At 47.8% G+C, this 69,678-nt stretch overlaps 3 protein-coding genes and 1 non-coding gene across 6 annotated transcripts; 2 read left to right on the top strand and 2 right to left on the bottom strand.

Moving 5' to 3' along the window:
• Positions 1-2,582: 2,582 nt before the first annotated feature.
• Positions 2,583-10,427, bottom strand: EIF5 (eukaryotic translation initiation factor 5). 3 transcript variants are annotated; one of them, XM_072864638.1, is made up of 12 exons: positions 10,294-10,427; positions 9,931-10,123; positions 7,610-7,889; positions 7,262-7,343; positions 6,865-7,037; positions 6,420-6,531; positions 5,688-5,827; positions 5,017-5,175; positions 4,657-4,818; positions 4,211-4,375; positions 3,799-3,933; positions 2,583-2,982 (listed from the first exon to the last, which is right to left on the bottom strand). In XM_072864638.1, the coding sequence occupies exons 3-12, from the start codon at positions 7,679-7,681 to the stop codon at positions 2,890-2,892; spliced, it is 1,293 nt and encodes a 430-aa protein (XP_072720739.1). In that variant the 5' UTR covers positions 7,682-7,889; positions 9,931-10,123; positions 10,294-10,427; the 3' UTR covers positions 2,583-2,889. The 3 variants fall into 3 exon arrangements, with proteins under 3 accessions (XP_072720739.1, XP_072720740.1, XP_072720741.1); XM_072864639.1 differs by lacking the exon at positions 10,294-10,427 and adding an exon at positions 8,437-8,633 and having other exon boundaries at positions 9,931-10,232; XM_072864640.1 differs by lacking the exon at positions 10,294-10,427 and adding an exon at positions 8,437-8,580 and having other exon boundaries at positions 9,931-10,232.
• Positions 5,926-6,049, bottom strand: LOC140653776 (small nucleolar RNA SNORA28). The gene has a single exon (XR_012043215.1). It is a non-coding gene; the product is annotated as a small nucleolar RNA SNORA28 (small nucleolar RNA).
• Positions 10,428-38,276: 27,849 nt separating the features above from the next.
• On the top strand, positions 38,277-41,101 carry LOC140653415 (uncharacterized). The gene is made up of 3 exons (XM_072865493.1): positions 38,277-38,691; positions 40,531-41,000; positions 41,075-41,101. The coding sequence occupies exons 1-3, from the start codon at positions 38,406-38,408 to the stop codon at positions 41,099-41,101; spliced, it is 783 nt and encodes a 260-aa protein (XP_072721594.1). The 5' UTR covers positions 38,277-38,405.
• On the top strand, positions 41,011-64,334 carry LOC140653115 (uncharacterized). The gene is made up of 9 exons (XM_072864821.1): positions 41,011-41,125; positions 42,820-42,937; positions 47,053-47,127; positions 49,460-49,560; positions 50,639-50,731; positions 52,084-52,216; positions 53,447-53,557; positions 55,085-55,240; positions 62,186-64,334. Exons 1-9 carry the CDS (start codon positions 41,115-41,117, stop codon positions 62,420-62,422), a joined length of 1,035 nt encoding a protein of 344 aa, XP_072720922.1. The 5' UTR covers positions 41,011-41,114; the 3' UTR covers positions 62,423-64,334.
• Positions 64,335-69,678: the final 5,344 nt, after the last annotated feature.

The following is a 69,678-nucleotide window of genomic DNA, read 5'->3' as shown; positions in this document are numbered from 1 at the left end:
ACTATGCATGTGAAAATAGGGTGAGAAGCGTAACTCAGTGTCAGGAATTTTGTAGTTAGCGGTGGCCTTAGCGCTTCTAGAAGCCTCCCTCATTTCGGAGTATTAGGGTACCACTTTATAATACACTTAATCTGACCCACCTGTGGGCTACTACAGACAAGAACACTTCCACTCCCTGCATGCTCCCACTATGTTTATCCCAAATCTACCATCATACAGCTTTGCTATGACATCATCAGCTCACTGATCCTACGGAAAACTTTTTTTTTGGTGGATTTATTTCCTAGTTTCCCTACTGGAGGGAACAGGTCTGCCTTGCTAGTCACTACGTCTTGGGGTGGAAGAAGAGAGATTATCCCCTTTGGTGGCAGCCTGCAACTGCAAGCAAGTCTGCTCTAAAATGAAACTAACTACACCCTAAATGAAACTTCACCGTGTCACAGCCGGTAGCAGCCAACACCATGCAACGTGTACTGCAGACAGAAACCTTCTGGTCACATCCTAGAGATGGTATCGACCCAGATCTGCAAAGCCACATCTGCAGACCATCAGCATGGATCAACTGACCAGTTTGGTGAACCGCGCTGACCTCTAGTAGCTAACAATCGGGCTCAGAGAATCAGGAGAGGGCCCTGCCCACGCTGCAGAGAACTCTCTTGTGCAGTTAGTTAAGGGGCCACCATATTTCTCAACATTGCAGCTGAGACACTCTCCCGGGAAAGCGGAAGGCTTCTCATTATTCCCTCCGCTAGCAGGAATTCTGCTCAGCAAGGCAAATCCAGCTGAACCCCCTACCCAAAGAACTAGCCCAGCGTACAAGCACCCACCTCCCACTGCAACAGGTAAGCGACTACCAGGGAGGCACAACTTGAGGAAGAGACATCTTATGCCCACCTCGCCACCGTGAGGAGAGATACCAGTGAATGATTTCACTGCTAATGCCCGACCTGTTGATGCAAGCCAGCAGGAAGCCCAGGGCTGAAACCTTGCCTTCAACCAGGCAGCGTTTTTAACCCTTCCCTCTCTGTCACCACGCCCCTGAAGTTCTAGCCCTTTGCTTTAAAAGGCTTCCACAGATTCTAGTCTCTTAATTGCTACCCACATGAACTAAAACCCACCCAATGCAGCTGCAGTTTTTTACAGCAGTACCAGGCAAAAATCGTCAGCTCTGTAAGAGCTACACTGTATTTTTTCAGAGGATCTCAGCCTTCCAGGCTCTGCTTCCAGCCTGGCACAAACACGCCTATAATGGTGTGCACACAACTGTTACACAAGGCAGACGTGTGCCTGCTCCAGGAGGAGGTATCTTCTGGAGAGGTCACACGGGGATTAACAATCCAGCTTCCAGCTTTCCAACAAGTGTAACAATTGACATATTTTTGAAATACAAACCCAGTTTAAACAGAAAGGAGAACAAGTGTTCTTTTAAGAGGGGGAAAAAAAAAAGCTGGGACTAAACCTGTATTTAAAATAAAAATCATGTTTTTGTACTCCTGCAATAGAACACCCATCTAAAATAAACCAAGAACACTTCCAAATGCTTCATGGCTTCACCCCACCTTTCTAACACCGTTTGCCACATCTGCTAGTGTTAAGTGACAGTTTGATGCCAGGGCCACCTGCAACGCAACACCAAGTTCACAGACCTACACCCTATTGTTTTGGAGAGGAAGACCTGCGGCTCAGTCACCACTATTGTAACTAGCAAACAAAACCTTCCCCTTCAGCTAGTTCTAAGTTCTGCTATAACAATTTGACCAGGAAGAGCAGCTCACTGTGCACTGGAGCCTCCGTCTCTCAAAACTTGTAATACTGGATCACAGAACAATGAAAAATCCGCATTGTCACTCTCTCACCGGTCTTGGTTTTCCAGAGCAAAAGACTGTGAAGGGCAACAAAGAAAACCCTCCCCAAGACCCCACACTGACCCATACTGCCGCTAACCACGTCACGTTTCCCGATTTAGATGGACTAGGCTCTCTTTGTACTGTTTCCAAAGGACTCTGGTACCTCAGCCTTGGCATTCAGGATCTACAAAACTCACTTCCAGAGCTACACAGGTCAGCTGCAGGGGCAGCAGATAGTGCCCTCTTCCCCTCCCTCCCCACCCCAAATCAGACCGAGCAGGGTGCCCATTTCCTCTGCCACGGTGCCACTGCACAGCGGAGCACAGCCACGGCCAGCTCTTCAGCAGCAGTGCATGCTAACTAAGAGGTACTGGTTTGCTCAGCTTGTCAGAGCACTGAAAGCTGTGTTTAGTGGACCTGTTGAAAACCTCAAAAAAAAAACCAAACCACAAACTTATGTAGTGAACACCTGTGAAGTTTGTTAAAAAAGCCTGCAAGGATCAGACAGTTGTCTTCTGTTTTAAGAAGCTGGCATCTGTACACTGTAGCTTGCCCAACATCTGGGTCTTGCCCAGGTCTCAAATCTCCACTGTTGTAACAGCCTCTAAGCTAAGGCTATTTTTTTTTTGTGCCTCATTCAAGAGATTTTTGTCATTTTGTCTCAAACTTCACAAGTTTCGTTAAGTTGTGTAAATACTTACTTGGAAAAGAAATAAGGGAGTTCAGAGTCACAAGTGAAGATTGACCAAAACCAAATCCTTTATTTCCACAACTGTATAAATGTGCTCCAAGTATGTGTCCAACACAAGTTAGAAAAACAAAATAGAACATGCCAGTTGCAAACTAGATCAGTTCACCAACGTGCCGACTCCTTGGTGTTAGGCTTAGTTACACAAGACCAGTCACAGTAAAAAGATACATTTTAGAGTACAAAGAGTAGCAGGACGTTAAGCCATTTCAGCTTGTGCACATACAAGTCACACTTCTGGCAGAAAATGCAGAGAAGTTTGCATCATTATGCTGGAAGCTATGTTGCATCACTTTAAATGGCATCGATATCAATATCGTCATCTTTATTGTTTGCAGGCTTCACAGTCTCAACTTTAGGTACACTGGCAGTTGTAGAGTACACCACCTGTGGAGACAAGACACTTACTTTTACTACAGCACCTACTGCCACAGTTATGTACTAGAGCAATTGTAACATCAGGAGTTTGCAACACCCGCCCGCTCAACAGCCATGAGCTACTCCCATGAACCTGCCTAACACACTGCTCCGTGTTCTGAAATACACTGCACAGCACATGCCAGTTTGAGAATTAATACTGCAGAGGAAACCTGAGTTTGGGCATGCTGAAACTACAGCTACACCTTAACATCTGTCTTTAGAAGGCAGAGGCATGCATGCAGGAAGGAGAATCTCATATCCAGGAACAAGAGTAGGTACTACGGGGAGGAGAACACACAAACAAAACACCCACACACAAAAGAAATCCCAGCCACAGTCAGCTGGAGTGTAGCTAACAGATTTTACCTAGGCCTAAACTGTGAGGAAAATGGCCATTTGTTCTTTAATTGGCTTTTCTAACAGCCACCCACCCACTAACTCTTCTACAACATGAGGCTTTATGCACAATACCTTGTCAATCTTCCACTATGAACTACTACTATGCAAAAGACTGACTGTACCATTCCACGATGACAGTCTTTGGCCATTGAGATGCACTTGTACTGCTACAAAAATTATCTTCAGTAGAGAAGTGACTACACTTAGCAAAAATGCTGACAGAGCCATCAGAAATGAGGTGTTCCCCCAGTTGCCAACACGCACAGCAATACACGAAGTAAGCTATTTTATGGTGCATCAGGGCAAAGTACAAGACTTAAGTGTGCAGGAACAGTGCAACCTTGGAGTTGTTTACAACTCAGTAAGCAAGCAAGCCTTTCCTACCTCTATGTTTTCATCTTCATCCTCTTCTTCATTACCGGAAGATTCTTCTTCAGCTTCCTTCAGCCATTTAATAAATGGTTCTGCTTTGACACGAATTTCTTTGGCAAGCTCCTTTGAAACATATTTCTTTGAGGCCTGAAAGACAGAAGCACACAGACTTTGCTTGAACACTGAAGGAGTTTACACCAGATCATACCCAAATACAGCAAGAGCCTAACTCAGAACTCTAGCCTCAGCCTGCTGCCTTGAACAGCCCATTTTTGAAAGGGAGGTTTCTCCCAGACAGTAACTTGTCTCAGATTAGTTGTTTAAAGAAATCTGCACAAGAAGCCACACCAGAATGGAGAAGCCAGATACAGTACACTACATTCAGGTACTTCGCTGGTATAGTATGTGAAATACTACCCCGTACCTTTTCTGCCCAGCCAAGGATGACTTCTTCTTCCAGAAGATCTGCATCATACATTTCCTTCAAAATATGCGGTATTTTAGAAATAAGCTGAGACTGATGCATGGCTACCACACACTCAAAGCCATGGAGAAGGTACCTCTGAGCTTTCTTGTTGTTGTGGCAGAACTAGAATTGCAACGAAAACAAAAGCGATTAAATTAGCTTTTTTCCCCTCTCCAGAAAGAGAGCTGCTGCTTCTGCTCTTAACCCCGTGAGACAGCGAAGTTTACAACAGCTCATACGACCCCTCCACCCAGCAGTTTTCCCTAGCTTAGAAGTAGTGGTTTAAAAACAAAAACCCTACAAAAAGCATTCTTCCCCACACAATCCAGAACTGGGTCAAGTAGTTGCTACAAAAATCCAACCCAACAGTTGTTACACTGGGTGCAGAAGAAGAGACTGCTTACACGAAGGAAGTGACGCCTGTATTTCCTTATCTGTTCACGAATCTTTTCATCGAAAAGGACTTCAGTGAGAACTAGAGGGCCCATAGCCTTTACATCCAGTCTCTCTGCTTCTGCTACAATGTCTTTGTCAGAAGTATCAATGACACCTTCATCCTTCTTTTTCTGCAAGACAGGAACAGGTAGAAACATTTTAAGTCTACTGAGGTCTGTGTCAATGCTCTATTGCACTGCTTCCTTCTCCACCACTGGTGGAACCAGTACTTTGGTAGAAGCTTAAGCAGCTTGCTCTTAGTCTCCTTACCAAGGTTTTGTACAGCTACAGCAAAGCAGCTACCAAGCCAACAACCAGAGAATATTCACCTTCACAAAATCAAACAGTATGTTGACTCTCTCCTCCACTGTTCTTTCCAGGTCTTCACTAAGTGTGAGGTTCTTTGCATGATCACTGATTTCATCCATTCTACGCCTCTGGGCTTCTTCTGTTGTGTCTTCACCCCAGTCGTCATCATCCTCCTCCTCCTAAAAACAAAGAGATTCATACAATGTTACTACAAGCTTAGTAATAGGTGAGTATTGTTTCTAGATACAGACTTGAGAGCATTTTTATAAACATGTATTTTTGATTTTTCCCTAAAGGAAGGGCTACACTATGATGGGCAAGTCACAGATGATGGAGAAAGGGCAGACGTAGGAAAGAAGTAATGGAAGCTAGACGTGTTTGTAGCCATCCGTAGCGTTACTTAAGTATGGTGTTTCACCACTCTATCTAGTACACTCACAAGATATTCCTTCCCAGGGAGTGTAAAGGCTACGCAGCTTTCACTTAGCAAGGAGCACATGTACTGTTACTGAAGAGTTGACGAAGCTGCTATAGAGGGGTAACAGGGATACTTCTATTCCAGCAGTGAAGTTCTGGATACAGTAAGAACTTGGGGTGCAATGCTGACTTGCAAGGAATAGCAGTTATTTAAAGTTTTAAATCAGAGCAAGACACCACACACCCTCACCTCCCTGCTTCACCTTCTACTTACCACAACCTGTGGAGGAGTAATCTCCTCTGGTGGTGGGGGTGGAAGTGTCTCACTGCTGGACACAGAACCATTCTCTTTGTCCTTGCCTTTTCTATTCTTCTTCTCCTTTTCTTTCTTTCCTGTACCAGTGTCACCACTTTCTGCAAATGAATTTTAGTGTTTCAGCTTTCTTTAGTTCATAGAATAAAGTCCCTGCACTACTGCACCTCTGCCAAATCCCCATTTCAAAGACATAAGGCTTGTCCAAGTCTATATAACAGGTGACCTCACAAAGCAGAGGCCCCTGGAATAGGTTAGACTTTTCTATTCTAGCAAGCTTAAATTGCAGCAGGCAACTAGATGCTTACTACAGAGTGTTGCTTGCACAGAACAAGTACATTACAGTTAGCATTTACTATACTGCTTTCACTTCCTACCCTTTTACTTCGCACTGACTTAAAGGCAAAACTGCAATGAGCACCTGGTGACTGCTAAGTTTTGTCCTGCATAGGCAAATGCAACCTCAGAAATACTCCTACTTGGTAAGGATACAGGATCACAAGGGAAGAGACAGCTCATATAGAAGCTATGAGCACAGCTACTTCATCCTGACCTACGAACATACTCTAGCAGTATGCTGGAGCCTTTTTACACTTTAATTAGATGCGAGCTGTTTGTTTTTCTACTTCATCAACAGCACTCACACTGGGCAAGTTCCTTTTACTCCCCCCCCAAATAAGGAAACACACTTACCAGGTGGGTTTTTGAGAATGAACGTGCAGAGTTTATGGTTTGTGTCAAGCATGCCTCGATAGCCACAGGCTTTGCAAGAGTTACCTATAGTTTGTTTCTTAGGATTGACATGCTGTAAAAAAAGAACAACCTCCAGTTAACATACCACTTACAGAACAATTATGCATTAAAGCCTAAACTTGATGTTTACATTATCACCTCCACAGGATTAAGCCAGAGACTTAAATACTTTGTATCACCCCCAACACAGCAAATTTAGAACTAGCAATTCAGCTCAGAAGTTTAGAGCTGTTCTGAGTCTAAAACCTTCCCAAGTGGGGTGGGGGGTATACTGGATTTTCTCTTCACAGATATTAGAGTCACCTATTAACTTCACACCACTCACATAAACATCTAATGAAGTGTTTCCATGGTGTTACCACTAATACAGACAGAGAGCACTCACCAGATCAGTTTCAGGATTCTCACACTCAGGACAGAGAACAAATTTTTTAATGAATCCATCCAACATGTCTTGCAGCTTATTCGCCTCATGAGATCCATTGACAATGTAACGGTCATTCTTAACATCAAACTGGGTCTGTGCTCCCAGCTCACAACCAAAAAATTTGGTAGGATCTGGAAAGAAAGTATAATAATCACCACTGCCCTCAGATCTTCACTGTGATTTTTAACAGCATGTAGATATGCCACTGCTTCTTTCTGTTCATTACGTTATCCTGAGATAATCACATTTCTTTCTTACAAATCTTGAAACAGAATTAATGCTTTATTAGCTACTTAACGCTACCACTTCAAACACAAAAGCATAAAACAAAACACTGTCACTCCAGACTACTTACACGTTGGAGGCCGATTAAGCGCCTTTGCAACGTCAACCATGTTGACTATAACCGTCTTTATTCCATTTCCTTTGCCCTCCACCTAAAGAAAAAAAAAAGTGTTTTAAAATTAAGTGACTGCAACAGCCAAACCCAGTATGTATTCCCCATTTCACTACATCAAAGTTTTGCTTTGAAGCATCTTCTTAGAAGAGCTAATGTGCACTTAGTCTGGGCAGAAAGGAGCAGACATCCTCCTTGCCCTATGACTGGCTAAACATTGGTAACATTACCTCACACCTCTATTTCTATCAAGACAGCAAGTGATGTGAAACACTACCTACTTACCACTAATGCTTAGTAAATTACCTTGGCAATCAGACGGGGCATTTTGTAGCGATAGAACTGATCTGAAACACTGCGGTTGACGTTGACAGACATTTTGCCTTATTAGTAGCTTTATCAATAAGATGAAGAGATCTTTGATTGCAGTTTTTTGGTATCTTCTGTCTGGAGAAGACGGGATGACATAAACGACTGCAAGAGTTCTCGGTCTCTGACATGAAAAAATTTTCGCCACTGAGGCTGTAAGGTTCTTGCTTGTATGCTATGTTTCCCCAATACAGGTACCAGTGGCTGCGCAACAGCTCTGCAAGTATTAATAAACAGAAAAGAAATTAAGTTTATCTTAATGTGCACCAACCAGAATTTGCTACAGAGCTACAAAAGGGACTATATTTAGGGTTAAAAGAAGAAAAAAAAAAGTACATTCTTTATGCTACAGCTTTCTTCAACTTGTGGACTAAAAACAATAGCCTTGAATTGTACTGCTAAGTAACTTTTCCTCAACTACACCACAGAGCTTTCCACCCTCTTCTTTCTTACTACCCAAAAAGCATTGAACAGCTTAAGACTATTTTCTGTACAATTAACTCCTCAAGGAGTGCTGTGATCAATAAAGAAGGTAAAGGAACATTGCTTGATTTATTATGGAGACCAATGGCTCTTGCACCGAGAGGGTCATGTGACAAGTTTCAGGTTGCAGGAAGCAGGAGAAAGATCTGGAAAAGAGTTTCAAATTCCACATCATGGCATGAACCTATCACAAAACCCGAAGTCTGTCAGAATGTTGAGAAGTATCAGTAAGATGAAGCAGCAGCAATCTGTAGCCCAACATAATTTTTTACATGGCTTACCAGTTTTTCGGATCGGAGTGGAAAAGAGTTGAAAATTAGGTAATTCTCCCTCTCACTTATGGATTCTCATAGCAGCTTCTGTTGAGTTTTGACTTAACAATAAGCCTGATAAAGTCTGACATAAGTTGCTTCACTGTAGAAAGCCTAGCAATGCAGAGGTACAGAGCAGTGCAGCAGCTTTTCCAGTTGATTTTTTTCTTAGGGGAAGGGGGAAGGGGGGGAAGGGGAAGGAGGATGAATCCTATTATTAAAGTTGCCTTAAGCAGTATTTACATATTTAAATTAACATGTGTCTCTATAATCAGATCTAAGAGTACTTAAGCCACAACACAGGCAACCGTGACTACAGCATGGCTATTCTGACACGTCATCATGTTGTTATCATTAATGACAGAAGCGTTGACACATTAAAATAGCCTTCTTAGTATTTATGCATAAGCACATATGCACGTCTATCGGTTCCACATAGTCCTAGTCCCTCCGGTCAGGTTTACAAATTCTTTACAGAAGAAGCAAATAGATTTGTAGGTGCCTCGGGTTCTACGTTATCCCAGATGCCGTTTTGCCCTTCCTCAGCAAAAAGTGCACCGTGGACTTTGTTTCAAGCACGAGGCTTCCTTCCCCAAAATGTCTAAAAAGAACCACCATGTGACCTGACCACGTGCTTGCAGAAGCACTGAGGAACCAGGTATCTCGGTGACTGAGCATGAGCTCTCGACAGAACGTGCCGTTTCCCCTCCTTCCAGATTACAGCTTTTGTCTGCTGTAGACTAAAGCTCCCTCTCCTGGTCCCTAGGACACCTCATCCCAAGCACCACCCCCCCCCCATATGCTATGCATAGAGAAAAAAAGCGGGAAGGCAGAGAGACTCTCTGCTTCAAAGCACCCTATCCCCGCCCCACTCAGCCCTATGATGAGTCATAAATGCAGCAATTAAGCACTGAGTCAGCCCTGGAAGAGATAGGGGAAGTCACCTCCAGCCACGCATGCGCTCTCCAGCCGCGAAAGGGGGACGCTCCGCAGCTGCCCCCCCTTGCCCGTCCCCCCGGGGCTAACCCTGAAAGGGCAGCCCCCCCCCCCAGCGGGTTTCTAACTGCGCCACAGCTCCCCCCGCCCACCCGCACCACGGGGAGGCGCGGCCCCGGCCGCCGCCATCTTGTCTCGTCGCATGGCGGCGGTGGGGAATTAAAGAAAAAAATAAAATAAAAAAGAAAAAAACAAACCAAACAAAAAAACAGCAAACGGGTGCAACTGAAGCCTTGGGGCTTTTGGTTTTCGTTTTTTTTCTTCCCCCACCCACCTCGTTTCTCTTTCCCGTCCTATCAAGTTCCCGGACACCTCACACAAACCTCTCCCACTATCCACCGTTTACCGACAACCCGACGCCCCAGCCCAGCCTAAGGCGCTCGCCCGCTCCCCTCACCTTCTCGGGACCCAAACCCTCCTCTCAATCCCCACTGCCCTCATCCGCCCTAGCCCAGTCCTAATACTCACCGTTTTCGTCCAATAAAGACATAAACCCAACGCTGCTCGCCCCGGGCTGCGACGAAGCCGAGTATGCGAGGAGAACAGGGCCGTGCGGGCGCTTATATCCAGACGGAGAGGGAGGCGGAGGCGGACGCCGCAGCCTCCGGGTCCCGGCGTCCTGGGGCGGGCGGTATCAGCAGGGACAGCAGTGCCGGACAATCTGCGGGCAAGACACAATCAGGGGCATCGTTAGTGGCGGCACCTGTGAGGAGAGGAGGGAGGAGGAGGGGGGATAAGAGGGAAGGGGGGAGGGAGAGGCGGCGGCCGGCGCGCAGCTCAGGCAGAAGGGGGCGGTTGACGGGACCCCGGCAATGGCTGCCCCATACTCACCTCTAGAATGTTCTCGCTCTGACTGAACAACGCCAAAGCTGGGATCAATCAGCCAGCGGCGTGCCCCGCCCCCCCAGCTCCTCCATTGGCTCGCCGCTCGCCTTGGGACGAAGCTATTGGCTGAGGGCTCGCCGTACCCCCCACCCACTGGCGGCGACCACTATCAATCAAGACACCCCTGGCTTCGCCTCCCTCCCCCTCTGCCCTCCCCCCGCCAGTGCCCCAAAGGACATCGCGTCTACATCGACCGAGTCTCGCGAGAGAGTGCGGGACGGGGCAGGGGAGGTGCGGGAGCTGCCGCGGCTGAGTCAGGGCGGCGGGGCCTGGGGCAGGGGGCTTCCAGCGGCTGCCAGCGCCCCCCGGCCTCCCTCGGCCTCCCTCGGCCTCCCCTTCCTTCCTGCTGGGTGTGCTGAGAGGCCTCTCCCCCACCCCGCTGCGGCCAGCGCCGCTTCGCGCCTCGGCCTCTCTTCGGGGCTGCTATACCTCTCGGGGAGGCGAGCGGGCCGCCGCGGCCCAGAAAGGCCCCTCGCCTTTGGGCCGGGCCTGCGCAGGCCGGTGGCGCGGGGCGCTTCGGGGCAGGCCCGAGTCCCGCTCCCCGCCCTCGCTTTCCAGACGCCGGCGGCGCGCAGCGGGCCGGGGGGGGCCGGGGCTCTTCGCCCCGCCGCGCTCCCGCTCCCGCTGTCCGTGGCGGCCAGCCACGCCCGGCCGGGGGCTGGGGAGGGGTGCGGGGCTGCGCTTCTGAGGGAAGCAGAGCCCGCAGTGCTGTAGCAAGGAAAATCTGGGTGGGTTTCGACTCATAAGAGACCGGCGATGACCGAATGCTTGACCTCACAGCAACTGTATTACAAATAATTTAAAGCAATTAAGTTGCTGACTAAGTTGTGTTTTTCCTGTACAGCCTGCTTTCAGGGCGCAGGAAAGACCCTATTATTTAATTTCAGCATCATAAAGACGGCTTTGGGTAGCTCTGGGTGCTTGGGCTACTTCACAAAGGACGATGCAATCGCCATGTGCGTGTCCTCTCTATTCTTAATGTAAAATGTTGCCAGCCCCCCTTAAGTGAATTGGGACCCTGGATGAAATACATGTTTGGATTTACATTCACTTAAAAAGCAGAAAACTTCAGTCCTTTCTTCCCTGTGCTCTATTCTTTCCCATCTTCTTCCATCTTCACTCTTCCAGTATCACAGGAATTAAGTATTTTGGACATCTAAAATGTGAATAATGTTCAGGTGGCAAAGAACTTAATTTTTTACTTTATTGATTGATGAACCGTCTTACCCCTATAAATACGCCCGAGTGGAACAATACTCCTCAGTTCCTGTCGCTGTGTCTTACTGAATAATGTTGTAAAGCTTCTCAATGGCTATGTGGGTGTATAGAGGAAAAGAGGGAAGGAAGATAAAGCTAATAGTGACATTAAACAATGTCATATACTCTAAATCTCTTCCTCCCTGAAGTTAGTTTTGAAATGCAGGTTTCCCAGCTGACTTTGATAACATGTTGATGTGGTCAAAGGGAACACCCCTCCTATTGAACCTTCAAGTACATCTTGAACATGTCTGGTGTGATATGCAAAAGAACTGCATTAAAACATGAAGGTGACCAATAAAAGAGGTTTTCTTAGACATCATAAAAGCTGGGCTATCGTTACGAACACTTTCAGGGACACACAATAATAAAAATCTTATTCCCTCAGCTGGAGCAACCAGAGAGAAACGTGCATATCTCAGGGCTTTCTAACAAGAACCTTCTACATGATGGCTGCTGCCCTAGTTATACGTCTCTTCAGCCTATGGAATAGCACGTCTTTGTAGCCAGGACAGCGTCATGTAAAACGTCATGTGAGTCTGTCTTGGACTTCACTATCTGCATTTGAAAAAGTTAAAAATTCTTCAGGATATGTTAAATGTCTCATTGATAAACACACAGCAACACTTTCTAAAACATGACAAAGAGGGTTAGGGCAAAATAAGGAAGCATCGCCAAAATATGTGAGGCTTGGCAGTTACCGTGAGGGGAAAAAAATCATAAAAATGTGGGAGGCAAGAAAAGCACAGCAGGAACTCCTTTGCTGTGAAAATATGCAGCATGAATAACTTGCTAAATGCCTCCTGTCTGTGGCTTTAGTTCCACGCTACAACACCTATGAGGTTAATAAATTACGAGTGTTAAAGCATACTGCTGCCAACACCACTTTATTGAGCAGCAAAAGGGAAACAAGACCCTGGATTTGGTGCTATTTGACATAATGAATAACTCTGAACAGTTACGATTAGTAGCATAAAGAAGGATTTTTTTGTTATTTTATAGTATATAAATTGACATCATTAAGTTAAAGAGCTACCTTTTAAGATAGTGTTCTTTCTGCAAAATAGCAGGTTCCATACAGATAGAGTCATATGGTATTCTCCAGGATTATACAAAACAAACTAAAACTGTGGATTATTGTCTTCTTGGTGCCTCGTTGTTGAATTTTTTCTCACCAGAACAATTCATTAATATAAAATGTTGGATCCCAAATATTTTTACTGAATCTTAATATTTATAGTTTGTTCATTTTAGTATCTTGTGGCTTGGACAAGACAGAAACATATTTTCTCTTCTCCTCCTTTAAAACGTCATGGTTTCATGAATCCTGAAGTTCATAGTTCGCAGTGCTTGTCTGACCTTCAAAATACAGACCACTTGTGTGCTTTGCATTTCACTGGTAGAAACTAAGCAGGTTTTAGATATACTTTTGTAGTTAAGACATTTTAAATGGCATTAGTCAGGTTTTGGAAGTGGTTTCATGTCTGAGAATAGGAAGTTTTCCACAGTGGACCTTAGGGTGCGTTTCCTTATCACAGGAATGCTGTATTATCGTTCAGTTTAGCCTTGAACAGTTCAAGTTTGTTCTATGTTGCCTTAGTTTTTATTAAAAATAACAAAGAGTCAATGTCTCTGATAATGCAGCAAAATCAAAATTCTATTGAAAATCTTAATATAGGTCTATATTTAAAATGTAAATCTTCAAAAATGGGCGTTGTAATCATGTGTGTTTATATTCTCTGATAGACAATATTGTGTCCTGTCTGTGGTTTATTCTTCAGCAAGTTTGTCATCTATCAGTGATGTGGTTGGCTATAAACATAACCCTATTTCAATACCCACTTGGTAACCTTGGCCTTGAAGAATGTTTTTTCTCTGCTGTAAGCCACGCGTGTTATCTCCCAGTGCCTGGTTCAGAGCTGTTATTTTGTCCAGTGCAGGCAGGAACCCTTAGCAGCTGAGTAAGTGATTCCTTGTCGCGCCACCTTCATGGCTTTGGCTGTAATTTCAGTAATTTCAGAAGATGGAAAGAGGGCCAAGATTATGTATAGTTACACTGAACCCTGAATAGCAATAGCCTTTCTTCTTCCTATCTTGGAAATGTGTAGAGAAGGTTTAATTTTATTTACATGCCAGGTTTGAATATGCAACCTTTGGGGAAGCATGAGTCCAAAATCTGTCAGGATTGACACTAGACAGTGGTCAGTAGCAAGGGCAGAGGTTAATTCTGGTTTTACTGTTCAGGAGTTCCACATTCGTTGCTGTCTGGCAGCTCACTGTTCATCTTGGGGAGACTCACTTTGTGAATTGCCTTCCTTTCCATGCTCTGTAACATTATAATTCTTGTTAGCTATTATTAGTACTTCAGGAATTAGTAAACAGAGAAAAAAAGCAGCGCAAGTATATCATGTTAGATAAACATATAGCCATTATTTATGGTAGTTATTTTTGTTGCTTCTATCACTGTGCAGAAATGCTAAAATCTCCCAGCTAGTGTTTGGGTCTGAGTGCCCTGAAAGGGCTCAGTGTTCAGCTGACAGCATGAGGCAGGCTCTGCCCCAAACCTGTTATAGTCTCAATAGACACCATGAGGTTCCCTCCTGCCCTCCCTCTTTCTCTTCCTATGTAAGGGAGCCGCCTCAGCGAGGAGAAGCAACCAGCTTTCTCTGCAGAATATAAACCAGTGTTTGATAGCTGTAAATGCTAAGGGAAAAGGGTGCTTTTTCTGTGTCCCAGGTTTTCCTATCAGGATGCAATGTGGGGGATGAATATAGGCTGGCTGGGTAGCAGAGCAATGCTAAGGGGATGCTGGGCCTGACTCTGCAGTTAGCGCTGCTCAATATGAGACCCAAACACTGGGTCATCTGCTGAGATGGGTCACCTGTACCAACACTGTATCCAACACCAGGTTGGAACACCAACCTCTGTTTAATGCAACACCATGTTACATTAAACAGAGGGGTGGCTTCTCAGAGCATCATGAAATCTAACGGGCCTGTTGTCGCTTTGGCTTCCATGAATAAGGCTAAGGTGGGCAGGGAGTATCCTGGCTCTGTCTGCATGTATGTTTGCTGGAATACTCTTTCCAAAATAATAATAGTAACGTATCTTTTGTTAGACCAACTGGTACATCTGGAAGAACTAGCAAGCTTCCTGAACAGCTGAGTAATACCCGTCCATGTAGGCTGAGGGAAGGGCTAAAGGCTGTCATGTGCATCTCTGAATTTTAAGCAGTGCATATCTTCAGCAATGCATTAGAAAAGTGGATGTTTGGGCTATCAGGCTGCATGCACGCAATGGCCATTTGAGTGATCCCGCTGTGTTTGGTAGGATACCATGGATTTTCATCACGGTATTTATTTATTTTTTAACATGAACACATTGATTTGCTTTGCATGTTTTTTTCTGTGTTGGTGATTTTTCAATAGTGTACCTTTACCTTTGGCATTGCACTTGGCTGGTTCTTTGTCTGTGGGAGGATTCTGTTGGGAATTTTACAGACAGTGGTTGTTTGGATGAAAGGACAAAATAAAACATGCTTTTGAGCAAATAAAACCAGGCTGTCTGTGTTTAAAGAGGCAAATAAACAAAGGCAAACTCTCAGAAATGAATAAAGAGTGCAAATGGGGTAGAAGTTCAATCAGGAGGTGAATTCAACACAGCTCAGTTCAGAGGCCTCTGAAAGAGGGATGCCCCCAGCTTGGAGAGCTGTCTTTTCTCTGTGTGTCTCAGCAGTAGGTGGAAGTGTTGGTGACAGGAATCGGAGAAGCCAGGTTTCCTCGGTTTGTCCAGGTAGCAGCTTTGGCTACGGGCCTAACTGGCAACGACTAGCATTATCCAGCAGTTGCATGCTTGTGGTTGGCAAATCTGCCTGCAACATTTATATGGTTGCTGAAATAAGTGATGTGGAAGATAAAGGAGTCCCTGGGGAATATAGCTTCCAGCTGAGAACACGCTGTCAAAGCTGCCTGCCTGTTCATTATGCCCATTAGCAACCACTGCATTTACATTTCCCTGCTACTTTTCATAGCCAGACTTCAGACATCAAAATCTGTCTGCTTGTGCGTTAAGTTAAATCTCTCTTCCAGTATCGTTTTAGCAATTTATGCTTTCATTTCCATTTCATTAAAGAAATTGCTCAGGTCCTTTGCAGCTGTCGTGCTTTGCCAACACCTCCACATACACATCCTCTCTCATCCTTTTTCTTTGGCCTCTGAAGGTCTGGCAACCAGTGCTGTGATTATCAGTATTGATTTCCCAGCAGATGTTAACTCCAAGTAGTAAAAAAGAGTAACGAGTGCTTAGAGTTACCTGTTGGCTTTCTACTTTTCCTAAGAGGAAGGTGTGGTGGCCCCTGGTTTTGAAAGCCTATCTCCAGAACCTCCTCCCAGTCTGGGGAGACCTTGGAGGTCTTAAGTGCTCTCAAAGCCCTTCTCCCATGGGCAGAAACATGTGGCTGCTGAGCTAGTTTCTAGGGGTCTGCACTGCTCGTTACAGCATGTTTTGCTCTTCTGTTGTGCTCATTTGAGCATGGAGGAGTTTCTTTGCTTTAGAATAATACGAGGGCATTGCTGGGAGAGCTGGGGTTTGGAGGCATACTGAGGCCCAGCTAAGGATTACGTTTGTGCTTCTACTGGCAGATCTAGTAGAGGAGGAGGTATCCCTCATGCTTGTGCTGAAAGCAAAGGAAAATTCTGTTTTGAAGGCAAAGGAAAATCTTCATATTCTCCAGAACTAAACCTTCGAAGGTGCTGCTTGGCTGGGAGGGCAGAGCCGTGCATTTGGAAACAGACAGCTAGACATAAAGCAGAATAAGTTTTGTCTCCAAAGTCTGATTTTATATCCTTTACAGAGTTGCCTCTCTTGCAACATTGAAGGTATTTTGCAGGGCACTACAGGTTTTGTAGTGGATAACATTGAATTTGTAGGTTGTAATTCAGAATTTACTGCTTGTTTGGTATATTTTGCCTTGAGCTTGAGTACAGCTGGTGCGAGCTTCTTAATAAAAATACAGGGATTACCTTTTGTAATGAAGCAAATAATACACGACTGCAATGCCGTGCCAAAGTCTTTGAATGCTCTGGTGGTTTGCAGCTCAAATATTTATATTACTAAAGTAAATTATTTGGCAAACTGAAAAAAAAAAAGGAGTGGTACTTAAAATAAGAAAATAGAGGCAGAAACTTTGTTCTATGTTTTGCACATGCCAAGCGTTATGTATGCGTAGGATATTACATAGACTAGAAATAATATTAAAATAGCTGATAACACACATGGTTTCCAAGAGTGGTGTAATGAATTAAGTCTGGTTTTGGCCTATGGGGATTCTGTGATGGCTAATAAAAGCTGGCTTGAAGCACTAATAATGTCTCACTCTACCCATCTACCCATGCCTCATGTACCTGAACGTCAGTGTATTTGGAATTATTCAGGGGGTTCAGGAGCAGACAGATGGGGCTGAAGAGGCAGGCAGGTGCACAAACAGATACACACACCACGATCACATAAATCTTGCTTGTTTAAGAAACGAGGCTAAAAATACCCTTGAATGTGAATCCAGGTCAAACATGGTGTTGACTGTAAAGTCTAGCGTGATTTTATTGACCTAATGCAGATTTTTATTTTTAAGAACGACCCAGGAGACACACTGAAGACAGAACTTTCTTACAAGGAAATTATCACCTTGAACTGTTTTCAAAATCAGTTTTTGAAAGGTCTTAAGACACACAGTTGGGCCAATGAATGCTCAAATGCATAATGGAGACTGAATTTTGCCTTGAAGCTCAAGGATGTTATTTTAAGACTCTTTAATGACAGAATCACAGAATCTTATAGGTTGGAAAAGACCTTTAAGAAACCAATCTTGTCCACATTGGTAATTTTTGAGCTTTCTACCTGAGATAGTTTTAGGAAACAAGCCTTCCTGAAACAGGCATTTTCATAGAGTTGAAGGGATCTAAAATAAATGCTAATAACATGATTTGTGGCTACCACACTCATCTAGGAAACTATGGTACCAACAACTGGATTACATTAGGTGGTAGCTGTGAACATTTTGGCACTGTAACTCTTTCAGAACTTGATTTTAGGATTCCAGAATGATTGTGTGCAGGTAAGTGAGATCACTGGTGTAAAGCATTATTCAGCCCTTTGGAGTCTAATTTATCCTTATTTCACTAGTGTCCTTAACATGCCTTTTTTTAAGTCGGGTCTTATCTGCACAAGTAATTTTAAGCACAGTAGCATTTTTGCTTCCGTGCCTGATGTAGTCATGGGGCATCTGAATAAGCTGTAACTTGCAGTTGTGTAGTTCTCTATGGATTTTGTATCTGGTACATCTTCTCTGCACTAAAGAACACAAAGTAGGACTTCTTAAGGTTGCTCACAACCACTCCACCCTCTAAAAGACGAGATACTCAAGAAGAATACACTGGCTGTTTTCAGAGTTGTTTTGCTGCACCTCACCCACAGTTTGTTTTTAATCCCTCTCATGAATGATTTACTGTTCCCTTTCTATCATGTTACTTTTTCATTGTTGTCTCCAGCAGGCAAAAAGCTTTCAAAGGGTCCTTTAGGGTTTAATGTATTGTTTGTCCTAGATATTGGGCATGACTTATTCAGAAATGTGTAATAAATACACAGCTCCTCTTGTTTCTGATTGTTTGCACAGTCAACAGATTAATGGATGACTAGGTGACGGATGAATTCTCTGTTCTAGATGAAGTTAGGGAGGGTGTGTGGGTGCTGGTGGGATCTCAAAGGTCATATGTAAATGCTTGTGAGCTTATTCAAGTCCATGGAGATGCACCATTTTATACCAGTGGATAATATGCCTGTTTAACTCAGAGACTTTACTTCTGGGACATCTTTCCTGGTAGTGGCTTTGTGCACTTATCCCTGATTATGCCATATAGATATAATACTTCTGTCTTCAAAGATGTATGCTTATAAATGGTTATTTTCAGCTTGAAGATATCTGGTTCTTTTGATTAGTAGCACCTACTGTGGCTAAAGAAGGCCCTTACTTTCCCTGCTTGCTTTTTTTCCTGGTGCACTGAGACAAGGAGTGCTGCTACAATGGGTTTTGATAGTTTATCTGTCTGCTGTGAGGGTAAGTCTGTGTGAGTGTATGTGCTCTGGAGGATGTTTACTAGTATGTGTTTGATAAAACTTCATTTTATAGATAATGAATTGTGAATCTCGGTGCCACTGCTGCTCCCATGGAGACTTGCAGTGAACAGCTGAGTCATACAGATGAAGCCTGAAATGTCTCCCCTTGCAGATGTGAGGGAGTCCCACCGCTTCCTCTGCAGAGAGCCCTGAGCTACTGCATTCTGCACCCTGCAAAACATTCGGGTGGGCAGGAAGGTGAACGACGTGGCCCTTGCACCTTGTCCAGCAGCGTGCTAATTCTGGTGCACGGGGAGGCGTATGCTGTGACGTGTGCAGGCAGATCGCTCACAGCTTACTCAATTCCTGGAGCAGCAGAGAAGCAGGCAAAGTAGCGGTGGCCTGCCAAGTCACAGCCTGCTAGCTAGGTTGCTTGAGAGTCAGCACAAACCTCCTTATCCCCTGCTAAGGAGTAAACCGCTCAGTAATGTCTTCTCTTACCCTAGCAAAGGTCTTAAAGAGGCAGCTCTGTAGCTTACTTTGGGTTGTGGCAGATTTGCCTGATTTTTGCCTGTTTACTTATTGTGCTCCACATCTGCAAACAGTGTTGTGTTTGCCACAGTGATTCCAACCTACGTATTTCTGCCAAGAGATCTTTGGAAGACATGATCAGTGTTGGGGAGGTCCGTCTCCCTACATCTGTGGACTCTGCACAGGGCTATTGCACAAGAGGCTGTGCAATATATTCTTCCAAAAAACCTGCTAATGAGAACAAATGAATCAAAGGAGAGTTGTTAGTCATGGGTTTCCCATAGCGGTCTCTTTCATGGAGCGCTGACTGACAGCTGCTTCTCAACAAATAAATACAAACATCAGATAAAATGAAGTCAAATTCTCAAGCCTTTACTCAGCACCAGCTAAGCTTCAGCCATTTGCTCTGACCACTTTTGAAAGCTTGGCATGCATCACTTGCATGGGAGAGCTGTGCCAGAGCTGTGAAAAGCCCCATATGTCTTAACTCTTGTCCTGTGTCTTATATCTTGCCCATTTCCCACTTACACTAACTGTGTTTAAAGCCTTTTAGAGGGTCCGTCATTGTGCACAGTCCATGCTAAGGCATTAAGGACAGACAGGATTCTGTTCTTAAATCCTGCTTTGAAAATCTCTTCATAATATGTCCCTAGAAGAAACTCCTGGTTTGTTTATTTTGATTTGTCCTTTGGCTGCGGCTGGACGCCCAGTCATGGGCCAGAATCAAACTGGACCAACACAGAGCAATTTGCAGCTCCATGTAGGTGACTTCAGTTCATTTTGGCCATATCTCTGCAGCATTTCCCAGAGCCAGTCCTCTGCGCTTCAGCTGAGCGGGGTGCAAGCTGAACTCTGGCTTGCCTGGCTGAGCCTGCCAAGAAAAGCATTAGCTAAGCAGAAACAGCTTGTAGCTGAGGGCAAAGGTGAGCATGCATTAAGTATCCACATCTTGATACAGAAAGGATGCAGCTACAATCAAAACAGGGACAAGAGCAGACAGACAGCCGCCTGAGGTGACCCAGGAGTGCATGCCACACTGCTTGCTGAGAAAGGCGTCTTTGTCTCCCTGCATTATGCCTGCCTGTTTTGACTGAGATGCAGCACAAAAGCAAGAAACCCACCTATATGGCCTCGATGACATTCTTCTGTTTCTTGGCATTGCTTTGTTGTGCTCAGAAGGGCCTTGAATGTGTTGGACCATTGTGTATATCTCAGCCCCAGCCAAGCAGATATTTGTGCAGCTGGCTTTGCAGTTCCCCTCTCCCTAATGTGCAGGCTAGGGGATAGAGAGGGTGTCTGAATGCTGGGGCACCTTTCTAACAAGAGAATTCACTGCTGAATCACAGCTGGGAGACAGGAGGAAGAGACTGAAGTTCTTCCTCTGTGTCTAGGAAGGAGCGGGGAGCAGAGGGGGGGAGCAGGCCTTTAACCGTCACCTACCCCTTTAGCACTGGCTGCTGCGTCTGCCTGATCCCGTGTCATACACCATGACAGTATTTGTATTGCTCCACTGTTCCCATTTAGATTAGAGCTTGACCAGTGTGACCTGCATTTCCAGACCTTATTTTGAACATAGCTAATGCAAGCCTTGCTCTGGCAGAAGCCCTGCTGTGTCCATGAGTATCCCTCGAAGAGACAGGACAGCGTTTCTTACCAGTTTTACAAGGAATGGTTGTATCAGACTTCTTGGACTTCACCTGGATATGCACAATTCCTTCTTGTTCTGACAAGGCTTTACTGCTTTGATAAATTCTGTCTATAACATCCCCCCGCCATAGGCTATAGATAACATGATAAAATGGATTTGACTTCCAGTTACAACTGGTTTTCTTTTCAGATTGTCTTTCGTATCTATTTCTGCACTGGCAAAATGGTTGGACTGTGGGCCTTCAAGCCGTAAGACTGAACATGAGAGACACCAGTTCTGTGTTTCCCTGAACTTTGGCAGCATTCAAAAGATTGGATTTACAACTTGACCTCTGTATCTACCAAATGCCTGTTTGGCAAAATAGTTTTCTCGAATGGCACGCCCTGATTCTGGGTTCAGCTCGGCGCTGTTTGGTGGGGCTGTTTTGTGGGAAGAGGTAGCTTCCTCCTCCTGCAGTGGGTTCACGTCCAGCCAGGAGACACCTTGGATGTTGGCATGAGGTAGTACAGTCCTTTAGCAGTCCTGGCTGCTGTTAGCGAGAGGCAATTCTAGCAACAGAGAATGCCTGGAATGTAATGCTTAGTTCTTTTAGTTATTCCTTACTTTGGTGTCCAGCAGGGACAACCTCTGAGCCCGTTGGCATGACAGTAGCTTTGGTCACTTTTGGAAATTTGGGAATATGTGGGCTCAAAACCGCTCCCTTTGCATGGGAGGGCTGAGATAAGCCCCATGTCTGAGCTCCAATCCTGTGTCTTACTCGAATCTTTCCCATTTCCCATTAACTGTGGAGCTTTAAAAGTTAAACAGCAAGCCTCTTCTCTTAAGACCCTCTTTTTTCTTTTCTTGCTCTCATGTTCATTCTCATTCCAACTCCCTAAGGGGGAAAACCAAATGCCATTTTCAGTTCACCGCTGTGTATTACATTTATTGCCTCGGTCTTGCTCTCTCTCAGAGCATGAACCCAGGTGACCAACTTCTTATCAGTTTGACAGGCTGTGACTGTTGTCCTGGTGACCAGCGTAGTTGCACTATCATCATGTACAGAAGGCAGCGAAAGAGATGCCTTGACCTGCGGGTGTAGCTGTGCGTGCGCATGATATGCCAGTAAGTCACTGGGATACACGAAGATAAGATCCAAGCCTTGGTCTATGTATGTGAAAGATGAAGCAAAAACAAAATGGAAAAGCATGCGAAGTTAATAGCTATAAAAGAAGAAATGAGAATGTGTGTAGGAGTTGCAAATGCTCAGCTCTTCTGAGCATCTCATCTGTGTACCCGTAATTTAGTGCATTTGTATTTGAGAGATACTTGTCTGCCAGCCTGCCGTCTCTTTGCCTTTCTGTCGTTTTCTACCCTCTCCATTTCTTCCATTTCTTACTTAGGTTTATGGACATGAGAAAGAATAATGTTAGTGACACTTCTGAGTCCCGTTTTCCATCCAGACACACCATGCTTAACCCATTCATACACACATCCCTGTACAATGTCGACTCCAATTCTCTAATTACTCACGTGCATTGATCAGACTGATTTTGTGGTGCCCTGTCACAGATGATCTCCTAGGTGCTAACAGAAAGCCCGGCTTCGAACAGCATCCAATCCAACTGGAAGACAAGGAACAACAGATGGAAAGAGATGGGTAAGGGAGCACAAAGAAACAGTGAGCCATCATTACTCAGCACATAGGCAACGGTGTCAGCGCACCAGCTGCCTAACGCTTGGGACAGCTTTTGCAGGCTACGCAGCGTGTTCTTGTTTTAGCGTTGGCTGGTTCGCTTAGATACTGTCAGCTTTCAGCCACTGAAGACAATGCGGGATGGGGTAGCCTAGATAAAACCAGATCCTGGCTAGTACAGGCTGTATGTTAGGGGATAAGAACATATTCAGGTCTTCTACCTGTGAAAGGCTTGCAACAAGCCTGCCGGTTTCTGTGCTGAGCGGGGACAGCTTTAACCTGCTGGGGTCCAAGTGGGGCACGGCCCAGAGGCTGGTGTGGCCTGTGTTACGTGTGCGGTGGCATGGTGGTGTAGCCATGGTTGCTATGGGCAGGAAGTGTCCGGTTAATCCCCAGCCCAGCTAATCTTCCACGGCTAACTGAGAGTTGAATATGGTTGTTTTACTGTAAAAGCTGGCCTTTCTGAACACTTATCACCAGGCATAGCTCACAGACATCAACAGGGTCCTGCACTAGACCCAGAATCGTGGGAGGGTATGTCTGATCTGCTGCCTGTCTTGTTTTGCTTATATATCTATGCCCTTAGCATTGCCCTTGCCTGTGTTTGCTTATCTGCGACCTCCAGAGGCCTTGCAGCAGATAGGATGCTCAGCTAGACCTGCCCACCCTCTGCTCACGTCTGTGTGTCTCCAGACAGCCTGTGCGGGGGCCATTTCTGTGGGAAGCATTGGGAGGGGGGCTCATGCAGCAGATCTGCCTCCCAGGAAGGTCTCTAAGGCGATGCTGCAGGGCAGGCTGTGTTTCAGTGGTGGTCGGCAGGGAGAAGGGATATGCTTGTGAACAACACGACTCAGCCCTTATGCCAGGGCTCCCGGTGGGAAGTGCCACATCTCCCGGCTGCAGGATCAGAGCCCTGCTGACTAACGAGGAGAGGTCTAAGGATGTTGCGGGATGGAGCTTCTCTCATGTAAAATTCATGGTGCTAGCAGGCCGTCTTAAATAAAACATTACCCTCCCTGAAACAGACACAAAGTCTTCATTTCATGCTTGTAGAAAACCACAAAGAAAGGATGTTTAAAGAATGAGGGAATTCAGGACTGTCTTGTGTGTGCCAGGCTGATGTGACCCTGAATCTGCCCTCCCAGCAGCTGTGCTCTGGAATGACGCGTGCGTGTTGCCCGTGAGGAGACGCAGCAGTGAGGGGAACATCACTTCGGTTAGAGGAGGAGAGGACTTGTGCTTTCTGATTAGCAGGAACAGAGGAGTTGCATTTCTCACCTCTGCAACAGCTTCAGCTTCTGGGGTGGTTCCATGAGCTTCAGTGACACCGTGCATGGTGCTGGTGGGCAACAGAGCAGACCCGCACCAGCCCTCTTTTTATGGGACGGCCGATAACCTGGCTCCCATTACACTTCTTCTGCTTGTTGTTTGCGTGCCTGCCTGTGCCTGTTGCCCTGTACTCATTAGTACTTCTGTTACCGAGATCAGACTGTTTTCCTTGGGCCACTCATAACTCTCCTAGGTGGTGTGTATAGTGAAATTTCTAAGGGACTTGTGAAAGTCCCTGGTACCTTGAGGTAGTAAGGCACGATTATGTACGTGGCCCTTCCTTTGTAACATGAGTTCTTCCTCTTATGGGAAGCCTGATAAATGAAGAAGAAGCTATTGTTTGTGGTTGTTACAAAAGGCTCTTGAGATAAATGGGAATCTGGCACCAACAACTAACTGCGTAATTTCAGGAGGGTAACTGAAATGGCTGGAAAGCAGGTTCTGCTGCTAATGAGTGCAGTGAATAATTGCTGCCTTCGGTTCTTTTTCAAGGCGGTATTAGTTTGCTGATTTTAACAAGATAGAGAATGCATGTGTCAGTGACTGATAAAGTACATTTTATTTTTGTATGAACTGATTCCAAAAAAGTATAATTACAGAAGATTCAGTGCAACTTCACATGTGATGTGTTGCAGGTGATAGGTAGCAGAAGTGACCCATGTGTCAGTCTTATGTGAGGGATGGGAAAAAATTGGCAAGTTTGGGGTGTAGAAGCCATCTTCATGACTTTTATCCAAAACCACTGGTTTTCCTGGGAGTAATGTTAGAAACACGTGGCATAGCAGTGTTAGATGATGACACAGCGATGCATGGCTAATCCTCCAGCCAGCCTCTATCACCCAGGCCATTCCAGCAAGTTTGCAGGACATGTCCCATGTTCTTAAAACAACCCTGAGCATCCCTGCCTATGATTCTCAGTCACCACCCCTGAGTTCCCAAGCTATAAGGCCTAGCCAGATGCCTGCCTTTTTCCCCATTCGTTTGTGCCATTTCTGTTTGCAGGAAAATCTACAGTTGCCTGCCCTGCGTGGAGGACGTAGCTTGTGTAGCTTTATCTGCAGCGCATACCTAATGCTCTGTGACAGCATGGTCTTTGCTGGAGAAAGAAATGTTATTTGTAGTTGGAAGTTGAGTTGGATCTGGTCCAGTTGTCTTTGTCTCTGCCTATGTTGTTTCTTTTGAAGTTCTTGTTTCTTTTTGGGGGGAGCCACCTAGATGGTCCCAGCAATTAGCTCAGGAGGCAGGCTGCCTGGGGTGGGAGTTTCAGGGTTTGAGATCAATTAGAAAGGACAGATGAAAACAGCTTTTCTGAATTTGAGTGTATGCATTGTGTTGGTGGATTGCCAAAGAGGCAATTGGGACCCCAAAAAGGCCCTGGTTCCTGGGGCAGCAGTTCCTGGGCAGAGGCAGAAAAAGTGTCAGCAAGCACCAGGCTCTCCCAGCCAGCTCAGCCCCTTCCCTTTCCCCTGTGGCAGGAGCAGCCTGTCCCCATGCTTTCATCCTCTCAGCAGCAAAATCCGATGTTGCTTGCACAGTTTTGAAGCCAAGAGCCAGCAGTGTCTCCCAGCCATGCAGAAGCCCTGGCTAGCGGTGGTGTCCTGGGGAGGTGGGCAAGCAGGATTCCTATGCGGGGCTCCCCTCTTGCCGAGATGACTTGCCGCAGCAAGCAACTTCTGCTGGGGCCATTGCCAGATATGCAGCCCATAAAGGCAGGGGACTCATCACTGACCCTCTGCCCTCGCAGACCGTATACATCTGAATTTTGTCATGTGAGTGGGAACTCAGAAGACCTGTGGGTCAGGGGACTAGTTTATGACACTTTTTGTGATGGTTAATTTCTGGAAGTTTAGACTATGGTTCATCTGCTCTGAAATACATACATCGATGTCTGAGCTACTCATTCTGAATTCCTTTTATTGTTGATGGAGAGAATTAGGCAGTGCTGGTATGCTGATTGACTGGCCTGTTTTAGATGTCCACATTTGCTTGAGAGAAAGGGCACTGCCTATGCCCATGCCTTTTTTCTGGTTATAAAAGCAGTCTGGATTATCAACACAGATGTAGACTTCTTCACACTGGCCATGCAAGGTTACTAAAAGGATTCACATCCCCAGAACCTGAATCGCCTGTTAACTCACACACTGGGCAAAGACTCTGGATTCCCCAGACAGGCCAGATGAAAACCAGGCAGGTAGAGACCTGGACACAGAGGGTCCCTGTTTGGTCCCAGCCGTAGGGGCCCTCTCCCCCTTGAGGGAATCCACCCTGGCTTGGTTGTCCGATGGCTCTCGCCTGGGGTTGTGACCACTAACTTGCTGAATGAAAAGCTGGTACATGATTTTGTTGCCTCAGGTTGATTTGTTTGTGCCAAGGAGGTAAGAAGAGGTCTCAGAAAATAAACTTGAACCTCTGGACAAGCTTTCTGTTGCTGAACTTGCTCTCCTGCTGACTTTTGTCTAGCTGCTGAGATCTTGGGTCTACCCTTGCAGGAGTTATGAAGATCTAAGTGCAGTGTTTTCTATCATCCTTCAAACTCTGCTTGATTCCCTACCTCCTATAACCCCCTGGCACCTTTTCTGCTCCATATCCTTGTCCCATGTGACCTGCATCTCTGTCTTGCCCTTTCATATCCTCTCCGTGCTCCTGTCTGGTTTGGTTTGCTCACTGCTGCGTGTGCTTTGTTTCGTTGGCTGCCAAGGCATGTGACCTGCAAGGTCTCTTGATTGAGTCTGACTTTGCCTTTTAAAAAGAGGCCCCAGATCTCAGTAACCCACCCAAAGAACTAAAAAAACAAACCACCCCAAACAAGACAGACAGGAAAATATACAGTGGATCTTTTTGTGCTCTCATAACAATCACATGGCTTTCTAAAAATAACACCCATAGCAAGTGTTTCAGTAGGAATAATACTGACCTAGTTTGCATGTTGCCCACATGCAAAAAATAAGTTGGTGAGGAAAACCCAATTGCCTGATGCGGTATTTGCATTTGCTGAACCAGATCTGAATTGAGAGGTGGTTAATTAGATCTTATAGTCTCCTCTCGGCGGCCCCTCTGGAGGTTTCAGGGAAGAAGGGAAGGGGGAATGTTCGCTGGCAGCATGGCCCACAGCAGTCGCTTGCCTTCTGCGTGGGCTGGACATGTGGGTTTGCACCCGTGTGGTGCTGTCAGTGGGGGTCCGCATGAGCAGAACTCCTCTTCTGTCGTCTCAGTCCGGGATGTTCATGTCTGGAGAAAGGGCAGAATAACTGTGATCAGAGGACCTGAATTTATGTGTGTGAATTTAGCTTTCTGTTTCCATCTGTGGGGCAGGTCAAAACGTTTTGGTATTGAAGGAAACCTCCCTTGACTGCCCGGCTCCTGCCCACCCCAGGGACTCGGTCTGTGCTCCGGTCCTTGTCCCTGCGGCCAGCACTGCAGCATAGCCCTGGGGTGGGAGCCGTACCTTCGGGGACATGAGAGTGTCCCGCACTAGCCCCTGCCTGCCAGCTCCTTCTCATCCCACCCGAGGGGATGCTGCTCAGGTGCTGGCCTGGACCTGGAGCTGCTCCCGGTGGGCAGCTCAACAACAGTGACGGCAGCGACAGCAGCCACCAAGGGCTAGCATCAAGCTGGCATCCCTCACAGCGATGGACACCTTCAGGGTCCCCGTTCACTGGTCTGGTGAGTATTATTGGTTAATAGGAAAGGTTACTGGGCCTGGCTAATGGAGGGGCCCCCTAGGATCTCGGGGAGATGAGGAATATGATTGTAGACAAAATGGATCAGGAGCAGAGGCAGGAAGAAAAGGACTTGGAGGTCCTTACTCCAGGGCTGACCAGCCTTTCTGTCCCTCTGAGCCACGTACCACCATCATTGCATTACTGAGTGCCACAGGATGCGCTTCCCATCTCTTGGAGAACTGGCAGATGGAGAAGTGTCCTGTGTGGTTCACCAGTAGGACATGGCGTTGCCTTGTCAAGGCCTCCCGAGCGTCCCGGGGTGATGGGTGTGCTCTGTGTCTGCAGCTGGATCCCATCGCGACCTGGCAGAGTAGGGCTCAGCAGACCTCGCTGGCTCATTTCCTCTTGGCATGACGTGAACCAGCAGTCCTTGATCCAGCACAGCCTCACTGATGGCGGCCCAGGGGCAAGAGCTGCCCCCGAGCTGACGGAAAGCCACGGGTGGCTCCGGAGCGGCGAGCCGGCCGCCCCGCTGTGCGGTCCTGTGCTCCACGGCTTTGGCACATCTCAGCCTCTCCATGGAGCCGTGGCTGCCTGGCCTGCCGCGTGTGCTGAAACGAGGGCTGCAGTCCTTTCCAGACACTGAAATGAGAGCAGAAGCGTGTCAGGGAGTGCTTTGTGCGGATATGGATAAAGCTCTTTTATGACTAACGGATGGCATCGCTTTCCCTTAAGATTATATATTTTTTTTTTTCCTCTCTCATGGTAAGCGATACATGAATTTCTGACTCTCTGAACAGCCTCGATGCTGGGAAATGCTCTCATTCAGGCAGAGAATCTAGGTCAGCTGTTCATAAGAATAGATCAAGCCTTCACTGAGCGCGGTGGACGGGCCTTGAGCAGGACGGGGTTTTTTCCTGGCTTGTTTTGTTCTTAATGAGGTCCGAAAGTTGACAGGCATTTTGTGGACAGCAGCTATAGCTTCCTGCCAGCAGGCTAGATGCAGGCATTACTGATTCAGTGCATCGCAAGGGAATATCAATAATATGAAATATTAATTGTGATTTTAAAATTTTTTTTAACCTAAGATGGGGCATTCAGTAATGAAGATCTGTACCTGTGTTCAAGAGGATCTGATTTGTGAGATGATACATTATGAAGATGGTGCTTAAATTTTTTCTCTGATTCTGCACCTATAAATATCTGCTCTTACATATGGCATCTAATTATTTAATTGTATATGCAGATTAGGTAGTCATTTACATGCTGTCATCAGTGGCAGCAACTAATAGCACTGGCAGTTATTTCCAGGCACATATGGTAATGCCAAAGGTTTTAAATATCAGTCAGTACCTGCCACACATATCAATATCTCTCTGCATCTCTTCCCTTCAAAAAATGTTAGAATAAATTAATATCACAAGGTACATCTGCTGCTTCTTGGAACTATTTGTACCACGGCAGATCTGTTGTGTTATGTATTTTATGTAAGACTACAGTTCAGCTTGGAGTTCCTGATTTATCTGTGTGTGATGGCCCCCCGAGACTGGGAAGCAAGAGGAAAGAAAATGTTAATATGCTTTTTCTCAGTTGTATTTACACATGCAAAGGATGGGGGAAGGCAATTGCAGACACGAAGGACTCAGGTCCCACTTGTACAAAGTGGGATCCGTAGCCTTTTTGATCCAGAAGATATTTTACAGCTCTTTGGATTTCCCTTTGCTTAGACCTAAATGGTTACCCAGGGTAGGGTTAGTAGGAATCAGGGCTAGGGAGTGCCCAGTTCATCTTCTTATCCTCATCAACAAAATCTTCTTTTTCATGATGTAAAACAGGTTTTGAGCATGAAAGTTTATATTTTGCTACCATTTTACCCATTTTGCCCACCTAAGGTATATTTAAGTGTGAAGAGTGTGGTAACAGCCAAGGAGACCTCAGTGAACGTGTAACCATTATTGGGCTTGGAAGCTCCCCATTAAAACCTTGTGCAGAAAATACCATTAAAAACCTATTCATTCAAACAAACAAGCTCCAAGGAAGCTGCCTTAAAATCCAATGATTCTGTGCTGTGTCAAGATCAGCTATATTAAATTAGTTTGCAGTTTGTGCAATTTTCAGACATTATTGACTCCAAGGCATTTGTTGTCATGTAGCCATGGAGCATACAAACACTGCTCCACACCACTATTTCCTGCTCACTAAACAGATGTGTACAGCTAAGAGGCTGAAAATTATCTTTGAAACTAAAGGAAATAGTCACTTACTTAAATCCTTTGTTCGAATGTGGCCTTAATGCTCTTTTATTAATTGAGTTTCAAGAGTCTTGGCTCTTGACAGCCAGTAAATAACATGTGCTGGAGATCTGAGGTTGTAACAGGACAGGTAACATGCTTGTCCAGGATGGGAAAAAATAGTGGTTCCTTTTCTAATTTGCTTGTTAGTTTAGAAACATCCTTACAAATTACCTAATTTTGGTTCCTCGAGGATCACATCTTTCTCCTTTGCAGGGGAAAACTTGCTGTGAGCGATGAATGCCGGCAGAGCGGTTGCGATGAAGGCGGCAGAGGAACACTGCCAATGTGCTGGCAGTCGGTGCTGTGCAGCTCTGGGGAGCTGCTTAGTGTCTCTGAATCCTTATATAGAGCTCCCTCCACTTTGCTGAGAAGTGGGAAGCAACGGAAAGATGAGATACATCCTGATACTGGCAGCAGATGAATGCATTACAAATACTCTTCCCTTTCCTTTACCTTGCCTGTATCTGATGCCCCCTGCGCCAAGTTTTGCCCACTTCTCGCTTTGTTGGTATTTCTTTCATTCCTGTGAGAGAAGAAGGGGTCAGAAAATGCTGAAGACTCTCAAGGAGCTTCCACATCATGTAGCAGTGCTGAATTTTCTAGTGCCACGTCTCCTCTAAATGCTTTTCTGGTTTTGGAAGAAAGCACAGTGGTGCAGTGTAAATGTTTTATCACCATGTATTTTGGAGGCCTGCTTTATTCAGCCTGAACTCCTGCTGGTAAAAATTTAATGCCTCATGCAGAGTTCCTCCCCAGGGTATTTTTCTGAAACAGTTTCAGAGGATGATTAGCTCTCTCCTAGGACCCTTTTGGGTTCCTCTTGCTGTAGCAAACCCCTCACTGTAGCTAGCTCGCTCCAGTGTTTAGAGATTGCAAAAATCTTTTAAAACTGACCTTTTTACAGTGTGACATGGCATCTTCTTGGATATCCTGAGCTTTACCAGGGCTAGTGGCTAAACCAGCTCCCCGCGCACGTGGGGTGGGAATGGAGTTCTTACTCAGACTGCCCAGAAGTGACAATGGGAGCTGCTAGGTGCTGAGCGTTTCTGAAAATGTGATTTACTTAGGTGTCTGTACAAAAGCTGATCTCTTTTCTCTCACCTCCTCTCCTAAATAACCTGTCTGCTGTGTCAGAGTGTTCAGCAATGAGGATAAGGGCCCTGGGTTGTGTTGTTAATATACCCCATCCCATATGACAACTCCTTTGGCAGCGCAGGTGTGTGGGGCATTCCTGCCTTAGTTTGTAGCCAGAGATACCTGCTGTGAATGATGAGTGGAGAAATGGTTGAGTTTTGATCTCGTGTTAATATTTAAATGTGCCCAGCTCCTATCTGAGAGGTCTCGGGATGTGCTGGAAGCCAAGCTGTAGTTATGATTTTTAGCCTCCAGATGGTGTCTGGCAGATGTGCCTGTGGAGCCATGTCAGTACGGTGGGGGTGAAACATGGGAGACTGGAAATTACACACTCACTGGCCTCTTGTGGCAGCAGGAAAAACATGCAAATGTTGTAATGTGGGTTTTCAGTCCCAAATCTCTGCATATGCTGCTCTGTGTGGGGCTGTGGGTACAGATGTGTGTAGGAAGTTTCCTGCGAAGTTGTACCTAAAGTTTCTCCTGCTGGAAAGAATCTATGAAAAAATGCACAGAGGAATTCTGTCTGTCTAAGCCAAATGAAAAGACTCGAATAAAATCATCTTAGGCTTGTCTGTCCAAATGGAGATGGAATATTCATAATACAAGCCTTCAAAAAAACCCCAACCCTCTGGATAAAATCATAGATCATCTTGAAAAGAGACATGGTGGTGGTTAAGGTAATGCATTCTTTACCGCACTAGCAAACAATATCTGTAATTTATTTTTTAAAAAAGCTCTTTCCATCCCAAGGATAGCAAGCAGCATTTAAGTTGTAGTTTTCCTCTGGCAGACCTGCCCCTGGAGCCTTCCTTGGATACCTCTTCAGATAGCTCGTAGGATTAGAGACCAGGCTGCTGGGTGGCTGCTCTTCTAGGGATGTGTCCAGGCTGGCAGCCCGTAGCACTGCGGTGGTTTCTGTGGCAGAAACACTTCCCTCAGCTGCTGTTCAGGACTTGGGCTTTCCGAGCGCTGAAGTAACGAGGGCGGACCCTGAGTAATAGGAGATAAGGGGTGAAAAACTACTTCTGGGATATTTTTCCGTCGTGTTTTTCTGATCCCTTTTGAGGCAGAGAAGTCAGGTCACCTGTCCTTCAAGCCCCTCCTTGGCACAGTATACTTTGCAGTTTGGCATGGGGTATATGTTGTCTATATTGTTTATATATGGTAGGAGAACATGGCCAGACAGTATCTCTTCTTCACCTGCTGCCCATGCAGGACTCCGGAGGCCCTGGGCAAACACCGATTTCGTCCGCCTGCCTCACTTTGCGGCCCCGATGTTTTCCATGCCAGCTGCTTTCCCTGAGAACTTGTTGCCCGTGGAGAAATTGGAAGATAGCCCTCAAACCTTTACAGAAACTTTACATCCTGCCCAGCCCATGCTGTAGCAAGCAGCAGGGGGCTTTATACCAAACAGGGGTGCACGGGGCGAGGGGATGGAGCTGATGGGCTTCATCCCCTCTCCAACCCGGGTCTGTGGGCCCCCTCCTCTCCCCGTGTCCCCTGCAGGTGCCCGTCCCACGCTGGGGGCTGCAGCCCCCGTCCCGCACACCAGTGATGCCAAACCAGCCGCTGGCCTCCTGACGGAGCTGGAGGGCACAGACACCCCCTCTTGCTCCTCCTGCTGCCCGCTATTTCTGTGCCTCCCCACACCTAAATATAACCTAGCTCCAAACAGGGCCTCAGGTCTATTAAATATGTGAAAATTAACAAGTTTGCTTTGAAATATTTTATTATCCCAGTGCTTGGTTGAACCCAACCGCCTATTTAGAAGAAACTCTTTTTTTAACCAGACTGTATTGTGTGCTGTGTACTCTGTCTGGTGGATAATTTTTTTCTCCCTCCTCCACTGATGCTGAAGGAAAACAGAAGGAAGCTGCAATTACTACAGTATCCTCAGTCCTTGCTGGATGCCTGCGGGGCAAAATCAAGGAGTAGGAATTCCCAGCTTGGTCCCAGTTTCTTTACTGAAGACTAAGCTGTGACTTCAGGAAGTATTGCTTATTCTCTTACTATGTGGATAGGATATTCTTAATGCAGGGATTTTGAGAGTCACTTCAAACATCCCTACTGCTTGGCTTTCTACAGTTCATCTTTAAAATTTTGGGGGTTGTGTGATTTATGTATTTATTACTACTATTGTTGTTGTTGTTGTCAAAAGGGGAAACATCTTCCTTAAAGCAATGCTTGTTTCATTCTGAAAAAAGCCCGAATTAGGCAAAATCCCTAGGAATTAGCTAAAAATGTTGCAAAGGAACGGCAAAGTAGGTTACTAATTAAGTGAAAATTGAGGTCACTTTGGAATGGGGTCCTCACAATCAGGAGGAAAACAGGCAGCACAAATTGTACAAGTCCAAATGTGTTTTGTTTCAGTATTCAGGGCGGGGAAAGGGGCAGCATGCAGTTTTTCAGGGAACTTATTCTTAGGACGTTAGTGTGGTTTCTGAAACTGCTGGGACCATGCAGCCTGTCTGTCTGTCAATCCATCTGTCTGTCCCCTCCTCCTAAACTGAATTCCTCTAGTTTCAGACAAATCCAGAGCAGGACAGAAGTCTCGGATTAACTTCTGCAAAATGGGATGAAAATCAGTGGCCGAGTGAAGAAGAGCTGCTCAAGCGAACGTGCTCAGTAAGAAAAAGGAAGAAACTTCCTTCTTTCCCTTTTGCTCCGACCGTGGCTGTTGGGCAGCAGTGGCAGCTCCAAATTAGCTCCAAACTCGCAGCCTCTTGGGCCTGTTTGGGGTAACACAGATCTCGGGGAGGCAAGGGGGTGCAGCCTGGGGCGAGGAGGCACTGTAGGGAAGCAGCTTTGTTTCAGCTGCTATGGGAAAGGTTGCTTGTATTAAATATTTGTGCTGCTTCAGTTACTCTTGCACACACATGGGTTAGCTGGAGAGTAAACAGGGGATTTGGTGAGCAACAGAGGCAAGGAAACCATGTCTGTGTACCTTCAGATTGAGCTGCCAGGTGGAGTCTCTGATGTCTAATAAAGGCTGAGTTCATGCCGTGTTTTGTTCCTCAGCAGGAGCAGTGAAGGTCTATCCTTTCTCCTCAGCCAAGTATTTTCATGAAGTGTGTAAGGATGTACTATTTCGTGCCAGCCACCCTCAGTCAGTTTGGTTAAAACTAGCTTTAAAACTGGTTAAAACTGACTTAAAACCCACTCAAGTGCGTTAGGGCAGGGGATCAGATGAACACAGAGATGCACACAACCTGTGGCTGCACTGTCTCATTTCTTTAGGAAATGGGATTATCCTTAGGAAATAAGAATAAATATATGCTTTCCACAGAAAAATAAACAGCTAATTTTGCACGATTAACAAAGTCACTTCTTGCATATGACCATTACAGCAATGCCAGCTGCAATGTCAAACTGGAGGGGAGGGTATTTTTGTTTTGTTTGTTTGTTTGTTTTCTCTCTCTCCAAAAAGCCTGCCTTGCTTATAATACAGACTGGCTGTTCTTTGCTGATGAAATCAAAGATGCTGTGTGTGGGTGGAGGAACACATTGTCAGACTACAGCACAGCTTCACAAAGTGCTTTTGCATGGATTTATATCCTAGGGAACCACCATGCTTCTGTGCTGTACTCTGCAAGTTTTATCATCATAATTAATATTCCTTTCTGCCATCTTTCATGCCTTTGGTTCAAAGTGGTGGAGAGTACCAGCATGTTCTGGAAACAAAGAAGGAGGTAAAAAACCCCCAGATCTCTCTCGCCAGATACTGCTGATCCAGCCCGCCTGTTAGGACTCAAGTGTATTTCATATAACAGATGCTACTGAGCACAAAGTTTCCATTGTATATGCCTGACTGTGTTCATGTGGGGTCCCTGCAAAGCAAGCAGGGGCATCACTGCATTGCTGGAATTGGAATATTAATGTAACTGGACTCTTGCAAAGTCATTTCATTTGAAGGGCTAATAGTCTGACTTCATCCGATTAGCATCCAGACCAAACAGCTATTGTTCAAGCCAGGCACACAATCCACTTATTATGAAGAGATTTTATCTATATAGGCAAAAGAAATGGGAAGCAGGAAGATAAAGAGTTAAGTCAACAGAGAAACAACATAAAAATTTATGCGAGGTACTTGCTTGTTTAATGAAAGATCCCAAAGACAAAGGAGTTATAGTTTTTCCGAGGTAGAAAGACAGAGTCTCAGTGACGTGAGGAGGCTGTGGGCTTTTCCAGGAGCTCCAGGCAACGGGGGAAACTCCTGAATGCTGGGGATGTTCCCAGAAGACAAATTGCTCCTCTTTTGCAGTGAGCATAGCAAGGGTGAGGGCAGGAAGGAGAATGACCCACCTAGAGAACGTCACGCTGGATAAAGAGAGGCATTGAAACACCAGGAAGAAGGAGGGGGCGGGGGCGGGCTTCCAAGACGTGTCTTTTGAGGAAGAAGAAGGTCATTTGGTACACCTGACAAAGGAGATGATTGTTCAGAAGCAGAACTGTGCTTGTTACGGTGCTGTGTCCTTGTGGTTTCCTATTGCCCTTCTTTCTGCTTGGAAGGACTCCCCTTGGGTGGGCAGCTCAGGAGCCCATGGAAGGGGCAGGTGAAATGTAGCAGTGCCTCAGTTTCCCTGCCCAAAATGGTGGTTTTGGACAGCAAACAATCCCTTTGCATTATGTTAACACTTGGTGAAAGACCTTTGTTCTAGTTTGATCTTGACATTTTTCAGCTCCTCTGCTGTAAAGGGGTAGCTTCCCTGAGGACTTTGCTTGTCTAGGCATAAAACCATTCATGGAAGCACTGCAGTAGAAGATGTTCCTAGAGATTCAAATCATCCCCATGTTTTAGCTGCAGAACCTTAGCCTGAGCAGTAAAATAGCATTAGAGACAGAGGGGAGAGACCTGTGCACCCTGCATGTGCTGTTAAGGCACATAGACCCAGAAAAGCAGGCTGCTGGTGGCCTTTTGGCAGCTCCCCTGTGGCATGTCCTCTCCTGGCACAGTGCATTCCTCCTCAGTGATGCCATCCTTCATCCCTTGCCTTTGGAAGGGCAGAGGTGTGCAGAGTGGGTGACGATGGATTGCTGCTCCCACTGCAGCAGGAGGGATGGGGCATCGCCTCATGCTGCTGACAGGCTCAGCACCCACAGTCAGAAAGGCCATCTCCAACTTGCTGTCCCTTCGTAGGGTGCTCGTAGCTGCCTGCTCCCCCAGGCAACTGCCTGCTTTGCCTATAGAGACACATTGCCCCTGGTTTGTGAACCAATTAAAGGTAGAACAGATGAGATCTGGGTTGCTGGTGCTGCGATGCTCAGATGGGGTGTGCCCTGAGGCACTCTCATCTTGGGTAGTGTCTACCACGGCTTTGGTTGAGCGGGTTGAGTGGACCGTGCAGCAAGAGATGGTCCTAGCCTCAGGGAGTCTATCCATCTCTGCTCAGTCACTCCCTGCTTTCCACAGGCTCATATTGTATTCCCTTGAAAGGAGCTTTCTGGGAAAATACAGCAATTCCCATACATCATGTTGCCCCAGTTTAGGGCACGATCTGCAATTGTACTGTGTCCAAAATCTGGATACTGCAGAGAATCTTGCCTGCAGGACTGGCACTTTGACATCCAATTTCCTTCCCCAGAGAAGTCTGAGGAAATGATTTTTGTTAGAGCCGGGCTTGTTGGAAAAATGCTGTTGAAGTGAAACATAAACATATTGTGTTGGAATTTTCATGGGAAAATATTGCTGAAGGGTTTCAGCACGCCTGGAATGTGTCAATTCAGTACTAACCCTCTCACTCCTTCTTGTAGTCATATATAGTGCAGCTATAATATTCCAAAGGAAACATTTTCACTTTAGCCTATTAAAAATTAAGGTCAAAATGGAATGTACATAAAGCCTCTCAATTTTCAACTTTTTTCGCAACCTGGGAAAACACTGTGTTTTGCAACCTCAGTATTTCCTACTGGCAACAGATAAAATGTATGACCACTGCTGGAATTTCTGTTTGTCCTTCCAAATGAAGTGTATTTATTTCCTCCTCCCTATCGTTACTAATGAATCTAAACGGCTCTGTGATAACATGCTGGTGGAATTAAGCACTGAGTAAAAGAGCCGGAACAACACAACATTTACTTGGTTTCCAAGTAGGAAACTAGTGGAATTTTACTGTCACGAAAATGTAGAAAATCTTGGAAGAAACTGCAGGCGTTAAATGCAGAAAGATGAATGCACATATTCGGAATAATCTAGATGCTGTGTGGAAAAATTGCCCTTTAAATTCATACCCCTCAAAATCATTCTTCAATAGTATATGGTTTTGAATCAATACAGCTTGTAATGGCTAATACAAGACTTTGTCCTCAGCTGATGAAAATCCTCAAGTTCTTTATTTCATTTTTATAATAATGGAATGGAGAACTAAAAACCAGTTTGTAACTATCTTGCAAAGAGAGTGTGGTAAGGACAGCATTTCAGCTTATCTCCAAGGGTAGTGTCTTTCTCACAGCAGTGCAGGGACTTTTAAAAAATCTGTTTTAAATATGAGCTCCTGGAGTCAAATGATACTTTCTGTGTAGGAATTTGTTTATGGTCAGAACCATTAGCAGCCCTGGACTCACCAATACGGTCCTTGCCCTAAGCGGGCATACATCTCCTTTCTCTTCGCTGCGGACGTTGGCTGGTGAATAGACCTATATGTGTGCATACACATATGGACACACACGCACACGCACACATTTATGGTGGATTACTGTGATGTTATGCCGTTTATATATATGTGCGTGTGTATATAAATATAAAATAATATAGAATAGTGTGTATAGTTGCTGGAAAATTGCACAATCCAGAAGGCTGAGATCACTCTTATCTCCTCTGAATGGTGCTGCTGAAACATGAAAACCAGCGCCCGCTCTCCGGGGCTTTACTTCCCTGTTGGCTAACACTAGGCTTGCTGGGAGGTGGGGAAAAAGTTGGCTCCAAAGCCAGGCGTGATCTTCTTGCCAAAGAAGAACTCAGGTGCAGCCGGGGCACGTGGGGTGGGTGGAAAGTGATGCGTGCTTCATAGAAACTATTAATAATCAACTCCCTTAAACCGACAGGGTTGTCATCGAAATCACTGGCAGCGCGCAGGGATGTTTTAGTCATTTAGAAAATGCCGAAAATCCCGCTGGCTTTCCCCCAGTTCTTGTGGTTAGATTGTGTATGAGGTTTTTGACATTATTTTCCTAGAAGAGAGAGAGATTACATAAGAGGGCTGGCAGCCTATAAAAATGTCCTCGCTCAGCACGGGCAGGAACCAGGTTAGACTTCTTCGAAGACAGCTGAAGCCTGTAGCCTCACGGAAAAAAAACCCAATCTGGGGAGAAATGTCTTCTCTGAGAGATAGCCACTAAGATCACCTTGCATAGAAGTGTTTCTAATTTTTTTTCTGATAGTATTCCCAGTTGGATAGAAAGCATCTGGATCTGCTGGGGTCATGAGGAAGACAAAGTATTCCTGGGGAGCCTTCGCGGGAAGAGGCAGCAAGTGGGAGAAGATGGCCGGGGAAAACGCAAGGATGCTGCCCAAGGCCGCGCATGAGGAGAGAAAGAAGCAGGAAGCGAAGAGGAGAGGGAAACTGAAAACCATGGCGGGCAAATTGCTAAAGGCTGTGGCTAGTGGGAAAGAGGCAGCGGAGGAGAAGGCTGGCAGGGAGGATGTGGCAGGGAATTTGCTGAAGATGGCAACCAGTAGGAAGGAAGCAGAGGGAGAGACGCCTGCAGGTAACCTTGAAGTTATCTCTGTGTCCAGTCCTGGACCATCTCTGCCTCTCCCAGCCCTGCGGGCTCTTGTTTTCGTTATCTTCTGGAGTAGGTGCTTTACGCTTTCCTCCTCCTCCTCCTTCACCTGAGTTCATGTCCTTTCTCAACTGCAACTGAACACTTGCTCCTCTGGAAACTTCTGTATTTTACTTTCCCTTTGTCGCACAAGTATTTCTCTTTGCTGTTCTTATTTTTATCCCTGCAAAGACTCCTGATGTGTCTTGTGAGAAAGACGATGTACGTGTGACTGACACCCTGTCAGGTGTGACTGTGCTGTTCTTCCACAGATGGGGAGGGGGAGGTAGGTTGTACATGGGCGGTGGGGAGGGGGAGGTAGGTTGTGCATGGGTGGGCGATGGGGAGGGGGAGGTAGGTTGTACATGGGCGGTGGGGAGGGGAAGGTAGGTTGTACATGGGTGGGCGATGGGGAGGGGGAGGTAGGTTGTACATGGGCTCATTGTACCAAGTAAACGTTTCCTATGTGTTGCATGTATTGAGGCAGGACGAGTGCAGCTTGCTAGACCCCTCCTGAGCAGTTTGCCCATTGCTTTGCTGAAGACCCTTGCATAAACCTTTCTCCGTTTTGTGTCATATTCCTCCCTCCAGTCCTGTTTGATTTAATTCTTACTACACAGACGTGGTGTTTTCATAGAGAAGAGTTAGGATACAGGTGAAAGACAATGGAAGCTCATACTCTTTCATTCTTCACTCTACACCCAAAGCTGTATCCTGAATTGATTTCAGAGTCCCACTGCTTCTGTCCTTGCTTAACTTTCCCTGGGTTCTCATCAAGCTTGATTTTTCCTCTGGGCTCTGCTCCAGATACCTTTGGGCAAATCTTGTTAACCCTTTTTTGCTCAATTTTGTAATCTGTAAAATGCACAGGAAAAACACAGCTCTGTGCAGCTGTTGTGAGATTAACTTTAACTCTTAGTGGTGGGCTGGATGTGATGGGTAAGAAACTTTGGAAGCAAGCAGCGATGAAAAACTTCTCCTTCCAGCTTCTGAACTTTTAAAGATTTCATAACTGCCTTGACGGGGTGTCTGGTGATTAGGGCAATGGCTCAGTCACCACAGCTTCTTGCAGACGTGGAAGTCATGGGGAGTTACATGAATCCCCTTTGCTGAGACACTGCAGATAGGTAGCCCACCTTCTGATTTTCACCTTTGGGCGAAATAGTATGCGTAGTCATTTGGCCTAGTTAAAAAGCCCTGGCAAAGAAAGGGCCCTGGACTGCACTGAGCAGCCTTGGTCTACGATGAGAGCTTGCTGGCAGGAGTGACACTCTCCGCGCAGCCATGCCAGACTGTGAAGAGGAGGGAGGGACCTTACAAGAGAGTTTGCAGCACTTTGGCCCTGTCAGAATTTCTGTAGAGTAGACAGAGGATTCCTTCTAAGCTTGACTTTCAGCTGTTGGCTCTTTCAGAAGATGTCCTTTCTCTAATGCTTTTCTTCTGGAAAAAAGATACTTTCCGTAAGGAAAGATTGTCATTAATGGACCTGCATTGCCCACAAGAGGAGGTCTACTGGGATGATGACAGACAGCTGCAGAAGACTAGTCTGCAGGCTTAGTTAGCCTGGAGGAGAAAGGATGAAAGAAAGAAAGAGGAAAGAAAGTGCTTGTCCTGAGGAAACTGAGAGGTGCTAGTGCCAGACCTTAAGTGAGGTGATCTTGAGTAGATCCTGAAGATTTTTGCGATACATGGAAAGTACATACTTCAGTACTCAGATATTAAAGTGGTGGGTCCTATAGAGAAGTGAACAAACATCAAGTTGTGTTGTTACGCTCTCTATTGCAGAGGAAACCATCTGTGGATTCATTGAGCAAGGAAAATTTTTTGAAGCTTGTGATCATATTTATGATCTGGAGCATTCTGGAAATGATGGTGTGGGAAAGTCTGAATCACTTTATACACTACTGGCTGAACGAATGTGGACTGTGGTGGGAGAAGCACTCAGTGGAAGTGGTAGGATGTTCCTGGAGCCGTTGCAGTCGGTGGGGGAATCGCTGAAGTGGGAGAAGCAGAAGGAAGCAGAGTGGCTTGGCACCGGCCAAGAGACGGAGTCTGTTTCCACCTGGAGTCCAAACTTCTGGAGGAAAGATCTGGAGGAAAAACTAATACAGTACATGATGGCCCAGATTCCCCCCTTTGGTTCCTCTAGTAACACAGACGAGACTGCACTAGAACAGCACCTGAGTCAGCTGGAAACGACGTTTCTCCCCAGCCTGGAGCACAGGAGTGGTTTCTTCAAGGAAGCAGGACTGCTCGTCACCTATGCCCGCTGCTGTCATGCCTCTTTTTCTTCTCACCTTTCCACCCTTATTGACAGTAACCATTTCAGCTTCAGCCAATGTCTTTCAGTTTATGAATGGGCCCTTAAAATGTACAAAAGGTATGTTTGAAGGACTTGTTTTTCTTTACATTTTTTCTGTGTGTCTGTTCTACAGTTCTGAGCACAATCCCTGCTTCCTGTAACGCAGTGATGCTCAGGACTCCTGCTGAGGTTAGACTTGCCCACTGCCTGTGCTCTCAGAATCGGAGCCTTTTTTCATTGCAGTACTGCCTCTTTCTAAATCCTTAGTACCAGGCTCAGGGGCTTACTTGAAGTAGGCAGGTATCTCTCTGCTGGATTCCTGTTGGACATGCACAGCGTCCTGCTTTCCTGAACAATTTCTTCTCTTGCGTTAAGCCTTTTTTACCAAGATCCATAATACTCTGATTACTCGAGAATAATTTTCTCCTGCCTTTATGTCAGCATTATGCTCTGTGGACTTCTCTTGTCATCTCCTTGGTTGTCTTGCTGCTTTATCTGGCTTGTAGTTTGACCAGTTGTTTCCATATTTCCTGCATTAGTGTTCAGATCACAGGAAAAACATAGAGCAGATCCTTAAATTCCTGCCCAAGTTTGGGAAAACAGATGTGGCTTTCACCATGATCTGAAGAGCGACACATCTGGGACCTTTTGGCCCAACTTAAATTCAAAGGTTGTGGTTGTCATGAGAGCCTGAAGCTTTCTTGTGATTTCTTTTTGTATGACAGCAGTAGATGAGGTGTTTGATTCTCTGTGTCCACGGTTACTTTGCTACTTGACAGCTCCAGTCTACTTATGTCCTAATGGTTTTCAGCCCTTTTGGGTTATATAATTGCTTCCATCCAAGCCTAGAGCTTCTCTGTTCCTTGTATTAATTACACTTATAAACCCTTGATTAGCTCATAAACAGTTCATCGGGTGGGCTCTTCCCCTCACTAGCTCCCGAAGGAGGGAGGCAGGGCAGTGGGTACACGCTGGTGCATGCTGTCCTCAGGCACATGGGAGATGAGGCCAGGATGCATCCCTTCCACTGCTACTTTTATGGGTTTAAAATGGTAAAACTTTGGTTTTAGATAAGAGTAATGGATTGATGAAATATTGAAAACTTACATGAAATTGGAGGTGAATAATCATGTAATGTAAATATATAATGAAAAGCTCAAAGATAGGAAAAAATCTAAGTGTTATGCAAATGCTGAATTCCTTCAAGAAAAAAAAAAAGGCAAGAGCAGCCTGTGACTGTATTTGGGTCAGAAGGTAGTGAAGAAAGTGGAAGTGAGAAGAGCAGAGATGCCAGACTTAACTATTTGGATTTTCCTCTCTGAATACAGTTACAGCCTTAATGAAAACTCCTGTGTAGATGCCGTTGTCCTGGTATATAGCTGCTTTTTATTCCATTTGGAGAGAATATGTGACACTTGTAAAATTGTGCATCCATGGAATTGTGTTTGGGTGACTCTGCCCAAGCCCGAGAAGGAATTCAGCAGCAGGATGGAGGGAAGGGGAGAGGGAAATGGTGAGCAAAAAGTGTAATTTGGGCAGCAAGTATAGGAAGAAGGAAAAGAAACAGCACAAAAGAATAGCTGGCGAAAGGGCACGATAAAGATCATCTACCACGTTGTGGCTGCCCCGATGCTGCAAACACTGCTGGGTGCTTGCAGGGCACCCTGTTTGCTTAGCGAGAGGCTGTGGTGCCAAGCAGGGGGGGCCAGGAGGGTGACGGGCTGTGGACCAGCAGGAGAGGCCTCTGGCTGAGCTCTTGTTTCTGTACACAGTGGCAGCGAGACATGTCTGAGACCCAGGCAGCCTCCCCAGCACAGCCTTTCCCTTGGGGTACCGTGCCTCGTGTGGATTATTTTGAAGACTGAGGAAAAGTTACTTGCAGTCGCCCGGGTAAGAAGTCAGGAGTTTTACCCCAATCTGCCTGTTTTATTCCCACAGTTTTAAAATAAGGAATGTCCTTGTTAAATTAGCTGCTTCCTTGCTAGCTGAGCCAGCTCTGCTCAGGCGTGCATGAGCCCCAAGGTCTCCATCTTGGCCATGTTTCATTGCAGAGCCCACGTGCGAAGATCCATGACTGTCTTCTGCCAAAGGGATGCTGCCCTGTCCTTGCTCCTTAGCAAAGAGATGCTGGGACATTTGCAAATCTCTCTTCATCCCGTTGCTGCACCTTCACAGTGCTGCAATCTACTCTGCTCAGAATCCAATGTATCTGGAGGAAAGGGAGGCTATGGGTGAAACCTGCTTCCTTATTGAGGGCCATTTCAAGATGCTGTTCATCTTCTCTCCAGCTGTTAATGAGCCCATAGTGTGCAACAGTTGGGTTTTTTTATAGCCCCTTTGCCTCAGCTGTGCAGATATTGAGGCTGCCAGATTTGTCTGTATGTGGACCCCTCACAGCCCTCTCCAGCCTGCTGGACTGACACTGCTGAGGTTATAGCAAGGATTATTTCCAGAGCCCGGCACAAGAAGTTGTGCGGCTGGTGCACACCCAGCACAGCCCTCCTGTAAGGTTGGAGCAGGGCATCCTGCCTTGCGATCCCACAGGTGACCTCAGCTCCAGGGCTGCAGGGTCTCTTTCTTTTCTCAGCGAAGCTCCCCCTTTGAAGAATGCTGTCTTGGCATGTGGAATACAAAGGAAGCAGGGAAGATGCATTGTAGCAACGGGGATCTCCAGAGGAAACCATGCTATTTGGAAAACTCAGCGGGACCTTTTAGATTCAGCTAAAGCCGAAATGCAGCAGCAGGAGTTACCACACTCATCTCTCTCGAATTCCCTTTCCACCAGCCCCCCGGGCAGCAGCATGCCATTCCATGGCAAACTGCTGAATCACCCCAGGGACAGTGCTGTAAATTGCAGAGATTTTCCTCAAGACCTATTCCCTGAAGGAGAACACGAAGGTAGTCACAAACATGGGAGCAGAGGTGCCAGCTGGTGACAATATGCTTAAAACCTACTGATTTCAGTGTTTAACATTAAGCATCTTTATGGGCTGTTTCTAATCATTACCCTGGGGAAGAACACATGTTCTTGAGGTCTGTTTTTAGCAAATATTACAGTGAAGGAAATGACTTTACTCAGGGTAATGCTAGTGAGGTTATCTTAGAGCATGTCACTGACTCATTGACAAACCCTCGCAGACGCTGACTAACAGTGATGGAGAATTTAACTCTCTTTTTTTTTAAATTCCCTCTAATGTAATAGCTGGAGAAAGCTTTTGTTTAACCACGGGTTTTCTGCTTTCCTGATACACCATGCGCTGAGCAGGCTCACCTAGATCTGGCAGTGGTTACGAGCTCTTGTGCCATGCTGCCCCGAGTTGCCTGCGTTTTTTCATGCCACCTTGGATCTGGAAGCATCGCAGCTCTACAATGTGCCGTGTTGTACACAGAGAACAGCTGGAATTGCTGGAGAGTGTGGTACAGCAGCGTCCCAGCTCACTTCAAACCGGGCCAGCTTAGGACCAGCTCCAGGTTCAAGCTAATGAGCTTAAGTGGACATAAGCTGACTCCATATGGAAAAATTATGGATGTCTCTTCACTCAGCTCAGTGGCATAGTTTATAAAACCTGCTTTATCCCTCTATTTCTTTTTCCAGGATACTCCAGCCCTTCATTATTCCAAACATACAGGAAGCTGCAATTGAGCAGATATCCTGTCAGTTATCTCTGAGCGATTATAATATATAATTGTTACTGTAAATCACATGATGCAGGTTTTGTCACTTCAATGGATGACTCAATTTTTCTAAATGAAAAGAGACCAACCAGAATAAGCCATGGTCTGCTTTGTCTGTGAATACTTGGCTTGTCACTGGGAGTGCCAGCCTGATATCTGTGCAAACTGAAAGCACTTTAAACAGAAATGAGCAACGAGAACTGTGACCACATCTGAAGGTGCTGAGAGCTCAGACGCCACGTGGGGTTCAAAACCACTTCCAAACACTACTGCAGGGAACTCGGCCAGCTCTGCATGCAGGCAGTGTTCCCTCAGCCCAGACATGTCCAGGGCAAGGGGGCTTTGCGCCTTTTGAGATTGCAAGGCTGGTGAACTGGAAATGATGGTGCCATCGATTGGGTTGTCGATCCATCGCCCCTGCCCTTGCTGTACTGGGGAATTTGACATGAGTGCAAGGCAAACCTTCCAGCATGACGCCAGGGTTCATTCTGATACTGAGAGGTGGAAAATGAACTTTCCATCCCCTGCTTCTGCAGCCTCAGCTCAAAACCAGCTCTTTGTCCAAAACCAGAGATGGCAGGACTGGACACGCACACCTGGACAAAAGCTCGAGGAGGGTTTAGACTGACCTGCAAAGGATCACTTGGGTCTGTGTCTTCTTCCCTCCCTCCCTCCCTCCCTCTATTTTTTCAAGTAGACAAAAGGAGGACCGAGAAGTTCATGTGCTTTGGAGAATTTGGGCTGAGGACCTGCTGCTACCCAAACGAATGGGGCTGTGCAGTTGTTCTGCCCACCCGCCTGCCGGTGCATCAGCGGTGCACTCCCACCCGTGTTGAGCCTCTTAGCCAATTTTGACCACACTTGATAACAATGTAGAGGTCTCGAGGATGTTAAATTCTTGCATGTTTTAAACCAGCAGCTGGAGAGATGAGGGACCCAAGTTATAACTCAGCCCCTTGTATTTTCTGAGAGGAAGCAGTTGGCTGGGCAGTCAGCACTGGCGGGCTGGCCGTCCATGGATTTGAAGCTTTTACAGCATGGGGTACCATGTCTTGGTCAGACAGGGAGGGCCAAGGAGGAAACTGGAGGTTATTTATGGGCCTGTTTGTTACAGCAGAAATTCTGGTCCTCTCCACGTTGGAGCTTTGGTGCCTGAGGTGTGGGTGTCACCAGAAGAGCTACAAACGGGCAAGCTTGTGCCAATTCAGACGCATCGTGTGATCCAAAGCAACTAAGTACCGTGGCTCAACAAGTTATTGCCTTGCAGTGGCTAACTAAATGCATGCTTTGTCCCATTGGGGAGCAGGACCTTCGTGTTGGCTTAAGCCAACACATTTTACTGTGCAACTGGGGCAGGCTAGAATTGTTTGTGCAGCTTGGCTGGGATGTGTTATCTCAGCACATCGTGTTCACACAATTGCTCACAGTCAGGTGATGGCACTCAGGAGGAGAGGAATTTTTCTTGGGTTGTTTACAACTGCTTATTTGTCTTTGATTAACACTTTTCAATGAGTATGTCAGAGCAGTTGTTTTGAATATACTTTTGATGAAATTCTTCAGTGACAGCCACAAATTTCCTAATCCATCAGCCAGGAAAGAACAAAGACAAAAATGGAAGATCAGACTTTACATTCTTTCTACTTCCTTGGAGGAAGATGCAGAAATGAAAGAATAAATAAGCGAGCCAGGCTTTTGAGTTTAAAGCTCCTATAAAGGTCAGATCATGTTTCAAGCAATGAGCCCTTTCTCTGCAGTGTTAGTTTTGTTTTTACAGTCCATTCAAAATAACACCAGCCAGCCAAGTCTTGGGAATTTTCCCATCATGCAGCCTCATGGGGCTCATCTCTCTGTGACAGTAGCTCTAAACACTAACCCAACTCCGCTTTGCACTCACAGGTCCCTGGCTCAAGTGAGGGAATGCTTTTAATTAGCACTGGCTGGTTTATGTGGGTGCCAGTTGGAGCTGGGAAGGGTGGAAAATCTCAGCTACAGTAGCTGGCAGCACAGCATTGTGTCCAAGTGTTGTTTTGCTGTGTGGGCGCCTTCACTTGAGCCAAGCTAACTAGGGAAGACTGTAGATAACCGGAGCTGACACTGGGATGAAAGGAAGCTGCAAATCATTTAAACTCAAACAAACAATGTGGAACAAAACAGAACAATGTTATTAGGTCAGCTGGAAAATAGCCAGGCTTTGGGTTAAACGAGACAGCCAAAAACATAGAGACAGAAATTCATCTAGTCCAAATGCATAATGAGAGTCTGGGAAATCTAACTCATTATGAATACCATTGTATCTCAACTGTTCTTTTTTCTTTTCTTTTAATATTTAGAAGGAAGTAGGGAGAGCCCTGAAAGAAGCCTTTGATATTAGGAAACCCCCTTGTGCAGATGCTGCAGTCATTCAGGTAAACCGGGGGGAACTGAAAAGCTCTCATATTTTGGGGCAGTCATGTTTTTGCACGCAAGTATGTAGGTATTTGGCAAGACCCAGTTTTGCATGTCTTGGGCTAAGCTCTCTGCATTAAAAGCTTGCAAGTTAGCTGTCATGCTTAAACTGCATCTCTTTGCTCCCAAACCTGCTTTTCTCTTGTGCGTATGTAAAGAAAAATAAACTAACTAAAAAAGGATGAGCCTGAGATTAGCTGATTCAAGCTGAAGTTGCATTTTCATATATGCACCTGGATTTTCATATAACCTTTTGGAAAGTCGCGGTGTATGTTAACCAGTCTGCTCTGTGTGAGTTCTGCAGAGCACTTTTATAAAAGCAGCAAGAGTTGCCAAGCCACGGCAGGTCCCCATATCTGGCAGTGCAAATGCAGGCAGCTTGCTCCCTGCTCATGTGCTGGGTACAGCTGCGACTGCTGCCCTGATGGATTAGGCAGCACAAGGAACTACTTCAGAGCACAGTGAAGCCGAGTGCTCGAAGGGCATCGCAGAAGCACACTCTGCTGATTTAGGAGCAGTACACACCATGGCCAGAGGGTGTTTGGATCAAGACCCGCAGAAGGCTTAAAATAAATCCTGGAGTTTACATGTGGACTCAAGTGATGCTAGAGATCAGGGGCAGGTTCTGGGTTGCCGTGACTGTGTCTTTCTTCTCCACTGCCACCACCCCAGCAGCAGTCCTGTTTCAGGTCATGAGAGAGGGAAGTAGCCCCATGGTGCTTTGGGATGGCAGACAACCTCAGGCTCCCCGTTGGAGGCTGGCGGTAGGTGTTGCAGATCAACAGCAGCTGGCCTTCCTTGTGAGGATACAGCTTTAGCTGGCAAAACCTGACTTTTCTGGCCCAACTCAGACCCAGGCACCAAGCGCAGAGCTCACAGAGGGGACTGCTCCCTCCTCACCTTGCCCTGTGCCTGCTGGAGCAGCGGAGCAGTGAAGTACTCAGCGATGTACCTGCGCTAGGGTGGCTTTTACAGAATCACAGAATCACAGAATCGTATAGGTTGGAAAAGACCTTTAAGATCATCGAGTTCAACTGTAAACCTAACACTACCAACACCACCACTATACCATGTCCCTAAGCACCTCATCCAAACGTCTTTTAGCTACTGAGCTGGCTTTTTTTTTTCCTGCTTCTGGCTGACAGGGCAAAGGTTTCTAACGGGGACCAGGCCAAAGCCTGGTTTGAATGCTGTGGTCCTCATACCTGCAACATCTGGCCATGCTTCAGCACGAGTGGTTTTGCTCTGTTGTGTGTGTAACTGTCAGGTTTGAATGCTCTGGGGTAGGTGATGGAAAAGCCTGGATAAGTAGGCAAGCCTTATGAAATCACCACCTCCTCAATTTTCTCAGGCTGACGCTTAAAGATCAGATAGAAAATGAACAAGGTGTCATGGAAACTCATCAGCCATGGTTTCCTGACACTTTGGGGTGGCATATTTTATCCTGTCCCTTTGGGTGAACTTTTACATCTGTTGTGAGCAGTGGAAAAACCCATTCACGATGTGAGTCACCCTTTGTCTCTGTCTGACGCTTCCCAGAGCACTGGGAGAGCACAGCGTATGAGTCCATCTGTCTCCTTTTATCCATCTGGCTCTCCTCCCCTTGCAAGCTTTTGTTTCCACAGAGCAACTAATGGGCAGCATTAAGTTGCCACCTGCTCAAGCCTGCCCAATATGGGGTGGATTTTTAGCTGTCTGGATTTTTAGCTCTCCTGCAGACACCTGGGCCACTCAACTGGGGTCAGTGGGGCGAGACAGGCGCCGTGGGGTTTAACACGCATTGCCGTGTCAGGCGTGAGCGGTGGTGGCTGGGAAGATGACACCTATCTTCTTCAGACATCCCTGGTGGAGACCCTGGCAGAGGTGCAAGGCACACCGTTAGAGCTGCCTAACCTTTTTTTTAGCCGCTGCACCCAAATTTATCTGCAAGGGTGAGTCACGTAGAAGCGCAGGTGCTCCTGGAGATGGCAGGTCTTTGTACGAGCTGAGCTGCCGGGCTGGACATCGCTAGCAGAGAACATCTGTAGGGACAGGCTTTCCCCCGAGTGCAGGGCTTGACTCCAGCCTGTTGACCGCAACGAAGGCAGCGGTAGCAAAGGTGTAGGATCAAGCATTAAAATCAGGCTCCTAAAAATACTTTTATTTCCACAGTGGATCTCAAAACTGAAACAGAAGTTGTTGCCTAGAAGGCAGAGGGATTTGCAGCAGAGTGAGGGATGGGATGTATTCCTTTCACTGCATAGGGAACAAATGGCTTTGTCCTGCTTTCCTCTCATGCCTTGAAATCCACAGATACTAACAGAGAAGACAGAGGCTGCCTCGCGTGTCAGTGAGAGCCTGAGCGAGAAGGTGGAAGCTGAGTGCCTGGAGGAGTGTCTGAGGTTCCTGGAGAGGTAGGAGCGATGCTGTTTTCCTCCTTGGCAACGTCCTCAGTGCTCAAAAGAAAGAAATCCTGATGAAGCGACTGGCGATGCTGTGTTCACCCGGATCTGCCATTGCCCCTCTTTGGTTTGATGGCTGTTTCCCATCAAGCTGTTACCGGAGGGACCGCGCTTTGCTGCCGTTTATGTGCTCAGCATTTGCTGTCGGACTAAAGCTGAGGGAACAAAGTGCACCTGGACTTGCCTGGACAGGTTAAAGCCTTGGGGGATGTTTATTCTGGAGAGGCTCAGACCTTAAAAACAACCAGAAAGAGGGGCAGCCACGTGGCTGGTGCCCAGGCTTGGCCCTTCCTACCCTGGCTGTGCTTCCCGGGCACGGTGCTTTCTGCTGGCTCCCTGGGAGGGTGGGGAGCTCTGCTCTGTCCTGCTTCTCAGAGGAGGACGAATGTCTTCTTCTCATCTTCTGCCCTCTTACCACTTCTTCTGGCTCCCTTTATCTGCTTTTTGCTCTTGGGCATCTCCCTCCCTGTGTATCCCCCACAGCAGAAAATGCCAGTGCTGCTGGTTATAGATGAATATTTCAGAAGGAGGTTTGATTTAAGATCCTTGGCCCTTCACATTATGAGGGGAAGGAAATTCCTATAAAACAGAGTTGTCCAGGAGCCATTTGTGTGACTGAAGCTGTGACGAAGCAGTCGATAGACTTTGTGGGTTATTCATACACGCTGAGGCTTTATTCTGCGGCTTTATCGGCAAAGCTTTAGTTGCTTCCCAGAAGCAAGTGTTGCAGCGACAGCAATGGTAAAATGAACGTCCTGCCTCTTGATCCCTAGCAGTGGCATCCGGGCAGCTCGAGGGCTCTCCCATTCCTGCGAGAAGGAGTGCCATTCCTGCGCTCTCCTTCCTCACCAGCTGGGCAGGACAGAGACCGTCTTTGTCCTGCTTTAGATCCCCCCTTGGGGTGTGAAACTGTACATGCTGAAAAGACAAATAATCACAGAATATTCCTCCCATTTGCTGCTGGGCTAATGCTGTCAGATGCGTTACGGAGCATGCTAGCTTAAAGATACGTCTTCCTGTTTTAATTTAGCTATGAAAATGAAGTAAGAAGCTTTCTCCAGCTCGATGGCTGCCCTGGGATCTGCAGCAGCTTACGAATCCTGGAGAACTGCTGCATTCTCAGGTTAGAAACCAGAACCTAGTGGCATGTGGAGCAAAATGAATTTTCTGCTGTCTGATCTTCTTCTAACTCAGCTATGGGGTTGGCCTTGCCTCCAGCTGGATCTGGTCATCCAACCCCATGCACACCAACCCTTAAGCATGGAGGGAGCCAGCTGGGGTCAGCAAGACCCCTTCAGAGCTGTCCCAGATGCCCTGCAAGAGAGCGGTGGCTGGGACTGCTGCCTTGGCAGCCCAGTACTGCTGCTTCTTGCCTGCTCCCAGGCCCTGCAGGTGCAGGGGGCATAGCCTGTGTCCACCATCTTGCTCTTTCTGGTGCCCACGACCCTGAGCAGGAGGCAGGCAGCAATGCCGTGTTGCATGTGTGGACATTTTCCTGGACAACCCTGCCATGAGTTGCGATGTGGTACCTCTCCCTGACCTGATTCTCCCTCATTAGGAAAGCCTCATAAATGTTGCACTGAGATGCGTGTGCTTACGCACTTCAAGGTAAGCCCAAGCTTAAGTACTTTGCTGAATGAAACCCTGTCGAACATGCCAGGCTTTCCCTGGTGTTGCTAGGAAGAAGGGAAGAAATAAAGCACAGAAGGGTGGGGGAGGCTGTTTGCACCTACGAGCTAATTTCAGAAGTGCTTGCAGCGATGGAGAAAACAAGGTTGCTTCTCTTCTTCCTGTGTTAAATTATCTGGGAATCTCTGGACTCAGCAAAACGCCCAAATCCAGCATATGCACAGTGCTTACTTGACATCGGAGCCTTGCGTTGAGCCTAGGTAGCTGTTTTGTTTGTTGTATTTGCATGTTGCTGATGCTGGATCCTAGACTGAATAGTTACGAGGCTCTTTTATGTAATCCTTTACAGTGATACTGAGAATGAAGTTATACACTGAGCTTTTCCAGAAAGTAAAATGTCCGGTTACAAGCTGGTGATCATTTTGGCCAGGATTTGCTGATTTGAAGACTGTTCTGATGGAACATAATTGTTTGTCTTGTATTTGTAGGGTGTCGGAGGCACACAGGATGCTCACCCAGCCTCCATTTGTCAAGGCCCCTTCATGCCTACTCATTTTTGAAAATACTAGAATTTTTACTTATCCAATTTCACTAGTGATGGGTACAAGCGGCATTTGTGTGCATTGAGCTTTCGTGTCCTTGTGGCAGTATCTTAATGAGAGCTATCCAAAAGATGGGTGCACATACGTGGGTCACTAAGCTAGCCCTGGACCTGAGTGTGTGCCCATTCAATTACCCAGAGAGTCATGTAGGTTACTGTAGGAAGAGTTTTGATCTGAGACAATAGCCTGATTTGATCTGATCAATACTTTCCATATCTCTCCCCGCTTCCTTTTTTTTTAACAGGATTGTCTGGCATAAGCTAACACACATTTGCAGTGCCAGCACTGGCCAGGATGTTAAGGTAAATGGATTTCTAGACAGGATGGAAGATGACATTACAGAGCATTTTCTGCAGACAGTCACTTCTAAAGTCAAGGTATGGGAGACTCATGTTAACACTGAATATTTTTAGACTGTAGGGCAGGCACGCACTTCACTCTCATGTCCTGATTTGGAAAGGCTGAAACCATAGTTTGATCTTCAGACCCAGTACCCTCCTCTGCCTTGTCTGAAGCTGTATCTTGACAGTTTCATCTTTTCCAGTTTTTGTGATCCCAGTTCCACTGTTTGTAGTATTTGCTGCTGTGCTACAAATGGGTACCCCATGCTGCTCCTGAGCACCCAGACCTGAAGGGTTGAACTTCACCTGGTACCTACTCATCCCCAGCAGCCAAGCATCTTCCCGGGGCAGTGATAACTCACAGAGCCCAAAGCTGTGGTGGGTAGTCAGGATGTAGAGAAGGCTGATCAGAAATGTATCCCTCCTTTGGGATAAGTTCCCCTCCCTTCACACTTTCTAATATTAGACTATTAGAGCAGACACCCACCTTCATATCCTGGGCTCCATGTCAAGATCACACACAATTGCAGGCTCCTAATAGCGTGTCGTGTTATGCGTTTCCTTGGGAAGCTCCCCTGAGCATCTTCAGGCTCATTGCACAGGCTCCCTTGAGCATGCTGACGGCAGCAGAAGGAAAATGACAAAAGAAACCCTGGCTACACTGTGCAGTTTTGGTCTCCAGAGCTCATTGCCAGCCTGTCCCATGGGCCCACGTGTCGAGATGGGAGCTGGGGGGGGTTCTGACAGGGACCGTGGGCAGCCCTGGGGAGAAACAGGAGACCTAGGGCTCAGGTTTTCAGTCCTTCTCTGGCTGTGTCGACATGGGCTCTGAATCATGAAAGACAGAGTTTATCCCCTGCCTGCCTGCTGAATAATCCTTATACTTTTCCACTGAATAAGAGGCAACGGCCGTGCTGGGAGCAGGATGCCAGAGCAGAAGGGCACAGAACAGCTGGCTCTTCCTGCGCTCCCCATCTGTAGGGGCACGTTTTACATAGTCCCCAGATTAGAGCTATTGCCACCCATTTTTTGTAGTTTTTGGTCTTCCAGGTTTGGGCTTAAGAACGTAATACATCCTTCCTGAGTTTGAATCGTTTCTTTCTTTAATGTTTTGCTTTTCTTTGAAATGAAGGCACAGGATGCTGCAGCTCATGGAGGAGTCTGTTTCTCAGAGCAGAAGGGGCAAAAGCACAATAATCCCTGTCTGTTGTCTGTGTGGTGTCTCTGCGTGTGCACCCTTTGACTCTGCCTGTCCCTTTTCCTCAGGGAACACTGAAGGAGCACTTCAGAAGGTGTGACAGCGGTTTTGACCACATCCTTGAATCCTTAAAGCAAAGCTTTTTGGCATTTGTGAAGAAAAAAACAGACACATATGAGGTAAGAAATAAGTAAGAAAGTAAGAACAAGATATTACTTAGGAAATCACTAAAAGTAGTCCTTGAACCTCTGGATTGCACAATATTTCAATATTAATCCAGGCTACAATTTTTTCTGTTGTTAAAAGGGCTTTTAAAGATCTAATGGTCTCAGTCCAGTTCCTCTGTCCAACAGAGTTGGATATCTTCCTCACTGTGCCAGCTAGGACCTTTCTGTAATCTCAGCAGAGAAAGCAACAAGTGAAGAAACGTGGAAACTGAATGTACCTCCCAAATATAGAGCAGGAGCACTGGGCCACCTCTGATCCTACCATTGCCCCAATACCATTATATTGTAAATCTTCTCAGCTTCTAGTGTGCTTCAACCTTAGTTGCAAGGAATATTTATCCTTTTGATGGAGAGTGGACACAGAGAGAGGTGAAAGGTCCAGATCCTCAAAGGACATAGTCTCTCAGGCAGTTAAATATGCCAGGGTTGGTGAAGAACAACCTCACAGAGTACCTAAGTTTTTTCACCTTTGCAGTAGCCTAAACAACTTGTCTAGGGTCTCAGGACACCCTTGAGTCTGGCTCTTCAGCAGAGAGATTGGTACCTGGGGTGTCCTCTTTTGCACACAGGTTGGATTTGCTGCTGCTACCTGTGCCGCACATGTGCCCCTAAGCACTGGACTCCCTTTCTCTTACCCTGCCAGATTGCAGGCTTTTTGTCAGTGCCGATTTTAATTAACATTTTGAAATGTGGAAAAAGGTAATGGAACAGAAAAAATTAGGAGCTGTTCTGCTGTTGTTCAGAGTCTGTCACTGGACATTATGTCACATTAGTGCTGGGGCAAGCAGCAGCTCAGTGGTGGAGTGCTGTGCCAGAGCTGTTTGTCTCTTGCTTTGTCTCTTTTGGACAGGGCTGGGGATTTCCTGTACCTTTGGACTGCAGCCTAAAACTGCTGATTTCAATTGCTAATGAAAATGTGGTTTCTGTGCAGCAGCCTGTCTCCCCTTAGAAACGCTTGCTCTCCCGCCCGCTTCGAGCACTGCGTAGTCTTGGCACTGGGGTTTCTCAGCAAGCAGTGAGTGGCTCAGAGGTGCCCAGGTGACTCCTCTGTGCCCAGCCACAACTGTGTGCCCAAAGGTATGGCCCTGGGACGTGTCTAGTGGGGATGATCCAGGGAGCCTGGATCTGGCTTTGTCTGTAGTCCAGGCTGTCCCCAAGCAACGTGTTTGTCAGCTTGGGGTTAAGCCAAGTGTCACTGCTGCTCTGGAGCGTGAGTGACCTCTGGCTCAGCTAACTGGTCCCATTGCTTTTGGCTGGATGTGTCCACACTTATCATCAATGTTTATGTCATCCACGTACAGCTTGGAGGTACTCCATATCTTAGACCAGGCATTTTAAAAGGATACTTAAGTAGAGACATGGGACACCCATTGGCGTGGACCCTATCTCCCCTGTCTACACTGGTCAGAGTCCTATAGGTATGGTCTGGTCCTTGCTCAATACAGGGAAGTTAATTTGGTCTTCTTTGCTCTGGAACAGGCCCTCGTCAAGGCTGTCAATGTCATCATTATTACAGAATATGTGCAGGTCCTCCTGACCACTTCCAGGAAACCATCTTCTGTGCAGAGGAAGAGGATTGTCAGCAAGATAGAAGAAGATCATAGGATGCTGCAAACCATCTTTAAAGAGTGCTTAGTAAGTCTTTGATATGGTTACAGTTTTGCTCTCTGTCATCAGGAACAGTACCAGCAGAGGAAAAGGCTCTGAAAGCAACAGAAAAGCTTAAGAGGTCTTACCACAGTGGTATCCAGCTTCACAGAAATGACAGTCAGATGTGCTGACAGCCCTTCTGATCTGCCAGAAGCTGTTAGTTTATAGTTTTGAAATGTGCAATTAGAGGAGGCAAGATTCACACTCCTGCCACTGAAATAAGAATGAAGCATGATCCTCTGAATTGGTAAGACAGCTCCAAAGCTGTCAGCTCCCCCAGGCAAGCCTTTGGTACATGGCATGGCGGTGCAGAAGAGGAAGAGCTGTGTTCCCCCCAGTGCTTTCCCTTGAGCCTCTGGGGTGATGAACCAAATCAACTGCTCCACCTCTTCCAGGGCTTCACCTTCTCCGTGGATTGCCCCGTCTGCTGTTCCTCCTTGGACATGGGGTATGTGTTGTTACCCCTCTGTCCAGCCTCCTCCCTCCCCGCAGACCCTTCCCAGCCCCTCAGAGCTGGGCTGATGGCTGCGTGAGCCATTTCCGTGTGCTGCAGTGTTTCCTCACGGATGGAAACCTGCTGATGCTGTTGTGGTTGGTGATGCTTGCAGGGAGGAGTGAGTCTTCCTGTGGGCGTAAACACCTCACACCATTAGGAGGTAAAGATGCCTTGCAAAAGGGATGGATGGGGTGTAAAAGAAGAGCCACACCTCTGCAGAAAACTTGTGGAAAAATGCTAGGTCTGATTTGCAAAGCAACTTCAGAAGCTTAAAAAAGCCTCTTTGCTTAATTCGTAATCCGGTGTAGTTGGCAGTGCCACACATGGCATCTGCAGATGTCACCAGGCTGTCAAATGGGTCCCTTGATTGCCCAAGGACAAGGACTGCAATGCCAGCAGCATCCCCTCCTGTGGCTGCTCCAGCCAGAGAACTGCTGCTGTGCAATGTCCCCTGGCACAGCTCTTGTGCAAATGCAGGCTGAGGGCACCCGGGCACAGCACTTTGTGAGAGGCTGGACTGAGCATCGCAGCGATGATTGCAAAGGTAGTCTGGTAACAGGACTCAGATGTGACACAGCAGATAAAAAGCCTCGGCTTTATTGGTTTTAATAATTTCACAAATTCTGAGTCATTGTCACGACTTGTGAATTTAAGTGCTAGGGACTGGAAATCTATTTTCTCCCAGACGAGCCCCCTGCAAGTAATTTGTCAGCAATTCTGACTTTGTCCAAAGAATAAAATGAAATCAAAATGATCGTCTGTAGGCTCCTCTAAAAACCTCTCAGACCCATTACAGCTAATGCATTAGTTTCATGGTGGAAAGCTGGAAGCTGGCAGTGCTTTTAGCTGAAGACCCACCTCTCTGGGAGTGATCAATCACAGACAAGTCAATGCTTTGAGCAATCGAGCCATTGGGAATAGCAAGAGGATGCTCTATTCTTAACTCTGAAGTTTACCAGTAATGCTGTGCTCAGCATCAGCTTGGGATATAATGTGCAAGGAAAGCTGGGTTTATAGTGTAAAGGAGATACAGGAAATCTAATTATGTACTAAAACCCTACATTCAGCTTGGTTGAAAAAAGACTGCATCTAGTTAGCACTGTTTCCCTTGCGTCCCCAGTCTGTTCGCTTTCTTATTGATGTGGGAGCACCGAAAACCTCGGGGAGGAAATGCATAAGCAATTTGCAGGGGACAGCCTGATACTCAGTCAAATGAGGTACACGGTTATGCATGCAAAATATGTACTCTGCTGCAGGCTGAATTTATCGTGCAGTTGCTGCCCAGGCTGCACCTGCTCCCTGCCCTGCTCTGCCCTCTCTTCAGGCTCTTCCTTCCCCTCCGTCCTTAAAGCACATTAGGAAATACCTTCCTTCTCTCCTAAGAGCAGTATGTGTCAAAGGCACTTAAGCACTGCTGACAAGACACCTCTTTTTTGTCCTATCAGACTGCAGGCTGACCTTGCCTGTCTATGTAGCCCTTAACTAAATCCGACACCTTCAAATTAATTAGCATTTTGTAATAGTGAGCTTGCCAAGTATGAAGCCTTACAGTATCGGTGCGTTAAGAGCTGAGTGCAGCTTGTGTGCTGTGCAGAGCTAGACATGCTGTTTGTCTGCAGTGTGGAGGAAGAGAGAGAAAGCTGTCTTGGAATATTGCTATTATTTGTAATTTATGTTCAATGCGGAGGTGAATGCAGCCTGCTGTTCCTAATGCCCCGTAGAGATCAGAGTAACCTGGGCTTCTCCTGCCCCAGTTTGGCAGCCCATTCTCCAGGTTTGCTTTGTCACAGTCTCTGTTGACGTGATGGCATCAATAATTCAGAGAAGCAATTTAATCGCATTACTGCACTGATGAAAAATGTGAGCAAGACCTGAAGCTGTCTCTTGGAAGTTCATCTGCATTCTGCTTTGCTAAAAATGCTGTGTGTTTCTGGATGAGGCTTTCTTCTTCTGTGTGCTGTAGTTCAGAGGGAGCTGGCCACACGCAGCATCTACCAGCCATGTCATATCCTTTTCAGTGTCTAGCCCTGCTTACTGTTTTTTCTGTTTTTCTGTTAGAGGATCTGTGTCCACTCACCCTCTCCCCAAGGTTGCTTTTCTGTCCCTGGGCTTGCTTCAGGACAGGAGAAACGCCATCACGTCTGGCCAACAGCGCTTGTTTTCACATGGGTACGGGGCTGTGCTTACCTCTGGAAGGAAACCATTTCCCAAAGGGCGAAATGACCTTGAGAGGACAGGTGAGGTAGGGAAAAAGGAGGTACATTTGCCCTCTTTGTCAAAGGAAATGCAGGAGGGGATTCTGCGCTGCTGAAGGTAGTCGCCCAGCTGCCCTGGAAGCAGTCTGTGGTTACACCCCAGTTTCTTTTCTCCTACCCTGGAGGGAAAACAGGCTTATACACATGCACAGACAGTCGTGCAAAGCTCCTAACCCAAACAGTGAGATCCCCAGTCTGATACAGGTCCACCTCTTAATATATGCTGCTTCCCTTGCCCTGAACACACCTTTGCTTCTCTTCCCAGGGTCCTGCAGCTGGTCCTCTTAGGGATCCTATAAAAGCAATTTTAGAACTTATTCAAACTTCTGATGCTGAGGGGATGAAAATAGCCCTTCTGCCCATTCTCAAAGAATTTCCTGATCTAAGGTAAGGTCTTTTATTGGTTTGACTTCTGTAGTTTCTTAACGGATTACTTGCCACCAGAAGACCTATAGCAGGATTAGTCCTGCAATACTTTCTCTTTGCAGCGTGCTGGGCCAGGCACAATGCTTACCTTCGAATGCACTCGATGCTGCCTATTTGCAGGTGCTGATTAACATGGTTCAGAACTTTGCCAGACATTAACCAGTGGAGTTGAGATGTCCTTCCATCCGTAAAGGTGAAGGATGGATGAAATGGCTGTCAGCAAAGCAGGAATGCTGTGGAAAAATACTACCTGAATGGACAATTTACAGGCACATGTGTGCCAAATGTAGGTTTCAAGAACATCCTTAACTCAGGCATTTCATAACTTCCAAGCACATGGTTTTTGGCTTTAACACTTCACCAATCCTTTTCTAGGTATAACTATTTCCACAAAATCCTAGGTGTATTCAGCAAGAATATACACTTCCATTTCTCACAGGAAGCTGTTAACAGAAATGAAACCCAACTTTTATTAGGAAGGTGAGATCTTAGCTAACTGCATTTGTTCCAAAGTCTGTGGTTTATTATTAAATAATTATTATCCATCTTTTGTTCTGATGTCTTGTGCTAGTGACTGTATTTTTCCAAGTTAACATGACTACAGTGTAGAGCTCTCTGTCACAGGATGCTGTGAAGGCCAGAAGTGTGACTAGCTTCAAATGAGGAGCAGACAATTTGTGGTAGATAATTATTTCAATGCTATATCTTATTTCATGTTATATCTTAACATGACAGTCAAGATATAACCCCCAGCGAAGGAAATCCCTAAACTGCAGACTGCCAGAACCGAAAAAAAAAAGACAGAGATCATGTTATGCTTTGTCTGGTTTCTGTATTCTTTTCCTAAGCATTTGCTACTTTTGAAGATGCTATCGAGCTAAAAAGCTGCTTATCTGATACAGCATAGCAATTCTTATTCTCTTAGTCTCTATATACACACATCTATAAGTAGTAATAGATATATAAAACTATGTATTTATATATATAGTATAGGAACTGGGCATAGTACTCAAAAGAATATTATTTTGATCCAGATCTCGGAGGAGGTCATCCTGGTGTGAGTAGGTGCACTGTTCTTGATTTCAGCAGATCCCATATGTTTAAAACTGTTTGGCTTGGATACGTTTGCCCTGTTTGTTAATCAGACTAATATGTTGTGGCCCCACTCAGCAAAGCAGTGCTATGTAGAACAAAAATCCTATAGCCTTCCAGATGAACAAGAAGTAGCTCCATTTGAGGTGAGAAAATATATCAAAAGTGCTTCCAAATGGTCAAATGCAGAGTTATCCAAAACCTATTATGGTGGATGCAGATCTTTTTCTAGGAGAAACCTGAGGCAAAGATTTCCACAGTTTCACAGGGATGCTGTGTGCACTGGGCTCGGGACCCACGAGCTCAGCCATATCCCACGCAGCTCTTGTGATATGGCCTCGTCCTTGCTAGGTGGCCAGAGGGTGTCAAAAAGCAGCTCAGCAGCTTCCAAGCCTTGGTCTGGCACAGCAAAACTGAGTGATAGGAAGCAAGCTTTTTTCCTTGACTCTTTCACTGACCTGCCCTCTTATCCTTTTGGAAAGCAAGGAACATCTGAGTGCAGTGCTGGACATCAAAGACTCGCTCAGCCGAGAAGACAGAGCTGCTGTCTTGAAGGCATTTAACGATAACTGCAGGGAATCAGAAACAGAAGCAAACTTGCTTTTTGCAGATATAGAAGTAAAACCTAGAAAATATGGACTCTGTGGCTGCTTCTGCTGTTAGCAAAGGTAGGGGTGTGTGTGTGTGAGTGTGCTTGTGTGTAACATGCATACCTGCACAGGCTTAAGCATTCCTGCTTTCGGGGAGGTGAAACAACTATGGCTGTAGCATCACCTCCGCAAGGTCCTCGTTGCCGTATACTCCGGTTCTACTTCCCTCTCTCCGCCTGCAAATTTCCATGTCATGAAGCACGGTGTTGCAGGCAGTGCAGGGCGCTGAATGCTTAGATGCGTGATTCGGGTTACTGCAGGGACGAAGGAGAAGACAGGGCTCTTCCTCCCTGTCCTTCGCTCCTGTCTGTGTGTCCCTGCAGCTGCCTCTCCGCAGCATCGCCTCCCTCCCAGCTCGTACCATGTGTGCATGGGCAGGGTCTCCCAGGCCAGCGCTGCTGCCTCTGGCAGGACACGCTGAGGGATTTTCTCCTCCGTGGTCCCCCTGCTTTCCTGGTGCAGAGGGGAGGGGTGTGCCAGCCCCACCGCTGCCCCCTCCATGAGAGCTGTATTAATTAAACGGGGTGTCCAGGTGACTGTCCAGGTGACTGTCCAGGTGACTGTGCCGTGCTGCGGGCACCAGAGGCGAGCGTGCCCGCTCCGTGCCGGCAGCAGCAGCAGCTGGTGGCAGAAGGGAGGAGGGATAGAAGTCAGAGGGATGACTGTCACTGTAATGTCTTAAATCCCCTTGGCGTGAATTGCCAGGGCTCATCTGCAAATGCCTTTCAGTTTCCCAAGTGATTCCTTCACAGTCACACATTGGGGATTTTGGGGCGGGGGGGGAGTGTGTAAACTGCAGCAGATCTTGAAACTAAGCAGGTCCTCATGGTGTAAAAATACTTCTTAATGGAGAACGTGCAGCTGTTTGCTTCACTTTAAATCATCTGCAACTTCTTTTTAGTCCAAATTTGTCCGGCTCCAGCTCAGAGCCAGAGAATTTTGTTTTATCTTTGCCAGGCCAGAGCCCTCAGCTATCAGAAATAGTGTCCTTCGGTTAATATTTACAGATTGTCATCAGTCACCTTCTGTTGGGTAAGCTGAATAGACTGAGTGTCTCAGGTTGAGAAGCACAGTCCCCTTCCACCTCCTCCTCCACTCTCCGGTGTCACCGTTTATTTATAGTTCCCCACATTAGCAGATCAGGGATGAGTTACGCAGGGCTCTGACCTGGGCCCTCCAGGCACAAGCAGACAGCTGGCTACCCTGTTAGCAGGGAGAGAAAGCAATTAGAGAAACAATTAATAAGCACACAAACTTTCCCTTCCTAATGAAAACTGATTCTGATATAATGAACGGGCTCTCAGCCACCCACTTTTATACCCTCCTTTAGAGAAATTACACATGGCACTGCCTTTGCTTTAGAAAAGATATTCAGGAACATGTTTTTAAAACACTGTAAGTCACTTAGTCTCCTATTTGCTGAAATCCCTTGGGTAAATAGGCTCCCAAATCCCAGAAGACCTGGCTGTGTCTGCAGTGCATGTGTGCAGCACAGGCTGGTAGCCTCACCTGAGCTCAGGGGTAGCAGTAACGGCGAAATCAGTGTTGGGACACGGTCAAAGGGAGGTCACCTTCCTCCTTCATCCCAGCCCTGTGGTTTTGCTGCCACGCACTGGGGTGTGACCTGCAGGTACATCGGGAATCGTCTGCTTTCTCCCAGCCAGGAATGCAATAGTTGCGCATATTTGTCCCTTCTGTATGCGGAGGTGGGAGGACTTTGGAAAAGTGTTATCTTTGGTTGTTTCGTGTTAGCATGAAATGACCTCTCAGAAGAGGATTGAGCAGGCTTGGCTAGAGTGGGCAGGGGGCAGCAAGGATGCTGCCCAAGGCTGTGGGCCCATGGATTGCGTTAGCCAGAGTAGCCCAGGAACTGGAGATTTTCAGCAGGTAAATGTTGATACAGCTTCATGCGAGAGGCTGTGCATAGGAGGGATGTGTTTGCTGTTGGACTCCTGCACATGTTCTGACGAGTGCTATTTAATTGCCCAGCTTTTTTCTTGCTTTCCGCCAGGCCTGCTGTGAGAAACATGAGGTCTCGCTCCCACGTGGCAGCATCTGCAATCGTAGCTCCTTGAAAGCTTCAGGGACCCATGCAGCCGGATGCACGGAGAAGCCTGACAGCTATGGAAGACACAATTCCCGCACTTTTGCAGGAGAACCACGTGGCCCAAATCCTAATCTTCTATGCAAAGTCCAGGCAGAAGATGAATGGGATATGGCAGAAAGACATTCCTTCAACGTTTCCTAGAGATTGCCGCTTAGCTGAGCCCTGGTGGTTATTCCCAGGATGTGGCATGGTGGTGTGTGGAGGGGGAGGAAGGTTCCCCCTCGCCAAATTTCGCTCTGTTTCCATCCCTTGTTTCATGCAATCTCACACGAAACCAGGGATGGCTGCACCACACCGTGTCCTAGCAGATGACATGGCATCGCAGCCTCCCCCAGGGACCCAGGACCCTCCATTAGGGAATCCTGCCTAGCCCATGGTGCCGGCGGTGCCTGCGGGTTTGGGCACCTGGACCCACCCCCCGAAGCCTGACCTGCACCAGGAGGGGTGCAGACAGAGCTGCCTCTTCCCTCGCTCCCCACACACGAAGGCTGTGACCTGCTTTGGTGCCGGCCGTGGGATGGGGAGCTCTTCCCATATGAGTTTTACAGCTGGCTCTGGAGCAGAGTCTTGCATTCATTTTTGTACCTCAGTTACTGGAAATTTCCTCTTGGAGAGGGAGGGGAAAGCCTCATGGGAAGCAGGCAGTGAAAGGAGCTGTTTGTCCCAGCCTCCGGGCAAGGTCTGTGCTGTTTTCAGATGTAAATAGGCAGTTCCGCCGGGAAAACACTGACTTTTCTTCCCACTTATCTGTGGACTGGTCACAATCTCCTAGCTGGATTTCGTTCAAGGCCCTCCTTTGCTATTGTGTTAATATAGGCCGTTACTGCTCCTCTCCGGCCATGCAAACAAGCAAAAAAGGCTCTGCTACCTCAGACGTGCCAGTGCTTTTCTGAGCGGCCGTTCCCCCTCAAATCTGCTTCCCTAACAAGAAAAAGGGCAAATTTGTGCATAAACCATCAGTGTGTGAAGCTGGGGACGTGTCTGGCCCTGGGACACGGGGATAGCACAGACTTGGCTCTGCAGTGCCGTGCCATCGCCCCAGGGACACGGGTGTCCCAGCTCAGGGGCAGCTTGTCCACCCGGAGCCCTTCGCGCAGATGGGGTCCTGTGAGCTTGACAGGAGCTGGGGCAGGTCTATAGTTGTCGTGAGCTTTGTGCCTGGCACAGCGCTGAGCGTGGAGCGAGTGGCAGAGCAGCAGGAGGGAACAGGCTGCTCCATCTCCAGGGAGTGCTCCGTGGGCTTTCGGGGCACTGTCAGACCTCGGCATCGTCACACTCTGTCCCTCACATCATTAAAGGGCAGCGAGAGTGTCCTGTGGGCTGCCAGCTCTTCCTGATCACACGTCTGCTTCAAAGGCCCCGCTCCTGTGTCCCTTGCATTTTATAGCTGTCTATTGCAGCTTCAGTGAGACCTTTCCTGGGACTTGGGAAGGCTGGAGGAGCTGGAGGAGCTGCCGCCTGGCTGGGTGGGTGCTGGCCGGGCTGTGGGGCTGGGTGGATGCCTGCCCTACGAAGGGTGCCAGCCCTGCCAGGCATGCTGGGCCAGTCACCCTCGCCTCCCGCCTAATTGCACTTTTTTTTCCAAGGGCGGGAAGGGATGACAGACCTGGCTTCGACAGCAGGGTCAGAGTCAGCCTCTGCCGGTGAGGATTTCAAGCAACGAGCCTTCCAGAGAAAATAAATAAAAACCCTTCTGACATTTCGATCACCATCGGGCTAAAAATAATCCCACAGCACGTGGATGGCCCCTGCCGCATACATGTCGATGGCTACGTACATCTCTGCCATTTGACATTCACAGTCAGACGAGGGTATATTCTGCTCGCAAGCAGCAGCTGGGAGCCGTGGGGGTCACTGGGCTTGCTGCTACTGACCCTGCGGCTGATATGGCGGAGGATGAGCCCCATGCCATCACGGCTGCCACTGTGCCTGTCCTCGCTGGGCGGGCAGGGGACAGGCAGCATCTTCTGCTCTGTGTGTGTGTGCGTAGAGAAGCATCGCTTTCAATGAGGTTTCTTAGTGTCAAGCTTCTCCACCCTGTGCGTAGCATCCACTCATGGACAGGGCAAATAAAGACTTGAATTTGTCGGTGAGATTTAATGCTGGTGGCACGTGTGAGGTTTTCCAGAGCTGGAAGGCACGGGGATGTTGGCTGGGACGGAGATGGGGGCGCGATGGGGAGAGACTGCCTGGGGTGGAGGCAGATGGTGTGGGAGGGATATCCTCGGCCACCCGCAAGTCGCCTGGGTAGAGCAGATGGTACATGGGGAGGCTCCCGGTGGCTCCCTGGGGATGCTGGGCCGCTACCTGCGGCTATCTGGGGTGGTCAGGGAGGGGAGGGAAGGCTGTGGGGAAGGAGAGTGAGGGATTTCCTTTGTTTGAGGGGGATTTTAGCCCGCTTTGCCATGTGCCCTGACCTTCCCAAGTGACCCAGCCTCCTCCTTTCTAGCCTTCACCCTAGGCTGGGGTTAAAGTCCTTGGGTGGGATTTGTGCTGTGCTCTGCAGAGGGCCGGCAAGCAGGATCACACTCAGGATCCTTCCGCAGGATTATCTCGTGGCCTCAGGATGCGGGCACGGGCAGCACTGCCCTTGCCGTCAGCCTGCCAGGGCCACCATGGAGCCACAATGAGCATCTCCCCCTTGCTCTCATGTCTGCAGCCCCCACAGCGGCTCCAGTGCCTCGAGCAGGACAGGATCGCTTGGAGCTCAGAACCCAGGGGCTCCCTGCACAAAGACCCTCTCCTGCTCCCTCTGCACCCAAGGTTTCATGGGGATCCCCTTGATGCCACTGCCATGCTCACCTGTCATCCAGACGTGCCAGCCCCAGGGACGTGGGCAGCAGGGAGTGACACGCTGCTCCTGGTGGTTTGATGCTCTGGCTTTTTTGGGAGCTACTCTCCATCCATCGCCTCTCTAGCTCTGCACCGGGCTGACGGGTTGTGTGGTGAGCAACGATTTGTCACCCGTGTCTCCCACATTGCTCGGGCCGGGGTTTGGCCGGTCACTTTGAGGTGCTGTGTGTGGCAGAGCCTCACCAGCCACCCCTGTCATTTGAGCTCCTGTCTCAGAGGGTCACCTTCAGTGCTCGATGCTGCAGACAGTGGAAAACAGACGCTCCTTAATTATGCTGCAAGGTCTGAGGAAAGACCTGACATTTGCTGAGGTGCCACCTGCGCTTCCCCAGTTTACTTATTGGCTTTGCCAAGGATATGTGAGAGTGAAGGGAGGGCTTGATGGTGAAAAAAACGGTAATACTGAGGATTTGGGACATGCTGACTTCTGTTGAATAGCAAATGTGCCCGAGGAGAATCAATCCCTAAACCCATGAGACCTCAGAGAGAGCAAGCCATTTGCTGACTGCAAAATTATATAGAAAATTGTGTTTTAGTCCCTTTCCTCCCCCCTCCTAAGAGAAGCCTGTCGATGCTAAGAAACTCATACATCAATCCCAATATTAACCGGAATAACTTGCACACACCTTTGAGGCTTTCCTCTCCAGCCCCGGGCTCTGCCAGCACCCGGCTGGGGAGCGATGCCCTACCCACGGGTGGGGACGGGTGTGTGCGTGGGATCAGCAGCACGGCGAAAGCTACCACAGGTAATTCCCCCACAGGGAAACAGGCCCGCACGTGGCTGAAGGTTTGATTTTAAGGCTTAAATGTCTGCCTTTACCCCAGCACCCCATGGTCCGTGTGGGAAGGAGGAGAAGGAGGCACCGGCATGGGCTGAGGTCTCTTGCTCTGCACCAAGGGCTGGGCTGGGTCCCCCCGGCTTCCCCCAGTGGCCCTGGGGACACCCCGAGCTGGGAAGGGTACACACCTGGTGCCATCTAGTGGCACTGGGACACGGAAATGGCCGTGGCTCTTCTGTATTTATTATTTGTATTATTATTATGGGGTATTGCAGGGGTATATGCCTGCATGGCATATCAGTTGCGGGCTGTGAATGGCCCCTTACCGGGGTGTGAGACTTGCAGGAAAACAACAAGTTGGGAATTCTGCTGTAAAGTAGGATGCACAGAGCATGCAGATATTTCTGGCAGCCAAATAACCGGCAGTTTTGTGGGAAGATTGCGAAAGAAAGCGATGAGCAGAATTGTCAGGATGTCCCCCGTGCTTTAGAAAAACAGCTGGAGCTTGTGAGTGCACAGAGCAGAGGTCGAGAGGCAGCGCGGCAGAGCGAGGACCCAGGAACAGATTTCTTCCCCCTCTGCAGCAGTCGGGGTTCCTGCTGCAGTGAAGGGCTTTAGGATAAGGTTTTAGTTGGTTTAATCTGATTTAAGGCCATATTGGCACCAGAAGATGGGTTCCTGCCCTCACCCCTGGGTTCCCCCCCCCCCCACCTCCATCATGTTGGCTCTAGGGGGTCGGCTCCACTTCTGTGACAGCAAATTAACAGCCAAAATAAATAGTTCTGCGTGGGTTTGCCTCTCCTCTTTCCTTCTTAGGGGCTCTGGGGCAGTTACCTCTCTCCAAGCTCCAGCTGCCAGCTCCACACCTAACTCTCCTGTCTCCTATTGCCATCCCAAAGCTTGTGGTTTTCAGCCTGCTCCCCGCCGCCCTCCCCGAGCTGCCCCTTGCCCACGCCGGTCGGAGCCGTTCCCTCACTGGCAGTTTGGTTGCTGCTGCCCGCAGGATTGCGGAGAGCGTGGGGCTGCGGTGCTGCCCATGCCTGCCTGTCCTGCCCATGCCTGCCTGTCCTGCCCACCCCGGTTCACGCAGCTGTGCAGGGGCCGTTGCGTATTGCCCAGATGGGCTGTTCTGAAAGGGGTGCCAGTCTGCCAGCAGTTAAAATAAATGGTCTGGGTTTAAAACAGCTGCTGGGAAAACCCCTGTGCTTCAGGGCTGGGACAAAGTATTTGCAAGGGCATTTGCAAGAGCAGACTGTCTGGAGCAGTTTGTTATATCATATATCCTTGCAGGGTTTTGGAAAAAATGTAAAGCAAGTCTTGGTTCACAGATTAGTATCAGATTTTTTTCCTTCACTGGATTATACCCTCCAAACTTCTCCACACTGATCTTTTGTGCCTAACAAAATGGGCTTGTGCTATGCCAAATGATGTCATTTTATTCCCCTCCAGACTGCCCAGTGCTGAGAAAGATTTGAGTCTCTGTTCCCAGACACTAGCTGTGGCTCCTGCTGATGCTGCTGCATGGTCCATGGCCCATTTTGCTTGCCACTAGTCGGGATCCATGAGTGTCTGCTGGGGTCTCATCCAATATGAACCATGGGAGAGGAGAGCTGGGTCTGGCCAGGGCAAGGACGAGCCCACGCTGAGGTGTTGCAGCCCAGAAAGGAGCTGGGGTAGCCGCTGGCTTTTCCAAACACGAGCTCTTCATTAAAGCTCTGTGGAGAGAGGAGCACTTCTGTGTCCAGGCTGAGGGCTGTGCTCTGCCAGTGTGAAGCACCCGTGTAAAGATCAACATGGAGGAAGCTTTGGCATTGCTCAAGCCTGCGTTTTGCAATCCTGCCACATATGTCAGTGGCTTCACCCTTGCTGTACGGGTGACAACATATCAGGAGTGGCCTGCTGTGGGTGGCAGCACCCATCTGTGCGTGCAGTTCTGGGCTGTGGCCACCCCAGGGCACCCTTGTCCCCGCAGGTCTGAGCCGCTCGTTGCACCCACAGGTCTCCCTGCTGCGGCTCCAGGCAGGGCTGTGTGCTCGGGGCAGCCAGGGGCTGGTTTGGAGGTGGTCTGTCAGCGGAGCCGGGGAGGCTGGGGGCTGCTGCCTGCCCTGGGTGCTGCTGTGGAGCTGGCGACGGTGCCTGGGCACGAGGCCAAGGCGCACACTGCAACGGGCAGGACACAGCCGCAACCGCAGCTTTTGTCTGCAGCTTGGTCCTGTGCAGGGCGCGGGGACAGGAAAGGGCCGATCCCCAGCTGTGGCAGCTGTGACCCCTCTCCTCCGTGCTGTGGCCTGCCTGTCTTGAGAGACGACTCAGGCCATTGCTGCTCGGGTAGCTGGACATCTCCTGACCTCCCTGCCGGTTTGTACCCCCTGGGTGTGCACTGGCGACACAGAGCCCCCGCTGGGGCCGACTCAGCCAATAACCCACGTGGTGATGGCCTCAGGAGCCTCATCGTAACCGTGTTTCATGACCCTTTCACGATGAACCGTCTTTTGCAGGTTGTCCAGGTGCCTGGGATGTGGCCCTGGGCTGGCCGCCAGGACACACAGGTGGAGGGCTCTGCCGGTTCTCTTTCAGAGCAGCAGCACGAATGGGATTGCAGAGACGGAGACCTCCCCCTGCCAAGGTGCGACTCTGGGCTGGGATGCTGCAACCTCCCCTCCCCTGTAATTCATTTCAGCTGTTAATAAGGTGTGTTTTTACGCCTTAACCCTGTGCCAGCAGGCCCCCCTGCTCTCGGGCAGCCCCCAGACACAGCCCTGCGTGTAGTTACCTCGTCCCCCCAGAAGCGAGGAGGTCTGCTTGTCCCATCCTGTAGCCAAGCTGCGGTCCCCCCTCGGATGCCTTCTCTTTGCTGCTGGCAAGTCGGGACCGTCCGTGTGAAGTTGGGACCCGCCACTAGATGGGGGTAGAACCCGCGGGAACACCCGGAGCCCCACGCTGCGGCGGGGCACGGCCCACGCGTGGGGCCGGCGCTGCTGCGGGCAGCGGCCGTGCGCGGGCTGGGTGCTGCGGGGAGGCGGCAGGGCTGTGCCCCGTGGAGGGCGGCGTGGGGGGGATGCCCGTCGCCCCGGAGGGATGCCCGTGACCCCGGGGGGATGCCGGGTCCGCCGTGACCTGCGGCCGCTTCCCGCCCGGCCCTTCGCTGCTGGGGATGCGCGGGGCCGCACGGTCCCGCCCCGCGGCTCTACCCCGGGCAGCCACCTGCGTGCGGGGACAGCGGGCACGGTCGGCGGTGGGCGACGCGGAGGGTTTCTCCTTCCAAACACGTGCCCGGTGCCAGGCTGGCTCTCGCCCCGTTGCTGACTGGTATCTGTTATTCTCGAGCCCGGTTCCCACCGTCTTCCAGCTTAAAAACTCAGGGCAGCGGAGCTGGACTCACTTGCAGGGGCAAATCTGCCTGCTGTCTGGAGCACTGCCGGTCTGATACGTACCTGTGTCCTGCCCAGACACCCAGTGCGGGCCCTGGGGTGGGCTCCCCGGTCCCCCAGCCCTCGGGGGGCTGCAGAGCCCCTCGCCGGGAGGGCCACCCCGCTCTCTCCTGCCAGGGTAATGTAGAGCAGGGCCCAGCACCGGGAGCAGCTCTGCGCCGCGGCAGAGGGGCCGCTGCAGGTGTGCTTCCTTCTCCTGTCGTGCTTACACTTATGTCTCCTGTAAAATCCCCAACAGCTCACTCATCTTTCCTCCCTCGGGCCTGAGCCATAGCAAAGGCGCTGTGCCAGCTTGGTCCCCATCCTGGCCCTGCCCTGTGGCCAAATCTCACCT

Source organism: Ciconia boyciana, chromosome 6 (assembly GCF_034638445.1).
Source record: "Ciconia boyciana chromosome 6, ASM3463844v1, whole genome shotgun sequence".
NCBI lineage: Eukaryota > Metazoa > Chordata > Aves > Ciconiiformes > Ciconiidae > Ciconia > Ciconia boyciana.
The sequence above is the reverse complement of the archived record's forward strand: the minus strand, read 5'-3'. Positions and strand labels throughout refer to the sequence as shown.

Coding starts and splice junctions, on each gene's coding strand:
- LOC140653115 (XM_072864821.1), top strand. Junction 49,561..50,638: donor TGTCTGAGGTTCCTGGAGAG/GTAGGAGCGATG, acceptor GTTTTAATTTAG/CTATGAAAATGAAGTAAGAA. Junction 52,217..53,446: donor CAGTCACTTCTAAAGTCAAG/GTATGGGAGACT, acceptor CCTTTTCCTCAG/GGAACACTGAAGGAGCACTT.
- LOC140653415 (XM_072865493.1), top strand. CDS start 38,406: ATGAGGAAGACAAAGTATTCCTGGGGAGCCTTCGCGGGAAGAGGCAGC. Junction 38,692..40,530: donor AGAGGGAGAGACGCCTGCAG/GTAACCTTGAAG, acceptor TCTCTATTGCAG/AGGAAACCATCTGTGGATTC. Junction 41,001..41,074: donor TCAAGGAAGCAGGACTGCTC/GTCACCTATGCC, acceptor TAACCATTTCAG/CTTCAGCCAATGTCTTTCAG.
- EIF5 (XM_072864638.1), bottom strand. CDS start 7,681: ATGTCTGTCAACGTCAACCGCAGTGTTTCAGATCAGTTCTATCGCTAC. Junction 6,532..6,864: donor AGAATCCTGAAACTGATCTG/GTGAGTGCTCTC, acceptor CTTTTTTTACAG/CATGTCAATCCTAAGAAACA. Junction 4,376..4,656: donor ACAGGCGTCACTTCCTTCGT/GTAAGCAGTCTC, acceptor TTGCAATTCTAG/TTCTGCCACAACAACAAGAA.